The sequence below is a fragment of the Rhamphochromis sp. 'chilingali' genome (genome assembly GCF_963969265.1).
Source record: "Rhamphochromis sp. 'chilingali' genome assembly, chromosome: 11".
Taxonomy (NCBI): Eukaryota; Metazoa; Chordata; class Actinopteri; order Cichliformes; family Cichlidae; genus Rhamphochromis; species Rhamphochromis sp. 'chilingali'.
In genome coordinates, this window is record NC_137938.1 from 6,145,862 (window position 1) to 6,217,950 (window position 72,089).

The window sequence follows — 72,089 nt, forward strand, 5'->3', positions numbered from 1 at the left end:
TCCTGTCTGACTTCCAGATGGCATTTGTTCTGAAAAAGTGATGTATCACCAAGCCACTGCTAAAGCCCAACAAATGGGGTGTTACAGGAACATTTCTCCTTAAAAAAAGAAAAAAAATGCATCAGTGCAATTATTGTGTGTCTAAAACCATTTACAAAGTACCTGCAGTGGTTTGATTTGAAATGAGTTGTTTAACAGCTACTAGAGAAGCAGATCAAGCATTTTACTGGAGCCGTGTTAATGGACCAAAAAGCTGCCTGAGTATAAAGTGCTAAAACAATATGTACCTCTACATTATAAGCACCAAAGAGGTCTTCATCCCAAACGCTGAGGCTGATGTTGCACTCTGCTATAAAATATATCACAGCCTTAATGTGCCCACATCTGCAGTATGCTAGCGCCATAAAAGAGTTCCCTCTCAGCCTGTAGCAGTGTCTCCTCTTCTGCTGAAATATTAACAGGATATGGATGTGGAGAAAGTTCAGCTTGGTCTAACCTTGGTCGTAGAAGCTCACGTTTCGATGTACCAATTAGATCTCAACGTGCTGGCACACACACAGGATCAGAGGGATCCTTTATATGTTTTCCGTGTCAGTCCCTAAAAACCCCCCACAAAGATGACAGAAAATTCTCAGATTGCATTTCTTGAGGCCTAGTTCGTTTCCTTTGTTCACGATACCCATTTGGATTTTACATGGCAAGGATTATTAAAAAATGTTTTCACAATGAGTTTCCAATAGAGTATTTTATTTACTCTATCATTAATGACTAATGTGTTGGCTTCCTTGACTGACACGCTTGATCTACAGAAAAGCTACACCCCACTGCCATGAACCCCCACAAACACACACATACACACCTACTCGTAAGCCTTACACATGTGATATTTAATTCCCTCCATGTATGACATTACAGTGATGACAGTATACATTATTTTTGTCTTTCCCAAACCATGTGCCAATGTGTTTCAAGACTGATTAAATAAACAGGTTGGCGTGCTTAGAAATACACTTCAGGTTTATTCAGGTGCTTGATCAGAGTATGTGGATTTGTCTTGTCAAAGTCAAAGCATGTCTAAACACCCAAAATTTGCTTCAGGAACTTGTTTAATTAGGCCCACTCTCTGAAAGATGTGAACTTTGTGAAATGTCAGCTGCTGCTGCTAGGCTGCAAAGCATACATATATTTTTTTCCTACCTATGAATGCTTCTCAAACTTAAGCTTGGATATTTCAGTAAGCATGAAAAGAGATTTCATTAGCCTTAAAATGAAGTTCTTACAAAGTAGTATTTTGTTCCTTCTCTCTCAGGAGTGCAGCATCTTTCTTGTAGTTACAGAGCATGAGAAGCCTTTAACACTGGTCACAATGAGCTTCAATAAATACTGAAAAACTACCTGAGTCAGAGCAATTTAGTATGCTCCTATTATGCTTTATTACTACCTTATTACAGTCTGACTCTCCAGGTGGTTTCTGTCTCCTGACAGAGGAGAGTTGATCTGTTCAAACAACTGAACCTTGAAATGACAGCTAAATTATACTGAAGAGAGTCACTTTTAGGGCTGCCACGATTTGTCAACTAGTCACGATTACGTCGACTATCAAAATCGTCGACGACTGATTTAATAGTCGACGTGTCGTTTGAAGCTTTGTAAGATCGCAAAAGACGCAGGAATAATAGCAGGATTTAAGAGTGTAATAACGGACTGAAACAGAAGATGGCAGCACAGCATGTACAAGGATGCCAGCTGCCGTTAAACCCCGAAGAAGAAGAAGCAGCTGTGTCCCAGAATTCATAGCGCGGCCCAGCTTAGTTTCCAACAATGGCGGTAGCTAGTTAGTTTTAATATTACTCTTATTATTCTTTCTGGGTCACAAAATAAACGTTTAACATATTTTCAGGCGAGAATGTAGCTGTGTAAACCTCAAATATCTGCTCAGTTTATCAGGACACCACATATTTTCAAAAGCGCTCCGACGTTTTCGGAGACGTCTGTTACCCACTAGCTCGATAGCTAGCCGGGGGTTAGGTCACTAGCGCCGTGAGAACACCGGACTCCCGGCAAATTGTTTTCAAACCCACCGCCGTCTTTCGCGACTCAGGTTAAATATATATGAGTCACTTAGATAAATTAAAAATGTTATTGTTTGGCTTTTTTTTAGTATTTTATTTGTTCCTGAGTAAATCGGTTTGGCTGAGATTAAAGTTATAGTTTTTACACAGCTGAATAAACGTCAAGCAGACAGCTGATTATCAGAAGTGTGAGATGCTGGAGAATATACTCCGGTGTCCTGTTATATTTTAGATAGCAAGGAGTTTATTAAACTTTACCGAAACAATCTGCAAATTTCATTAAAATTGAATAAACTATCATCTTGTCTTTATTTTTAGTTAGCACCTTAAAAGCTTAAAGCTGTAAGCTAATGATAGTTATATAAGAGCAGATGCTGCTGGTGCAATAAGCTGTAGTTTTACGTCCAGTGGATGATGATCTGATTAGTCGACTAATCGCATAAATAATCGGTGACTAGTCGACTATCAAAATAATCGTTTGTGGCAGCCCTAGTCACTTTGTTGATTTACTGTCAACCAGTGGTAAACAATTCTTTTTCCAGTGACCCACCATAGAAGGACAATTAAATATGTAACCAAGGTTACCATGCTACACAAAATGATGACATCTTTGGCCTCCAAATAGTTAGAAGACAAAAAGGTGACCCAATTAGACCAAAGCCAACTACACTCTTCACACACCACATATTTTACAGTTTAGTTTTAAGAAAACATAGAACATCACAAAAACTCTGCGATCACCTTCACAGACAGGCGGTTTCCAACATGTATAGAGCTGTCAACCTGAAGAGCACACACACCCACTCATCAATCCTTCAGATTCATACACGTGTGCGCTCATCACATCAACATAAATGCTCCTGTCACTTACAGGCAGAGAGAGTAGAAAGAGCACTCCAGATGACTAGAGATCTCATTCTGTCACATACAGACATGCTGCAGCTCCACACTGTAGACCGGTGCATCACCTAAATATGTGGTCTGTATCCTTTTCTTGCTTTTTCCCCCCTCAGTTCAAGTTCAGTGCTTCCTACATACAGGCCAGCCAAGTAAGTGTGAAGACACATTTTAGAATTTTTATTTAAATAATTTAATGCCTTTTATAAAAAAATATATATAAAAAAAAACATAGCAACATAGCAAGAGAAAGAGTAGTGCATTTTGAAGGAATGCTGCAATTTCTGGGTCAGTGTGCAAGTCCCCCTCCAAATCCCGACTACCACCATGTTAAAAAGAAGGAATTCACTGACCAATTCAGCAACACCAAAAAACCTGATAAACCACAGAATCCAAACATATGAGAAACACTCAAGTCACTTTTTGCCATTCACCCGACTTCAAACAGGGTCATTATTTCTAGAAAAACGTTACTTTAAATCACTCCTGTAAGTGAACTTACTTGGAGAATGACAATTGTCTTTAATGTTATTTATGTTTTAACAATATTTACGTGACCTAGTGGCCCACAACTCAAAAAACAAAGAACTTCCCACCAATTGAGCATTGCGTGGCACAGCTTCTGTCTTGCTAGCTTGCGCTGTGCTCAGTGGATCTGCACTCAACAGTGCAGCCTAGGCAGAGTAGTCGAATGCAGATCCACTGAGCGCTCAACACAGACAGCATCGTCAGAAGAAAAGTTGAGAAAATAAATAAAAATTTATATTGTTCGATATATATGCGTACCAAACCGAAAGCACTGTATCGAACGGTTCAATATCGATACATGTATTGTTGCACCCCTAACAAATAAATTTTATTTATTTTTATTTCTATATATTATATATATATATATATATATATATATATATATATATATATATACACATATACACACACACACGCCTTTGGAACAGAGGATCGCAAGTTCGATTCCTGCCTGGGGCGTCTGTATCCAGTAAGGGTCCTAAGGCTAGACCCCCTATGCTAAGCAAGCCTACCGCAGACATGGGCGAGACAGATAAACATGAAGGCATGCCGGCTCGGACGTCGCCCGGATCAACAAGGTCCGCGTCAGGTGTTGAGGAACCAGGGCACCCTGACGAAAAGTGGGCTACTGGAACAAGAAGGCATCGGTGGGCAAGAGACGAAAACAGGGCGTTGTTGGAATGCTACTACGCAAGTAACCCCGGCGGAAGGGGCTACATGAATAGGATGAGGGACCTATGGATTCTTCGATACCCAACATCCACAATGACGGCGAAACAACTAGTAGCTCAGTGTTCCAACATTCGAAAGAAGGGACTGCTCTCACAGCTAGAGATTGACGAGGTATACCAAGGGCTCAGAGAAGAGCTCGAGAGGATGTGGAGGTTGAAGGTAACGGTGGTCCCCGTGGTAATCGGAGCACTAGGTGCGGTGACTCCCAAGCTAGGCGAGTGGCTCCAGCAGGTCCCGGGAACAACATCGGAGATCTCTGTCCAGAAGAGCGCAGTCCTAGGAACAGCTAAGATACTGCGCAGGACCCTAAAGCTCCCAGGCCTCTGGTAGAGGACCCGAGCTTGAAGGATAAACCGCCCGCAGGGGCGTGCTGGGTGTTTTTTATATATAATTTTTTTTCATTATTAGGGGATCCGGGCTATCAACACCTACGCCCTGCCCGTGATCAGGTACCCAGCTGGTATAATAAGTTGGCCAAAGGAGGAGATAGAAGCCACTGACATAAAGACAAGAAAGCTCCTTACCATGCATGGAGGGTTTCACCCCAAGTCCAGCATCCTGAGGCTGTACGCTAAGCGGAAGGAAGGGGGCCGGGGACTGGTGAGTGTCAGCACCACAGTCCAGGATGAGACAACAAACATCCAAGAATACATTGGGAAGATGGCCCCAACTGACCGAGTGCTCAGTGAATACCTCAGGCAGCAGAAACCCAAGAAAGGGGAGGGAGACGAGGAACCATCATGGAAGGACAGGGCCCTGCACGGTATGTACCACCGGCAGATAGAGGAGGTGGCTGATATCCAGAAATCCTACCAGTGGCTGGACAAAGCTGGACTGAAAGAGGCACTAATCATGGCAGCACAAGAACAAGCTCTGAGTACAAGATCCATAGAGGCTGGGGTCTATCACACCAGGAAAGACCCCAGATGCCCCTGAGACAATCCAGCACATAACAGCAGGGTGCAAGATGCTAGCAAGCAGGGCATACATGGAATGCCATAACCAAGTGGCCGGCATAGTATACAGAAACATCTGTGCTGAATATGGCCTGGAAGTTCCGAGGTCAAAATGGGAGATGCCCCAAGGGTGGTGGAGAATGACCGAGCTAAGATCCTGTGGGACTTCCAGATACAGACGGACAAAATGGTGGTGGCTAACCAACCGGACATAGTGGTGGTAGACAAACAGAAGAAGACGGCCGTAGTGATCGATGTAGCGGTTCCGAATGACAGCAATATCAGGAAGAAGGAACACGAGAAGCTGGAGAAATACCAAGGGCTCAGAGAAGAGCTCGAGAGGATGTGGAGGGTGAAGGTAACGGTGGTTCCCGTGGTAATCGGAGCACTAGGTGCGGTGACTCCCAAGCTAGGCGAGTGGCTCCAGCAGATCCCGGGAACAACATCAGAGAGGCTCTGTCCAGAAGAGCGCAGTCCTGGGAACAGCTAAGATACTGCGCAGGACCCTCAAGCTCCCAGGCCTCTGGTAGAGGACCCGAGCTTGAAGGATAAACCGCCCACAGGTTTTTTTTGTTTTTTTTTCTTTTAATACACACACACACACACACACACACACACACACACACACACACACACACACACACACACACACACACACACACAGATGTTTTTTTTTTTCCTTTTGCACTAATAAAGTTGTGGAGTCGCAAAGTATTTTGTCTAGTCTCAATTATATTGTCAGTTATATTGTTATCGCAAATTTTTAAATGTATATCGTGATAAATATTTTTGGTCATATCGCCCTGCTCTAGTCTCTACGCAAATGTTACTCTGCCTCCCAACTCCCCCTCCCCCATCGCTTCACCTGCAGGCAACGACAAGATGGACACGGCCACATGTTTATGTGCAAGTGAATAAAGGCCATTTTCCATCACTCCTTTCCAATAAGCTACTGTCATTGATGACAAACTTCCTAATTTGAAGTGTAAATCTATTGAAACAAGCTGCCAGCTAGTGCTGGGTGATATGATGAAATATATATCGTGTGAATGATAGAAAAATGTGCCATTTGTCTTCTATTGTTTCTAACATAATTTTATAAATTATTACATAAAATATATCATTAACCCTTTAAAACACTCTGTTTTGCCTAACTATTTTTAAATCCCTGTACAACTGGAACCATGTAAGCTAGCGCAATAATTTTCTTTTGCATATGAAACCGGTGGAGGTGTACTTACATCTTATGCCATCAGCTTGTCCTAGGTCACGGTTTCCTTCCACACATAGCTTTGCAAAAATTGCATAAAAAGCACTTGCAACAACAATGCATGCATTCGCTTCTGCTTATCCTTTTCAGGGTCGCGTAGGGCGCTGGAGCCTATCCCAGCTGTCATAGGGCGAGAGGCAGGGTACAGAAACATGCTTTGCCGATCCGATCAGCTGTTCATAACACTTCCTACATTGGAATATAGGTCAGCGCGAACTATCGCATGTCCGCCATTACCTGCCCAAAACTGGATGTGACGTCATTTTCAAGGAAAATGTAATTTTTTACCTTCAGGGCCTTATAAGCCTATGCTGGTGTTTTTAAAACTTATGTTTGACTTTATGCTTTTCTGTACCGTTTCTGGGATGCTTAGAACTCAAATTACACTGTTGGAAATAGTTTATTTTGATGCACATGCTGTTTCTTTGCAGCAAGTTGGGAAAAGAAAAACTATAGCCAGCCAAAGATACACCAGTCTTTCACACAAGGCCCTTAAGAGAAAACGTCCCAGCGCCATAAACAAACCACAGGAGCCATCTCGCGTTACATTTGTAAAGTTGAGAAGGACAGCTTTCATTACCTCGTCAAAGTCCTTGATCCGAGGTACAGAAGCACTTCAGTAAAGTCAAGTTGCCTCGTTTATATGACGCATGCCAGGCCAAAGTATTGAAGGATGTTTGCAGTGTCGTGCATTATGCCTTGACGACTGACCTATGGACGAGCAGAGATACGCACCCCTACATGAGCGTAACCATCCATTTCATTAACAAAGATTGCACCCTCTGCGCTTGCTGTTTACAGACTGTGTACTTTCCAGATGACCACAGGTCAGGTGGTATATCGTTTTTTTTTTTGTTTTTTTTTTTAATGTGTGTGTGTGTGTGTGTGTGTGTGTGTGTGTGTGTGTGTGTGTGTATATATATATATATATCGCTACCGTGATATAAAATAATTCATATCGTGATAAATATTTTTTCCATATCGCCCAGCACTACTGCCAGCAGCAGCATTATAGTGCAATAACCAAATGTAAGCACAAAACTAGCCCAGATAGTTTTCCCTCTAAATCTTAAGTGAAAGTATAATATAACTGCTTAACATTTTAGTTTAACAATAATTAAAGTAAGAAACCTATAGCTCTTTAGGAGCTGCACAACACTGTTACATAATAAAAATAACAAATGTTTTCTACCTAGGATGGTGTATCTTGGGTGCAAGGTTTTTAAACCAGCTTCTCAACCACCATGTAAATGCATCAATAATTTCCATTAGAGTGCACTGCGCAAGTGCTCCAGCAACACTTGGTGGAGTAATTTGTTTTTTTTCTTGGGTCAAACATCATCAGCTAGTAGCATCTCTTCCTTTGTAGCCGGGGCAGTATGTTTTTACCTCCAGTGGAAAAGCAAATGTGTTGTTTCCTGCTTCACCGGGAACTGGTTCCTTGAATCTTTTCCTAAGTACTTTGTTACTGGTTGTTAAAGTAACTCGCTTTCTAGGCAGTAAATTGTCAAGCTGGGACAGAGCTCTTGCCACTGTCTTAGACATGCCTTGACAGGGCTTGTCTCAATATTGCACACTAGGGAATGTAAACACATACCAGTGCTACAGCAAGGATATAGGAACATGCTTATATATCCCGAAAAAAACCTTACACATACATCCCTAATTGCAGCATCTTCCTTGCCTTTACAACATGTCTTCCATTCCAATCTTCAGCCACTTTAAATCCTTCTAACACATTGACAGTGCCTCTACAGGTACTTAACCTTTAGCAAGAACTTCCAGCTACAACCAGTTTGGTTGTGGAATCCATCACAATCCACTACTCTGTTGGTTACTGGAGAAAGAAGAAAAAAGTCATAGTGCAATCTCCTCCTTCTCTCTGTATTACAGTCATGATGCTTTAATTAATGGTTGTGAGATTGTGTCTCTTGGCATCTCTTCCTCTCATTCAGCCGTTTTACTCTGATGAACCACCAAGCAGCTTGAAATGACAGCAGCCAGAGAACTAGTAGGAGGAACTGAACCACATCAAGGCTGAGATATACTGTAATAACTGGTTTAATAATAATAATAATAATAATAATAATAATAATAATAATAATGGATACTTTATTGATCCCCATGGGGAAATTACTTGTTTTTTCTCTGCATTTGACCCATTCACTCAGTGAAGCAGTGGGCAGCCCACTAAGCAGGCGCCCGGGGAGCAGTGTGTAGGGACGGTACCTTGCTCAGGGGTACCTCAGGGTAGCCGTTAAGTGGATTCGAACTGCCGACCTTCCGATCATGGGGCGACCACTTTACCTACTGAGCTATCCCTGCCCCTGTTTAAAGGTTTTCTTAATAATAACAGTCAAATGATTAAGTCCTTGACTTCACAATAATGACAATGTTGACAAAACTGTCAAGAACAATAAGCTAAATTACTATGCAGACTTATGCATCATGTGCATATTTTCGGGCTGAAAGTGCAAAGCAGCATCTCAGTGTTACAAGGGTTAAATGTGACTGCGCTGGAAGAGGAAAACAAATAAGTCTTAACTCATGTCCTTGATTCTAGCTAAGTTAAATACAGTGATGTGTCAATTAGTTGCTTTTTTATGCCTTTTGTGATTTTCTCTTAATTTCAGAAATCTGTGGTGTACAAGGTCAAAAGCACTAAACCTGTATGTAAAACCTTCCTTATAACTCACAGCTGGCCCATTACGTTAATTTTAAGCTGACATATTTTTATTCTACCTATTAAGAGTAGTTGGCTTGATTCTGAACCATGATCTGAATTATCATTACATATCATTTATTTAATCTTGGTGTCTTTTATTTATTTAATCTTCATTCTGGCTTCAGCCATTTCAGCCCCTCTCCTCTTAAGGTAACATTTCTCTGATTGGCTGCTCCTTATAAACACAGAGTGTAAAGAGCAGATGGTTACGGCTGCACACAGTGAGGTGTGTGCTTGAGATGGCCATACTTTGGATATCATATAGATCCAAGAGGAGAAAAAAAATGTTTCAAATTGAACCTTTAAGTTGATATCAGATTATCTTTACAGAGTCCACAATGTTACTGAGGTTGTTAAGTGGCTTGGTGCCATTGTACTCTTAGTTAAAAACATGAAAAGGATAAACAACTGAGACTCTGACAACCTGAAACAGCTTAATGCTTTACCAAGTAGTCACACATGTGCGACTAGTAGAGCAGGGCGATATGACCAAAAATATTTATCATGATATACATTTTAAAATTTGCGATAACGATATATCTGACAATATAATTGACACTAGACAAAATACTTTACAACTCCACAACTTTGTTAGTGCAAAAAAAAAAAAAAAAATCAATGTATTTTCACTTAAACAAGCAGCTGTTTTTTTTTTTATGTGCATTAAAGTTATATACAAATTTAATAATGCAAATGCAAATTCCTTGCTGACAGTTTAACCAAAAGGCATTTCCAGTGGAAATTGGCCGATATATCCTCAGTAGAGCAGGGCGATATGGCCAAAAATATTTATCACGATATATATTTGAAAATTTGCGATAACGATATAACCGACGATATAATTGATGCGAGACAAAATACAACTCCACAACATTACTAGCGCAAAAAGACAACCTTCCATTTATTTTCACTAAAACAAGAAGCTGGTTTTTATGTACATTAAAGCTTTATAAAAATGTAACAGTGCAAATGCAAATTCCTTGCTGAAAGTTTAACCAAAAGGCATTTCCAGTAGAAATGGGCTGACATATCCTGAGCATAACCATGTATAATATCCACTGAAGTTAAAAAGAGGTGCTTTGCAACATTAAACTGCAGTGTGCAGTACGCATTTTTCGGACCATAAGGTGCACGGGATTATAAGGCACATTAAGCGAAACAAAGCAGTCAGATAAATCAAACTTTATTAAACTCATTCTTCTTGCTTCCTCCACTTCTGTACCATTGATTCATTAATGTTGAATTCTCTGGCAGCTGCTCTATTCCCATGTTGTTGCAGTATATTAATGACTAACCTGGTATTGTGGATGGATTATCTCAGTTGTTCTCCTGACTGAAGTTTGGTCCGTTTACAGCATCCTGCCATGCGATTGCATTTGTCTCTAACCATGAAGAACCTTCACGTTAACTTTTATAAGTGGAAAAGTGTTAGTGTTCGTCCTCCAGCTTCACTGTTTATGTTATGCTAACATAGCTGTGTCGCTAGCGATCACGTAGCACATCATTATATACCAGCTAGCCCAACTTCAGTAACCCTACAAACGTCACTGCTGTTTAGTTTCCTGTCTTCATTTATGTTGGAAGTGATAGCAGAGCTGTACGTTTGATTTTTTTCAGAAATCTCTCAGTCAGAACATGCAATATCATGCTTAGGTAACTAGCGAAACTAGCGAGCTAACTTCCGCTAGCTTCCTGCTAACTTCTAACTCCGTTAAATGTAATAACTTTTGTTTTCATGGATGCCTGGAAGTTAAACTTTATAGTTACACCTGGTAAAGCAGCAATGCTGATCGTTTTATTAAAGATGAAAGAATTTAGACAGTTTTTAACTCTAAGTGATGCTGCAGTGTTGTTTGACCTGAAGCATACGGAGTTTAGGACCCAGATTACTCCCAGATTTAAGAGCATCTTAGTCCGACAAATACGACAATAACGACGGCCGCTTGCATGTTCTGCAAAAAAATGTGCTTTGTCGTGTATCTGACAGACAAACACCAAACCAGTTCCACATCACTGAAGTTGCACCATTTTTACAAACCAATTCTGGTTCATCTGTTTCACTCAACAATCGGCCATGTGCGTATGAAAACAAAGGCACTGCGCATGCGCGTTTTACTCCCATTCTATCGCGATATTTCATTTTCCTATCGTTGCCTAACATTATACCGGTATTACCGTGAACGGTATAATATGGCCCAGCCCTAATCCTCAGCATAACCATGTATAATATTCACAAAACTTAAAGAGAGGTTATACACACACAATACCGTAATATTATGTTGAAGCACAGTACGCATCACTCCGCGAGGCTCCTGCCTACGATAGCCGCAATGCTCCGACAATCCATCAGGCGGTGCAGTTTGTAGCTTAGCAAAGTCGTACTAAAACATTTGACAGATTTTCGAGCGCCATGTACCACATAAAATCGTTTCAAGGTCAGTAAACGCAACCAGAATTCATACATAAGGCACACGGAATTATAAGGGGCACTGTCGATTTTCAGATTTTAAGTGTGCCGTATTTTTCAAAAACCACGGTAATAACAACGAAAGCTAAACCAGTTCCACAGCAATGAAGTTGCAACATTTTTACAAACCAATTCTGGTTCATTCGTTTCATTCAACGATCCACTTTCGCCCTTCTCATCCTCTGTCGCCGCCATGCATTTGCCGCCATGTGCGTATGAAAACAAAGGCACTGTGCATGCGCGTTTTACCCATATTCTATCGCGATATTTCATTTTCTTATCGTTGCCCAACATTATACCGGTATTACTGTGAACGGTATGATATGGCCCAGCCCTAGCAACCAGTTGTCTAGACTAGGGCTGCCACGATTAGTCGACTAGTCACGATTACATCGACTATCAAAACCGTCGATGACTAATTTAATAGTCGACGCATCGTTTGAAGCTTTGTAAGATCCCAAAAGACGCAGGAATAAGTACTAGGATTTAAGAGTGTAATAACGGACTGAAACAGAAGATGGCAGCACTGCATGTACAAGGATGCCAAACCCCGAAGAAGAAGACTGTGTCCCAGAATTCATAGCGCAGCCCTGCTCAGTTTCCAGCAATGGCAGCAGCTAGTTAGTTTTAATGTTACTCTTATTATTCTTTCTGGGTCACAAAATAAACGTCTAACATATTTTCAGGCAGGAATGTAGCTGTGTAAACTTCAAATATCTGCTCAGTTTATCAAGACACCACATATTTTCAAAAGCGCTCGGACGTTGTCGGAGACGTCTGTTACCCACTAGCTCGATAGCTAGCCGAGGTTCAAGGCTCACTAGACCCGGTGAGAACACCGGACTCCTGGCAAATCGTTTTCAAACCCACCGCCGTCTTTCGCTACTCAGGTTAAACATGATATATAAGTCACTTAGATAACTTAAAAATGTTATTGTTTGGCTTTTTTTCAGTATTTTATTTGTTTCTGAGTAAATCGGTTTGGCTGAGATTAAAGTTATAGTTTTTACACAGCTGAATAAATGTCAAGCAGACAACTGATTACCAGAAGTGTGAGATGCTCGAGAATATACTCCGGTGTCCCGTTATATTTTAGATAGAAAGGTTTTTATTAAACTTCACCGAAACAATCTAAACTATCATTTTGTCTTTATTTTTACTTAGCACATACCTTAAACACTTAAAGCTGTAAGCTAATGATAGTTATATAAGACCAGATGCATGCTGGTGCAATAAGCTGTACGTTTTACGTTCATGATCTGATTAGTCGACTAATCGCAAAAATAATCAGTGACTAGTCGACTATCAAAATAATCGTTTGTGGCAGCCCTAGTCTAGACATCTAATGCAAAAAAATTTCTAGATGAAAAAGTGTAACAATTCATTAATATATTCAGAACTGCAGAAACCATTCCAGTAATTCTGCATAGGAGAAAATACTTTTGGTCCCCTTTATATAATTCCAGAAATGTACAGCCTTGAAGCAAAACCAAAATTCAAGCTAACTAGCTTGCATGAAAGTTAACCCACAAACGTGTTAGTCTACATATCAGCTAGTCAATTAGCATGCCAAGCAGCCAGTAGGCTACACAGTGGACTGCAATGATTTGGAATGATAGGCCTCATTGCACACAACAGCACCCACCTCCATTTTGTCATGGATGACTGAAAGGCATAATTACACTTAATCACCCCTTTCGATGCCTGCTCTCTGCTCTTTTTAGAATAGAATAGAATTCAACTTTATTGTCATTGCACATGTCACAAGTACAAGGCAACGAAATGCAGTTTGCATCCATCCAGAAGTGCTTTAGCCATGATATAGATATATTACAAAATATATATAAGCAATAATAAAGGCAGGAGGGTGAAGAGTCCATTTTAAAGTGGAATCCTGCAGTGATAATGGTTAATCTAAGAGGTATATCTATGGTTAGATCTAAGGCTAACATAATTTCCTTTCTTTATCTCCTCCGATCCATCTTCTTAAAAAAAATAGCCACATCTAACTCCTTATTTAGTTTGTTCTTAAGAACAACTAAGAACAACAGTAGATTGGGTGTCAGCTGGCAGTGGAAAGATATACTGACAACAAATGTGAACACAGCTGACTGTTTCACTAGCTCACCAAGTGCTGGCCAGATGCAATACACTCTTGCCGCTCTATCTAGGATGTGAACTTTTGGATAAGTCAGCCAAACAGTCACTGTCCCTCTCAGTGTGTGTATTAATAGCAGACCTGTTGAATCGAAAGCAGAGCAGACATCTGCCAGCTCTGCCTGCTGCAGGACTCCCACCCACCTCCTGTTCTCCAGGAGGTGGGTGGGAGAGGAGGAGCTAACAGAGGTACAGAGGATGGCCCAAGTAAGAAGAAAATGGCAACATCTCAAAGCGAAGCAGAAAACAGAGCCTGGTCTGGTTTGTGGTGCTCATCTCTGCCTCTGGCTGATAAATCACTGACTATGCTGTAAAGTAGAGCAGGGCGATATGGCCAAAAGTATTTATCACGATATAATTTGAAAATTTGTGATAACGATATAACTGATGATATAATTGACACGACACAAAATACAACTCGACAACTTTACTAGAGCAAAAAAAAAAACATTCATGTATTTTCACTTAAACAAGCAGCTGTTTTTATGTGCATTAAAGCTATATAAAAATTTAACAGTGGAAATGGAAATTCCTTGCTAAAAGTTTAACAAAAGGCATTTCCAGCAGAAATGGGCTGACATATCCTGAGCATAACCATGTATAATATCCACTGAAGTTAAAAAAAAAAAGGGGCTTTGCAACATGAAACCACAGTGTGACAAATAGAAAAGTCAAATATTTATTTTTTAAACCATAAGGTGCACGGGATTATAAGACACATTAAGCGAAACAAAGCAGTCAGATAAATAAAACTTTATTCAACTCATATTTCTTGCTTCTTCCACTTCTGTACCATTGATTCATTAATGCTGTATTCTATCACAGCTGCTCTATTCCCATGTTGTTGCAGTATATTAATGACTAACCTGGTATTGTGGATGGATTGTCTCAGTTGTTCTCCTGACTGAAGTTTGGTCCGTTTACAGCATCCTGCCATGCGATTGCATTTGTCTCTAACTATCAGGAACCCTCACGCTAACTTTTAATGAGTGGCAAAGTGTTAGCGTTGATTCCTCCAGATTCACTGTTTATGTTATAGCTGTGTCGCTAGCGATCACGTAGCACATCATTATAAACCAGCTAGCCCAACTTCAGTAACCTTACAAACGTCAGTGCTGTTTAGTTTCCTGTCTTCATTTATGTTGGAAGTGATAGCAGAGCTGTACGTTTGAATTTTTCCAGAAATTTCAGAACATGCTATATAATGCTCAGGAAACTAGCGAGCTAACTTCCGCCATCTTCCTGCTAGCTTCTAACTCCGTTAAGTGTAATAAATTCTGTTTTCATGGATGCCTGGATGTTAAACTTCATAGTTACACCTGGTAAAGCAGCAATGCTGATCGTTTTATTAAAGATGAAAGAATTTAGACAGTTTCTTTTAACTCTCAGTTATGCTGCAGTGTTTGTTTGACTTTGGGACCTGAAGCATACGGAGTTTAGGACCCAGATTACTCCCAGATTTACAAGCGCCTTAGTCCCACAAATACGGCAATAACGACGGCCCGCTTGCATGTTCTACAAAAAACTGTGCTGTGTATCTGACGGACAAACACCAAACCAGTTCCATATCACTGAAGTGGCACCATTTTCACAAACTAATTCTGGTTCATCCGCTTCACTCAACGAAACGCTTTCTCCCTTCTCATTCTCCATTGCCGCCATGCTTTTTTGGCCATGTGCGTATGAAAACAAAGGCACTGCGCATGCGCGTTTTACCCATCTTCTATCGCGATATTTCATTTTCTTATCGTTGCCTAACGTTGTACCGGTATTACCGTGAACGGTATAATATGGCCCAGCCCTACTGTAAAGCAGAGATTTCAAACACAGAACCCCTGAGCCAGAAAAGGCCTGCCAAAGGATCCAACCTACTGGGGGAGGGGGTATATTTTCTTGAGTTTTCACTTCTGTCATTACTTTTATTTGAGCCTGAGGTCTAAACTATAGCCTTCATACAAACAAAGACATTGCCTGCTCCACTATATCAAAGTAAGCAACACATAAGGCAAACAGAAAATGAGTTTTTTTTCCCTGTTAGTACATCCAGTGAAAAACATAAAGGGTACTGTTTTTTTTCACTATAGAGCAACTATTAAATTCTCTCAAAAAGGCTATAGCCTTTTTTTTTTTAAACACAAGCAGCTATCCATCCATCTGGCTTTGTGTGTACAATTCATTATTTCACTTATACAAAGTAGTGGCAGCTGCACAGGTCTCACTGCAAGAGACAAGTTAACCTCTCATACACTGCTCAGTGCTTTTGAACATGTCATTCTGCAGCCTCTACAATAAAAAGGCCGAAACAAAAGAAAGCGCAGAGTAGTTAGGGCCCTGTCAGGCAGAAATAAAGTGTCAATCCCACCCTCTCAGGCATATCGCAATTTTCAACTCAAGTCCTAAAAACTAATGGCACTTAGAGTGACAAGTCCCTACTTTGCATTCAGCGCCTAAAAAGCACACAGGCCTTGAAGAAAGTAAGCCAATGACTTGTTGCAATTCTATAACTTTCAACTTAGCTTTAGCAAAAATATGCAGTGGAACCTTTGACTCAGAGTGTCCTCGTGTCTTGAGACTTTATGCAATGCACAGCCTCTGCCACCTGTCACCCCATCCATTTACATGAGTCTCTCTTGGAAGCCTAGATAGCTTTGACTAATCCCCACCATAACTGACTGACAGCTGACCATTTGCTCACACAGACACTATTGCTAAGTAGGCCTGCATCCCCCTTGGATTTATAAATCACTCTTTTACACACACTTACAGAATGTGTGTGTGAATGGGTGGATGACTGGATATGTAAAGCGCTTTGGGGTCCTTAGGGACTAGTAAAGCGCTATATAAATACAGGCCATTTACCATTTACACTTACAGGTCAGGTTTCCCTGACTTCTACTGCAATAGCATGCTTTTGAGGGTGCAAGAGGCTAAAGAAAGCAGGACTAAAGAGACACCTTAAAATGCACAAGTTCTCATACAACCAAAAAATCCAATGATACTGTCAATATCACGTTGCGGTGGCTACGAAGTACTACCAACTTCCACATATCACAAACTGGCATTTTAGTTGGCATTTCAATGGGGCAGATGATACATTTCTGTCTTAATCTTATTTTTGTAATAAGGAGGACAGCCTTGGATTAAGAGACTAGATATCACATGTAAAGATATTGCATATCAACGGACAAAGTACAAATGTAATGGTGTTGTTAAACCAAATGCAATAAAGTCTTCAGACAGTGTGATTACATTCAAGGAAGAGACCATAACTGATGCAAGTTCAAGTTCAAAACCCTACAAACTGACAGCAGAAAATGAGCATTTTGCTGTGTGTGCCAGAGTCGCTTTATACAACTTTACTTCTACACACTACAGAAAAATTAGCAGCTCTGCAGACAGTGAGTGAAATCAGTCACAATATGACTTTGTGGTAAGTGCTACGTAATCCGTCATGGATACAACTGATTGGTGAAATTGAGTAATTATAATTACAAGTTGTAATTCTTTTGTGTTTTATCTAAAAATACCACCCCGGCCTTCTACAGACAATTATGTCATTAAAACCTTCTGAAAAAAGGAATATGTCAATAACAGCCCAACCCAACCCGCTGTATCTACAGCGACCATCACAAATGTTGTTTTCTTCCAAAATTCATGACAAATGGATACAAATTTCATAGCATCTTTGGAAACATTCTTAAGATGGCTACATGCTGTGCCATTTTAGCAATCTCATAAATTTGCTGCATGCTACACTGTTTACTGCCCCAAAATAAACAATGCAGACCTTCACATTTGAAGCATGTATGCATGAGTAGGACATCTGCATACAATTACAGAAGATGCATTTGACCTTGACCTTCACTGTTAGGGTCCACGGTCAAAATTGACCTTGAAAAAACATTTAAAGAAACCATATCGAGTAATTTATGGAAAGGGCATGGAGACAGCTGTACAATACACTTTTTATGTTTTTAGTACGACGCATTGCGACGTGACAATGATGTCACAACAGGCTGAGGCCACCACATTGTAATAAACGCAGGCTGACATCTACATGTTGTAATGAAAACAAATCATCAGTTTTGGTATTGGTACTACTTTGGTGCCTAACTTGACCTCTGGGGGTCGTTGGGCACTCTTGGCATCAGCTATCAGATTTTTTTTTTTTTTTTTTTTTTTTTAAATAAACACTAAAAGTGCATCGCTATTAAAAAACAAACAAACAAACAAACAAAAAAAAACAATACTGTGTGTTGGTACTTATACAAACATAAAGCATCACTATGACATATCTTTTACTAATACAGTGATTCTGCCCAGCTGTGCACCTCTGAGGAGCCTGTTTGGCCACACAAAATTCCCACAAACCTTCCTTCAGTCAGGCTGATACACTAATGCCTCTTTTCCACTAGTACCTACTCAGTTTAGCTCAACTTTTAAGGTTTTCTATTAGGTGGCAGTACCTGGTACCAGGTACTTTTTCAGTACCTGCTTGGCTAGTGTTCCAAGCAAGCTGCATCAATACGAATATGTGACATCAACAGACTGCATGCCACCAATTGCCCAGTCAGTGGCATCACTCGATAGTCATCGAGAGCAACATCTTCACAATAATCAAAACTGCCATTTTTAAAACCGGGCAACAAGGGAAATGGCTGCACACAAACCAACACCGTGGTCCCTGAGCCGGACAAAAAGCAGTTGACTGAGCAGCAGTCTATGGCCATTGTTGTGTGGTGTTTGCATTGCAAACAAATGACGTCCCAGATGTTCAGACACGTTGCTATAACAGCCCCATGCACATTGAGGTGGTACTCAATAATGGGAATGGAAAACAACGGAAACCGAGTAGAGTCAAGTGGAGTCGAGTAGGTACTAGAGCAAAAGAGGAATAAGTTGTGAAACACTGACAAGTCCAAGGGACTGTGAAACTATTGTACTACTTTGTGTGTTTTATGTGTGGAATTGGGAAGCATGCTTGTATCCAGCTGGTTACCAAATGATGCAGGCACAGAGTAAATAAACTGCAAAGACAAAATGGAAAGTGAAGAAATGAACAATGTAGATTTTTTTTTTTTTTTTAAATCCAAATCCAGCGACAAGGAAAATCTTCTGTCTGATTTGCAAAATCATCTGCAAATCAGGAGGGGTACACAGCTCCTTCAGTCTCCTATTTAGTGGTTACGTTAAAGAAAAGCATGCTCTGTGCTACAGCAATAAACCAGGCTTTAGTTTCAATAAAGGGGGTTCAAAGACATGAAACAAGCCCAGAGTGGAGATATGACAAATTGACTGAGACTCAAACCAGCACAGAGCAAAAACACAATCATTAATAAAAACCAGAAAACATTTGCTGTATATGATGCCTTTTTCTTCCACTGGCTCAACAATGATGCTAATAAAACAAAAGGAAGGAGGCAGCCAAAGAAGGTTCTGTGTAACCAAGCTCTTTCACACATCTTTAACGATGAGTTAAAAGGACTAGCTTTATAAGGGGGAGTGTGCTTTCACACATTAAGAAAATAACAGTTCTGTCCAGAGGAATTGCAGGAAAGACATTCGTTGTTTGTTTTTTTTCCCCATTTAGTCATTTCCATTTATGATATCTTATATTGATCCTGAGAAAAAAGATGTGAAGATCCTTTTTCTCAGTGGAAAATGGTGAACATAATGAGAAAACATGGTCCTGGGCCCAGTGGTGGGAACAAGCTGAATGAGTTCTAGTCAAAGCCAGTCAGTCTGTGTCAACACAGGACTGCATAAATAGCTGCATCCTGCTTCTTTCTCATCCTCTCCTGGCCCAGTCCAAACAATAGCATGGATTAACTGTCCTTCCCATCTACTGGCAGTGGGCAACAGTAACCAGGACTGCAATTAAGAGCCCCTCTGGCTGCTCTCTGTAGACACAGTCCTGAAGCTTTAGCGATGGAACCAAATCCAGCAAAACAGCTCTACTGTGCACACGTGCACACACAGTAGCCAGTAAATATGTTGATAAGGTTCATTAATGGCTGCTTGTAGCCAGGAAGGCTTTCATAGGTTAAGGGCTTTTCATCAGCTAAAGAGTGCCAAGAGCACAAAATGCTGAACCCTCTTAGTACAAAGTTTAACCCCGCCATCAGTTGGACCATAACAGTAAGAAACAATACTCTGTAATGAAACAACCAAGTGGTAGTGACTGAAATACACTGCCTGGACTGAGACTATATACAGACCATCATTTTTAATCTGTGGAATTATACATAACAAACACAATCTAATATGATTTTGGTTCTGTGCAAGGAGATGAGCAGGACTCTGCTCTCTTAGGGACACCCACTAGAATACTAAGTAAACCTTTCAGAAGCCTTGCCTGCACATGTGCAAATAATAAGCACTTTCTCCTCATTCCACTATTTTAGAGTGCAACAATCCATGTGGCTAATGGCTCTGACCACAGGATCCAAAGGCCACACTAAAAAAACAAAACAAACACAAACAAAAAAAAGCGACAAAAAAACAACAACAACAAACCACCACAGAATAACCATCAACCCAACAACTGGAGAGAGCTGCTGCTAGAAAACACAGGAACAAGTAGTACCTATGCAATTACTATGTGTGCCAATAAGTATATCTCACACAGCAACCAGCTGGAAGAAAGCACAGACTGGCCCACCATCTAGCTCAACAGTAAGGTGAGCGGCATTGTGGACTAATCTGAATACTACAATTGTAGGGATGCTACTGAAGACTCCATGAAACTGATAAACATTCCAGACTGGTTACTATTGGGGTTGTAACAATTTCTCCCAAACAATGGTTTTGGTTCATACCACAATTTTGGGGGCCCACATTGTTAGTTTATACCTTAATTCATTCTTTAGATGAAGTGCATAACAAGAAAAAAGTAAATTGTCTTCTCTTTACTTTAATGGATAATGCATGTTGGTTGCTTGCCACCAACAGCAGCAAGCGATAACATGAAGCCTGCCATTTAATCAGATATCCCCTGCAGTCATGCAGTCAAACTGTTCACAGAGCAGAGGGTACAACGCTGTCCAGTCATGCGTACAATATCAAAGTCTTAGGATAAATGAGCATGTGTGTGGTTTGTGATTGCATGGGTGTGTACGGCTCAATGAGAAAGTAACCACAGCTTCCTCATTGCCTCAACTGCACCTCTCAAGTTTGTGAGAACTCCATTTGAAAAAGAAAAAGCAAATTAACATCTAGCTGACTGCCCTTGAAGGAACACCTTTGAGAGCCCTTTCTACATGCATAAATAATCATGAGACCGATTTCAGACTCCTTTAGGATTAAGACTGCATGCACACCCACACCGTCTGAAAAACAAGCTTAACAGAGTACATCTCATTATCCAATTCAGGAGATGGACTTAGTCCCATGGTTTTAGTCTCAGCAAAGCCACCTGATATGACAAATATCATAATTATGTCATGGAAGGACACGCAATGTGTCTGTCTGCACTGTCAGTCCTCACAGGAAAATCAATGAGACCGTTAATTCAGTGCAATGGGACACTCACAGACATCAGCTGTAGTTGGGCTGACCTTGTAGCCTACGGCAGCTCTCAAAATGATCCATGCCCAGCAGCACAATGCTGGAACACACACCTTGGTATTTAAAACAAGTTCTGTTACACAGTCCCAGGGCTCATAACTGTTGAGTTAAAGTTATCTTACAACAACAGCGAACACATGCTCAGGCTCCGTATAAAGACTAAGTGCCGATGTGTCACAGCAGGGTGAGACAAAACTGTGTGAAACAGGTGCTAGCCACATTCCCACCCATCACACTGCTGTGTGCTAAAACTGGCTATTAACGTGACTTTGAAAAGACGTTCTGTGCAGTTTGATTCCAAAAGCCTGTTTTCTGACAATGTTTTTAGTTTTGTCTTTTTTTCCCTTTCCTTTTTTGAAAGAGCTAGGGGAGTTAATAAAGTGGACAAGATAGTGAACTAGTGCTCAAGGCAACAGGCCCGGTGCTCTTCAGTGGAAGATAAAATGACTGCTGAAACTTAATGAGTGCATTACACTTTTAAAAATGCGCTGCATCAACATTCACATCCTGTCTAGTACACACCTCTGCAACTCACCAATACAATGTTCTAATTAGCTGTGTGACTCATTTCATTTCTTTACCATCATTCATCAGCCAAACATCTTTTGCATACCTACAGCCGGAGCATCATACTCATCACCCAGTAGTATTTCAGGAGCTGAGTATGCCAAAGATCCACAGCTGGTGGTCAGCTTTTTTCCTGGCTGAAACTTGTTACTGAATCCAAAGTCAGTGAGCTTGACCAGCCCTTGTTTTTCAAAGAACACCACGTTCTCGGGTTTCAAGTCCCTGTGCACCACGTGCAGCCGATGACAGTAGGAGATAGCGTGGACAATTTGGGCAAAATATTTCTTAGCCAACTCTTCGTTCAAGCCCTCCTCATGCTTCATAATGTAGTCAAACATATCTCCTCCATCTCCAAGCTCCAGGATGAGATAAAGCTTCGTCTGCGTATCTATCACTTCATACAGGCGCACAATGTTGGGGTGCTGCACCAGCTTCATGCAGCGGACCTCCTGGAAAAGATGGCCCGTCGCCACTGTGTCTAGCTTAGTCTTGTCAATCACCTTCACCGCCACTTTCTCCCCAGTGAAGACATGGCGTGCCAGCTTGACTACAGCGAAGTGGCCACGGCCCAGGGTCTTGTCCAGGTCGTACAGGCCGGCGATCTTGCCATCGTAGCCACGCTTAAAGCCTGCCATAACTCTGGAAGGTGAGGGGGAAAGGGGAGCCCCCGCTATGGGCAGGAGCGGGTTGGATGAGTCAAGAGGGTCCAGCTTATTTCAGTTCATCAAAGGCTTAATGTTAAACCCATGGTTCCAGCTTCCTAATGCGCAGAAGACACAAACAAGCAAAATGCATTAATTGCCTGTCATGAGAAAAGCTGATGTTAAAAAAAAACAGAGAGAAGCACCTTTTTCCATTGTGGTGACATGTCAGTCTAGCCTAAATGCATCTGCCTGTCTCTTTATACAGCGTTATACAGAATAGGCTTGGCTACATGACAGAATTAATTGAGTTCAGCTAAGCGTACTGAACATATATATGTTAGCACAAAACCCGGTGTGTTTAACCACTCAGCTTTCTGAATGCAGTGAGCTTGGGCTTGTTTTGACAGGGTGGTTGCTAACTGCTGCACCAGCTAATGCATCCCAACTCGTTGCCTCGTACTGATAAAAATTGAACTTTCCTAATATGTATACATACATTAAATGTTTAAAAATACTTGTTACAACAACGGCAGAGTTTAAGCTCGTAACTCAGCTGTGTAACGGGCCCGGAGGTAGCACAACCAACTAACGTTAGCTCCCACCCGGGGGACGAGGGTAGCTCGTTGTTCATTGATTGATCCTATGTTAGCTTACCGGATGACTCACGTTAATCACTTTGAAACAACGGAACGTCACCAGCCCACCCTACAGAATTTTCAACACAAACTCATTTTTCGTTTTGGTCACTCGGGGGAACAGGTGTTTCTTTCAATACCACCCAGCTAGCCTTAGTTAGCATGTAGCATATAGCAAGCTAAAGTTACTACGGTTCACTCAGCTCACCGCTCCAGCTTCTCTCCGCTAACCATAAACCCGCGTGTCCAAGTCTTCACCGGGTACCTTATGCGCTCCGGGGCTGTTTGTTTGTGGCGAATAATCACAAAAGACCAGGACGGTGCAGCCTCTTCAAGAAGACCACGGCACTACACGGTGCCTATGCCCAGCGTTCATTCCATGAAGGAGGCATTGCATCGTTGGCAACAGCTGCCCTAATCGGAATGGTAGTATCCTCCCAGCCGAAGCGGCGGGGCTGTGGCGCTGCCTTCGGGTGCTGAAAGTGTCAAAAATGTCACACCGTCACACTTATCATAGAATTGCTTTAAACATTATACACAAGGTATAAAACGTATTTCCTTTCTTGAATAGATATGGATCACGATTAACTACAAAACCATTAAATTTTTTTTAAATGCAATAACAAGGTAGCATTTTTTTCATGGAACCTACAGTATAGACACTAATTGTTTTTGATCGCTTTTGTTATTATTGCTAATTGACACTAATAAGGTTGTAGTCATTTGGACAGGCATCAGCAAATTGTATATATTCACAATCTAGCAGACTGAATACAGGTTCTTTCGAGGAGTACTTGAAGGTAGCATATCAGCATCATCAACCGCATTCAACTCTGACGTCAAACAGTCTTGATTGGAAAAGGTTGCTGAACAACACAAATATTGTAGACAGATACTGCAGCAACAACAAAAATAACGATAATGTTACAATAATAATAATAATAATAATGACACATTTCCCTGAAAGTTCAAAAACCGTATACTATGAGATAGCAGGAAGTACTTTACTTCTTCCGTGATTTTTAAAAAAGATAAATGTCAAAAGTGATAATCAACCTGAAATAATTGGGTTCCATACTTCAAGACTTTAACACAAACCTCATTTTCGGACATATTCCCTGTCTCTGTTGTTTGGTCTTTGCAGTAAAAGGTGTGCACTGACACCTAGTGTCAGACAATCAGATCTATGTTTAGGCCTTTACTCCGCATCCTTTCTCTTCTCTTATTCAGTATTACTCTTAGTTGAAAATTGTGATCTTTAAACCTTTTCTCTCTATTTTTGCTCTATCACACAGTGTACCTATACCTGATCTGCCAGTAAGGCATGTTATCTGGCTCAATGATTCACTGAACATCCAGCTTTCCCTCACAGGTGCTTAGTGACTTTCATTATTCAGTTGCAGCTTTTATTTTTTGCTCGCTCAGTCGGAAGTATTCCACACAGAGAAGGTGCATTTTCCATGTTGAAATGTGTGCAGTGAAAAATAACAAAATCAAAAGACATACATATAAATACATAACAAATGTAAGACATTCAGAGTTTATGTGCAACAAGATAAAGTTGAGTAATTCATATCCCATTGTGTTGTGCTCTACGGTAGCTACATAAATGCTGAGCAAATACAGCAGAGCTAAATTTAACATATAAATTATTCAGTTTTGCTCCTCCAGCTCATAGGCCTATTTCCTCTTTGTCATACCCGAATTCTTGCACAAACTCACAAAGCAGACTCAAAAATAGTTGGAAAGTTCAAAGTGTTTATTTACACTTAAGTAAAGAGCTCTGCAACAGGAGCAGTGGCTACCAGATTTATCCTTTGAATCCATAAAATGCCAGTTTGTGTGACAGGCAGCAGCTTTTGACAGTTTAGCATACATACATATAGTTAGTATTTGGATCTGGGAATACCAGGTGCTGTAAGCTTTTCCTGTTTTTCACTGCTCCTGATGTCTAGAAAAAGAGCACTGAAAATTAAGGCAGTGACCCATTAAATTGTACACATTTAATGCATCCATTTTGTATAACCTGTTAGTAATGTCCAAAAGCCATTTATGTCTAGTTGGGACAGTTTAGTGTCTGTTTTGATATTAGTTTTTTGATCAGACAAGAGAAACATCCGAGCAATCAGGTTAGGGCCAGTGATTGGGTTACCTCAGTGATTAGGTATACAGCCAGGGTTGGGGTTAAGGTTAGGGTTTTAGAAGGTTGGAGTTCTGAGAGACAGAGACAGCACAGCTAGGTTAACCCTTCAAATCCATAAATTCCCAGTTTGTGAGCCCAAAGAATATATATTTTTAATATTAGTTTTTTGGTAAAACAAAGCAATACCTCTAACCAATAGGATTAGGGCCAGGGGTTGGGTTACTCCAATGGTTAGGGTTACAGCCAAGGATGGGGTTAAGGCTTTAGAATATTGGGTAGGGTTGGGGTTTGAGTGAGAGAACATACCCCCAAGTTCACCCTTTGAATCCATAAATTTCCAGTTTTTGCTCCAAGTGGCAGCTTGCGAGCTCACCACCCCGAGCATGCCCTATCTCATGTGATCTCCGAAGCTAAGCAGAGTGGGGCCTTGTTAGTACTTGGACCGCCTGGGAATACCAGGTTCTATAGGCTTTTCTTGTTTTTCAGAAAGGTACTGCTCCTGATGTGGAGAGAAAGAGCATTGAAAAATAAGGCAGAGGCCCATGAAAGAATACACATGTACCATGTTAGTGTTAGGGTTTTAGAAAATTAGGGTTTCAGAATATTGGAAAGGTTGTAGTTCCGAGAGACAGAGACAGTACAGCTAGGTTCACTCTTCGAATCCATAAATTCCCAGTTTGTGCTACAAAGATCAGCTTACAGCTATATCAACCTGAGCTTGCTTGATCTTGTCTCATCTCAGAAGCTAAGCGGGATTGGGCCTGGTTAGTACTTGAATAGAAGACCACTTGGGAATACCAGGGGCTTAAAGTTTATCTTGTTTTTTCAGAATGGGAATGTTCCTGATGTGTAGAGAAAGATCATGGAAAAATACGGAAATGGGCAGAGAGTATACATTTTTAATGTTAGTTTTTTGGTAAAACAAGCAATAACTCTAACCAATAGGATTAGGGCCAGGGGTTGGGTTACTCCAATGGTTACGGTTACAGCCAAGGATGGGGTTAGGGCTTTAGAATATTGGGTAGGGTTGGGGTTTGAGTGAGAGTTCATACGCCCAGGTTCACCCTTTGAATCCATAAATTCTTACTTTGTGATCAAAGCAACAACGTACTGCCATAACACACTGAGCATGTGCCAATTTAACCCTTGTGTGGTGTTCGTATTTTTGTTACTCAGCCAGTGTTCATGGGTCTGGTGGACCCGCTAGAGTTTTGGCTTTCCAAATTAACACTATCAAACAATTTTATGTTAAATTACTCAACAGATGTTTACTTCATCCCAATTACAAGACATATGAACAGCAAACATGGTTAATTTTTTCCCTTTACCTTTGTTAGATCACATTTATGAATTAATGTGCTTCTCGTTTTTCTTTTATATAAAATGTTATAAATAAATCAGTTATAATCAAGTGGAGTGAGTGGAAAGACACAACACATTTACACGTGAAAAAATCATTAATTGTTTAATTTTTCTTTTGAAAAAAACTGAACACGGGTCTCACAGACCCGAACACCATACAAGGGTTAATCTCATTCTGGAAGCTAAGCAGGTACAAGACCAAATATCTCTTGTTGGAGCAGTTTGTTGTTGTGTTTAGGGCTAAGTTTTGGCCAGAGAAGAGAAAGTGCCAATTGATGGCGACAGGGCCAAGGTCAGGGTTGATGGAAATTACCAAACTACAGAGGAATTTAGGAGACGTCCCAAAAATAAAAGTTGAAACAATCTGCTTGACTGACATGCATGACTGACAATGTTGTGGCATACTCTGAATGAGACGACAGATGGTTTACTGTGGGATTTCCTCATTGACCTGTCTCCCCAATGTGATATTTGTGTAGGGTATGTTTGGTCAGAGGGTTCCTTTGTTTGTGCGCATGCGCTATCCAGCATGCTGCCTGCTGTAACCCATAATTTCCTTCAGGATTAATAAAGTATTCTGATTCTGATCTGTTCCAGGGCATGACTGAGCATCTGGACAGCCTGAGGGGCAACCTGGCAGTGTCCTATGGACCAAAACATAAAGTCCCAGAGGTGTTCTATTGGATTACATCAGGTGAGCATGGAGGGCAGTCAATGGTATAAAATCGTTCATCCTCTAGGAACTGCATCACATGAGGCCAGGCTTTTATGTGCACGGTCTGTGCATCCCATATGCCTCCCTCAACCATCACAGACCCAACAAGGCAGCTTAAAGTTCTAATGACTTGTCTTCCTTTCACATCTGTCACATGAAGAAGGATTTCATGTTAGTATGTGTGAGTATGTGTGAAAATACACAGCACCAGTGGGCAATCTGACAATTCTGGTATTTTATGAAAATGCCAACTGGGCTCTACAGTGCTGAGCAGTGAGCACAGGGCCCACTAAGAAAGGTCATTTTATAGGGCAGTTTTCATCCTGAAACAAATTTCAGTGGGTTCCATCCGTACAACCATTACTGTTTTAGTGGTTATCTCAGTGTTGCAATTGTTGTTAACATCATTAATACCAAAGAGGCTGAAACTGATTAACAACCCTGTCTGCTACTTAACCGAGCAGATTAATACCCCAGTTTAACTGACCTGATAATATACTGTGATGAATAAGCGTTCCTTTATTATGTTTATTTATTCATGTATTTATTTATTTAGTTAATAAGTTAGCCAGTTAGTTGAGCAGTGTCTATAACAAGGAGCACTAAAGTAATTCTGGAAGCTATTTGTCATCCTTTAATTTGTCATAACCTGTTGGTTTTCAGGATTATCAGTCACTTTCATGTTCCCTTATGCTTTGGTTATGACAGAGCTGCGTTTGTATTTATAAAGAGATTATGAATAGATGGAGTAACAACAGAAACAATCCTCTTGCTTGCTTTTCTTTTTTCAAACTCAAGATGGGAGTGTTGCTTTATGTTTGTCTTCCCATCACACACCAGTGCACTTCCCACTAGCGATGATCCAAATAATGCAAGGTACCTACAATAGATTAATAATAACAGATTAAATATTAGGCAAAATTGTCAGTACATACCTTGTCATCTGCCAAATGACCCGTTCTGGGATTGGGACCCAGTTGCATTTACCATTTCAATTGTCTTGTACCATATGTAACATTTAATTTCACATGTTTGTTTTCTGTATCAGTTCAAATCTTGTCCAACAAAGCAGAGCTGCAACTATTCATAAAATGAATGCTGGATTATTTATTTATTTTTTTTACTGCATCAGTTTCATCACGCGAACTGAAGAGGAGGAGAAGGACAGGTGCTGCTAGGGTGAGACAGGCGTCTCTCGCGGAGTCCTTTAGTGCTGCAGGCAGGCAACATACTCAAATAGCGCACAACCTCAGGTTTTTTATTTCTATATGATTATTCTGCATCATTAAGCAATTATTATATTATTATTACAATTACATAACGCAATTCTATATTGTATTATGAAATACAATTAAACATTAAGTTTTTGTACAGAGAATCGGTATCGGATCAGCATCATCGATGCCACCCTGAATTTTACTTGGTATCGGATCGGAAAGGAAATCAGTGGTATCGCACATCACTACTAGGTAGTCACACACAGGAGCGTTTGTGAGAGAGCTCGTGTCATCGCGAGATCTGAGCGCGGGATTCCCCTCGGCGGTAGGTGGAGACTGGACACAGCAGAGTGGAGTCGGTATTCAGGCAGATGATCTCTCTGGTTCTGCTTTTGTGAGCGCTAGGCTAGCTTGTAAACAAGAGCAAAACCCCCCGGCCGAGTCTCGGAGAAATTTCATGACTGAACACGCGGGTGTTTTTTTGGTTACTCACAGCTGCCGTGTACGCCGGTATGCTTTTCTTTCCGTTTCCACTACACGTCTTTGCTTTCGACTCTGCAACATACTGAGACGCTGATGCTGCCCAAATGAGCTAACCTCTCAACTGTCTTGAAAGACAAAATCAACATTTTCACTTAGACCTAAGGTAAGAGTTGCAGTTCAGGTAAAGCTTTTTGCTTTGCTGGGACACAGTTCTGTTCTTGTGAAATTCCTTCAGCTTCACTGTCACCGGGCTTTGCCTTTGCAGGTGTTGGTAAATATCACAGGGGGAAACGTGTCCAGCGGCTACCAGCTCACGCATAGATGTGTTTGACGTGTTTGTATAAAGTAGTACTTAACCTAACCTGAAAAATACATTCATGCATGTAGCTACGATTATTATTAAGATTTTTTTTTAGCGGTTATTTATTATATTTAATGATAAATTTGATAAATGTAAAATGTATGTTTTAAAATAAGAGATCTATTTCCAAGAACCATATAGCAAATTTAGACACATAGCCAAATCATATAGCACCACAATATATCTGAAGATAAATAAATATTACATGTTAAAAGGTAACAGAATGTAGATTCATAGTTTTGTACATCTAAGAGGTGCTGTGTACAGTGTTTAAATTCAGTCTAAGAACAAAGGTAAGCAGGCACTATTTGCAATCGAGCCTTGGTACAGTGCTGCTCTCTTCGATTTGCGAGGTAGGATCACCCCACTTTTTCATATAAGGTGCAATGGTGAGTAAGACAGTAATCACCTGTGATAGATAAACTGTAATGCACTGTGATCCACAGAATCAAGAGGATTCAAGGTGGACCTAGAAGGTTAATCAAGCAAAAATTGTGGATTGCACAATATTCTAGTGTGCAATTCTAGTGCATGAGCCTGCAACTTGTTGATTTAAATCAAGATTTGTTTCTACATACATAACCAGCCAACCAACCTTTGTCATCAATAAATTTTGTCAGTTAAATCACGTTACTACAGGGCCCCTCAACGGTATGTTCCATCGTTATGCCAGTTTATGTTTATGTAAATTACATGCAGCTGCAGGATAGGAATGCGAAAATGTTAAAATATGCTGACGACATAGCTGTTGTGGATCTCTTTTGTAGCAACTCTAACTGTTTTGCTCAGGAATGTAGGTTGGAATAATGGCATAACTCTCATTGGTTGTTGATTAATTTTGCCAATGTGAAAGAGCTTGTCTTGAATTACACAGGCTCCATAAAAGGTCTTTCACTCTCTGGTCAGTCTGTGGAAGTCTGGGAACATATATTAATGTAAAGATAAACTTTTATAGTTAATGCTAATTCCATTTACAAGACTGCTAATAAGAATTTTTTTCTTATCAGGATATTGGGAGGCTCTGCAGTTAGCCACAACTGTGGAAAGAGTTGATGTCAGCTTGATTGAAAGCATGCTTCAGTTCAGTATCTTAGTCTGGTATGGTACCTCGATTGTTGAAAATAGGAAGAACTGAACAGGATTGTCAGAACTGATTGGTCGACACCAAACTTCATTGGATAAGCTTTGTCATCAGGCTGTCTTAAGTAAAGCCCGGCCTATTGTTGCAGAATGTGAACACCTTTATTTTGAATTTGAAATAATGACCTCTGAACGATTTTATAGGATGCATCTAGCTAGTAAAAAGGTGTATACAGGATCATTTGTGCCAAAAGCAATCAGCGTACTAATTAATAAGATGCTGTGATTTATTTCTATAGTTGTCTTGAATTTTTATATGCATATGTATGTATGTTGGCTGATAGCCACCAGAATTTTTATTCTGACAATTTTCCATTAATTTGGACAATAAAGTCATTCTATTCTAATTTTCTTGGTAAACGTTCCACATGGTTCTTAAAAGTCCTGTAGTCTAACCTCCAGGCAGAGTCCTTTAATGCAATTAACAGTTTCAATTTTTCAATTTTGTGACCATGAAGGGTTTGAATATAGATTTTTGGGTGATGTTGTAAATAACACGCACTTAGTTTAAACAGAGTAATGGGAGTCTATGTACACACTGAAAGTTTTCCTGTCATGTCAGTTGGAGCATTGAATTCACCCCTTGGGGTGCAATTTTGTGCATCCTGAACCAGTCGGCATGGATTACCTGCCTTGTTTAAGAATTTGATTCATTCATGTCATTCACACATCGTCACACCACAGCCACTCTTGTTTTGAAGAAGAAGAACAGATGCTCATTAGCTAGCTTTTGACCAAGAATGGTGACTTCAAGTGCTGCTGAAACAGGGTTAAAATCAGTTGTTTGTTTACAGCAACACTCTGTTTTTAAGGCAGTTGGTCGAAGAAAAGAATCAAAGGGCTTGAACTCGACGATCCGGAATTAGACAGCAGCAGTCCACGGACCGTGGGAGAGCATATACACAAACCTTCCCCTGCAGGCTATATGATAAAGCACTTAACAGAAAAGTGCAAAAGACATGAGAGCAGCTGTAGCCACTTGTACAATAGCATGAAGCTTCACCTTTTTTCAGGCTTAGTATAGTAGAACAGCTGGGTTATTTGTGTTTGTGTTTTTTTTCATGACATTCATTGTTTGATCTGTCAGACCCAATTGCACCCACCCAAAATTTATTTTTTTTCTTTTAACCACCAACCGCCACTGTTTGTGTGATAAGAAAGTTATGATATATTTCAAAAGCAAACTGTAGATTAAACCACAGAATACAAGCAAGGTATCTTTGAACTGTAATTATAAGAGTCAGCAGCACTTGACTCAAGTCAGTGATTATCTAAGGCAAACATCATTCATATGCATCCATAGCTGTGTTTTCCTTTGACAAAGGGAGGATTAATCCCACACATCCCCTTTTGTCATATTCATTTATCAGCTGATTGATAATAATAAGTACTGTCAAAAATAAGAATAACTATCAGTCTGATCATGGTCCTTTGGTGTGCAGCTTTGTAACCTAGCACTCTGAGCAAATGGAAACCGGCTTGCTGTTGCCTCTATATTGGTTCACAAGAGGTGTTCACAGTAATGACACTGGAGCTGTGAAAATAAAAATACCACAGTGAAGCTTTTGTGGTATTCATGGTCGATAAACTCACAGACAAGATGTTATTTCATATTTCTGGAGTTTCCAATATTCTTTTTGCATGTTTTCTGAATCAGACATTAATCCAAACAGACTGAAATCCTAGTGAGAATTCATGTTTGTTTTAACACCAGAACCACAAAGGTAGTCATTTTCAAAATGCTGCACATCTGCAAACCTTCGTTCCTTCAATTTATCCATCTGTCTTCTTTTGAAAAGCAATATTCCATAAGCAAGATAGAGGGTAAGTGGGAAGCTACTCACATTAAAAGCAGTGCAAAAAGCATAAAAAATGTTTGGACCAATCTCTAAAATATCAAAATGTAGCCTTTCTAAATTACGAAAATGATGAATGAATTTTCACATTATTTTCCAAACAGCTTTTTAATCCAGGTATGAGTTTGTGCCTTTATGTCGCCAACTTTCTCAATAATTCACTGTAATATGTTGTATTAAGTTTCTGTAGATCAGTATTGTGGCATTTCTTCAACATCACCATTAATACATAAGTAGTACTTCCATTTTCCCTAAAACCATACTTGTGTTCCTTCAATAATTTATATTTACCAATAAAGTGATCCAGTGGTTATAATGTCACATCTTGATTACATCACCATAAGCGATTTGACTTGACGTGTCACCTGGCTTTGTTTCTTTGCCCTGTCCCTTTTATACTTCCAATATGATCTGCATTTCTGCTCTTGTCTTTGGAATAATTCAAAGCCATTCTCTGCAACCTTTCACTATAGCTCTGGCTTATTTAGCAGATTTTGAGTCCCCTCTGTGAAGACCCCTACATTTTTAACAGTGGAAATAAGTGATATTTATGCATTTCCATATCCCCTAAGTGCTGAGCAAAATTGACTCTCATTACTTTTTACAGCAACTCTGGTGCACACAGTATGGGTTCAGTTCAGTTTGTTGGAAAGCAGATTATACATTAGGCTAAGTCAGAAAACATACCACTGCAAAGGCAGACAAACGCCTCTGGAGAGAGATTTATACCATAAGAGGCCTCTTCAGGTGATCATAGCTTAAGAGGCTGGTGGTGGAGCTGATGTACATGTGCCTCAAATCATCAGTCCCATGAGTCAGATAAATGGAAGGCACCATTTTTGGCACAGTGACCCACAGTGTCAGTGAATATGGCACCAGAAGAGGCACATCCAGGCTTTTGTCATTTAGGCATGGTTTTTTTTTTTTCATCCTTCATAAAAATCGTTTGTTTCATTTTTGTTCTTTTTTTCTGCATGCTTTGGAGGGTGTAGCACTCTGCAGCCTTTGTTAGAAATTCATTATACATGTAACGAAAAATGCAATTAGAGAACACTTTAGGTATTACATGAAGGTCATCTTCCTAAAGCTTATTGAACTTTGGGTTTTAAGTGGGCTCAATGTTTTATTGTTTTAGTTTTTATTTGGATGAGCCACACATATATATTAATGGGTGGCCAAGTATATGTGCCAATTTATTGCTGAACTGCTGAACTTACTGAGCAAAATCTGATTGTTTTAAAGTTCAGTCACTGCTAACCAGCTAGTTGTGGCTCTTCTACACACATAAGTTTCCTGCCTGCTGGCCCAGTGGCCAGTTCACCATTATTGCAGTCCTTGATATTATTCAGCTGCTTCCCCAGAGAGCATGCTCCACTGACATACTCCAATCCCTCTGTCTTGGACTGAAGCTGGTACCTTCTGCTGTGAGCTAGAGTCCTGCACTAACCAGGACTTGCAGCTCATGAAGAAATGGTTCATCCGCTGCTACAGTGATGGAGTTGTAGTTAGACTCAGGAGAAGGTAGCTCTGCTGAGACTTACTTGGTTATTTAAATTTATAGGTTATTTATAGAAATTGATGGACTCTGATCACTCCATCACCCCAGATAGAGGTCTATAACTCTCTGGTAAACACTAGGGCTACACTTGAAATCAACGTTGTGTCAAAGAAGGTCAAGAACTCAGTTAGTTTGGTCCCATGTCAGCAAAGTAGAACAGTGAGCCAGCAGAAGCTGTATTTTATAATGCTCTGATTATGTTAGCGTAGGAGGTACAATTCCTGTACTGTCTCCTAACCAGCTCATATTCAGAGCAGTTGACCCATATAATGGTGTGTTGATTATAAGCTCAAGAATACCCACTACAGCTGGGAAGTACCTGTGGGTGGTTTTGGCCTTTTGGCTTCAGAAGACTGTAACAAGCCATTTGTGGCAATTATACTGGGGCTGAAGCCAATGTGGGAGTACCTTATGATTCCTATTCAAAAATCATCTTTTTCTTGTCTTTCATTGAATAATTATGCTCCCATTCACTAAGTTCAGGCTCTCTAATTTGGGTGCTGTTGAGACAGTTTATAGAAGACTTTAATGTCTGACACTTGAATGAGTGACAGCTGGCTCATGTTTCTCTTACCAGCTCCTAAACCCATGACATTGGACGTTTGTTGCTGTGTTCATGGTAAAAGCGTGACACCCCAGAAACCTTCATATAGTATTTTGTTACGTTTGGCTTGGTTCATAGTGCTTTCAGAGTGTGTAGGACAACACAAACATATGTTACTTGGAAGGCTTTGGCTCCAAATGGAAGAAACTCTGAGTCTGATCTTCTAACAGGCTCCAATGCAAAGCCTGTTGCTAGTATAGGTATGACCAACCGGTGCTTTATCAGAAGTGTCTCCTAAAATTATTTCTCTGTTTTACACCAGAAGTTATGTATAGTGTAAAGACTAGGTTGGTTGGTCTGAAGCTTGTTTCTGGGAATCATCCAGGACTGTCTTCCATTTAGTTCCTCACTAGGCTCTATCGCATATGACCACTGCAGGCTGCCAGGTTTTCAAACACTCATTGCATTTTTAAATGCAGTTTAGGCTGTAGTTTAAAGAAATCCTTCTTTGTTTGTGTTTCAGAGCAAAACAGAAGTTAGTGAAACCTCTGATTGTCTCAGAGTGGCTATGAATTATGCATGGAGATCCTGTGAAAAAGCTTTTAAGTTCCTAAGATTTGGGTTTCTAATTGACCTGATATTTGTTTTGCCCTACCTAAAGTGTCAGGGACAAGAAGTACACATTTGCCAGAGCCTTCATTAAGAACAGAAGGAAAATATCTATTTAGAATTAAGTGTAAAGGTGGTACTAAATTGTGGTTATCTATTATTTATTTTATTTTTGCCTCTGAAACCACCGACATCCCTTTGTGCTTGGAATGCTGCCCATGTGACCCTGTTAAGTGACTGTAAGTACGTATATGAATGGATGGATTATATTGTTTGGAGGACTAGTGAGTCTTTTCATGTATGTTTATTTCTTTCAGGATTAATTGACTGTAAAGGGATTTTAAAGCTCAGTTCTAGCACTAGTTTCTAAAGGTATTTTTAGTATGCTTAGCTACAGCAGAGAATATAAATTCTTGACTAGTTAATGGCATCTCCTGCCATTTTTTTCCAGAAATGAAACTGTGAGGAAATCTCTCAAAATGCTAAGACTTATTGCTGTTACAGAGAAGTGAAAAAAAAAATAGACTTCAGATTAAGATCAATGACTCAGACAAAGGAAAATTTTAATGGTAGATGACAAACAAAGCACCAATTTAGAAGTAGATAAATGATGTTGGAGTAGTTTGTAGTCAGATTTTCTTGTGGGAACTTTAACTTCAGTTGTGCAGAACTGGCAGCAGATGTCTTCAGACTGAAATCATACCTTTACTCTTTCATCCTGACACAGATTTTGTTATTGTCTGCATCATCCTTGCTGCACACAGGCGTGATAATGTTAATCCTAACAACTAAGGACTAATATGTCACTATTTGCAGACAATTCTAATTCAAGTGAAAATGGACATACCCTTTAACAGTAGTTTAACACCAAAGGATGCTCAAGATTTTCTTCCCCTGCCACCATGCCCTCCACAAATTTGTATGGAAGAAAATCCTTCTAAATTTACAGGACTCCCAAGTCTCCAAAACGGATAGGATCAGCAACTTGAGATCTTGTTCACTGGCAGATATCCTTAAGTGTTCATCCAGCTTTTTTTTTTTCCTGTTCTATTTCGGTCCCTTCTCTGGAATATTGCCTGTTGTCCTGAGGCAGCGCTGAAGTGCTGTGCTGCAGTGTTTTCAGAGGTTGTCCTTCTCACTTTGTTCCTTTTTTGTCTGTCTGTCACTTACTCACACACATTCTGCAGATTGTCTACGCCAGCCTCTGCATCGCCTGTATCCCTGGGGGAGAAGAGACAACACAAAAGCCTTGATGTTATATCTGCTATATTGCAGAAGGCACAGTGGGTCACTGTTAGCAAATGATATAGGGAAGCAAGAAAATGTTGTTAAAGAGCTGGCTATCAAACAGTCAAGTAATCTGTCTCAGTTTGATCTAGGCAAGTGGGTAGACATGAGATGTGTCAAACACAGACCTGGAAGATTTTCTGACAGACTATGTGACTTGTCTTTGTACAGCCAGATAACGACTACTGGGCCGTTAATTCTCTTTGGTGCCACACTGAGCTCCAGGCAGCTTGATCCAATCTGACAGGCCACATTTAGTTCAGGAATAAAGATGACAACACATAAGGACACATCATCACAGCCAGAAGAGCTCAGCAATCAAGTGGCCGAAGGGAACTAAAAACAGGTACAGGGGAGAAAAGAAAGGACTCTAGTGATACAGTGTCTGTTTTTCTTTTTTTCAATCTGTTTTTGAAAGAGGCAGGGGTAGGCCCTCTGAGGTGATTTTCAAAGTAGATAAAGATATGGAAAAAGAGAGATGGTTATCTCTAAAAGGGAAGGGATGGTGAGCTATGAGGAATGATAAACAGCTGGGACCAGCTGAACAGCTACAGTGCACAGGATACTTCTGCCACTCCTCCCTGAGACTTCACGGCTTTCCGGGATCCCCATTAAAACGCTAAATACTGCCCCGTGTTACCTTCCACATCATCAGGGTGCTTACCATCTCCAGAGTAACCCAGTAACGCTGGTGTTAGCATGGAGAGAGCAGTGATTGATAGTTCAAAGAAAGAGGTGAATTGACCTGTAACAAGAAGAACGAAATGTTCAAGGATCATTCTATGTGCTCCTGAGTCCATAGGAAGACTACACTTGAGAAAGCTGGTATATAGTTATTTACAAAAGCTCATCACATTGTCCACCAAAGCTTCTATTATACTTTATTACTACTTTGTTATTATACTTTGATTGGCCTTCAGCTTCCAATGGCAATCCCTGTTCACCTCTGCATCCTCAGTCAAGTGACCGTACACTTTCTGGCTGTAGAACCTGCAGTACTCTGCTTTGAGGCAGATCTTGAGATTAGATTTCTATTGCCAGCAAAAATGTAAAACACCAGAGATGGAGTCTGGAAGACTGCCACAACAGAAACTTGACCAGGCTTCCCCACCAGGGAAGTACTAGATAGTAGCCTGATGATGTGGTTCTGTTGGCTTCATCGGATGATGTCCTCCAGCTCGCACTGGAACAGGACCCAGGAGAGGTTATATCTCTCGGCTGGCCTGGGAATGCCTTGGTGTTCCCCCGGACAAGCTAGATGAGGTGGCTGGGGAGAGGGAGGTCTGGGTTCCTCTGCTTAGGCTGCTTCCCCCACAACCCAACCCCGGATAAGCGGAGGAAGATGGATGGATGGTATTGTCTAGTAGTTAATGAGACTGTCATTGTCTTGAATGGAAGTATAATAAAGTATTTCAGCATTAGTTAGCCATTAAATAGTTCCCTTCCAAATTTATCAACATTTGATGATGCTGACCGTGTTTTGCTTTATCAACATTAGTACATACAAAGCTTACAGACAGATTTTCCCTCTTTTTTTGTATCACTGATCAATTCCCAGTCCAAGCTGGTCTAAAGAAGTGCTTATGTCACAACTTCTAGAAAATCACAGGGAATTATGATTTAATGAATGAAAACTGAATGAAAACTGCTCACCTGATGTGTGACACAAAAATCCTTTCCTGCTTTCACCTTTTCATAGTGGCTGGGTCACGTGTTTTGTTTTTTCCATGTAATGTATAGTGTGGTACAACATATAAAGAACCAGACATCAGTGGTTTCTACACTCATGTGGATGCAGCACAGACTAAGCTGTAGATGTCTTATGAAAGCAGTACGGTTAAGTATTACTAATGATGCAATTATGTGGTGTCAGCCTGTAATGCTGCATCAAGCCAATAACAGGAAGGTTTTTTTTTAATGCAAAGGAAAAGGTTATTGGCCTCACTGGTAGATTGGGTTGAATAATTTTCTTGTATCCATGTTTAATTTATCCATAATTTATATTTCAAGCCTAAAATAAGCTGTTTAAACATTGTTTTGCAATTTAGACCAAAAATAGCTGTATTGTCCTTCGTTTTACTTGAAAACTAAGGCTATAAAACAAGCTGAAGCTATTTTCATGCATAGACCACTTTTGCTCCCAAATCATGTCTTCTTTGAAAAAGCTATTTTCCACATTGCTTCATATACTGTATATATGCCATTTCATGCATACTTTAGGCAGCTTGATGAAAATTATTATACATGTAGGCACATTACCGCACGGTTTATTGGGCAGAGAAGTGCTGATGTACAAAAGGATTTTCTTACTAGTCTGGTAGCCTGTGCTGTGGTTCTTAGCTCAGCAATGTATGAGTGAGCCGCATTACTGTGCAGTGAAGTGTGCTCAGCCCTGCTTTTGAAATTTTATTTGGATATTAGGAAAATAAGCGTCAAAACTAATGCAGAATTTCATCATAGTGAAATCAGCCTTTGACTACCCCAATCCTTGCATTTATTAAATCTGTTGTAAGTATTTGGCTGCTAGAAAATGACAGTGTAAAGTCACATGCTGATGGAACTAGGCTAACAGGGGGCTCTGTTGTTACAGGCTCACACAGCTGCTGTGTTTTTAAAAAGTAGCAGCTGCGTGCTCATTATTCAACTAGTTTTTAGTGCTTTTGTCATGTATGTCTTGACTAAGTTCTATTAGTCAATATTTTCACATTAATAATAAATCAAACGACTACAAGTAATGGTTGCTCATAGTGATGAACTCGCTAATTGTGTTTCTTCTCAGAGCTTTGTAGCCTGATTGGTTATGGTTTAAAAAATGTCTGATATTTTTAATTACCTTACATCTATTTTTTTCTTTAAAAAGAACAGAGTCCTTGATGCATAGACAGAAAAGTCTTTCATATTGTGACTTTTCTTTGGGAGCCTTGTCTTGCACGGGCTTACAGCTAGAGCCATGTTGTCTGTCCATTAGTCCTACACCTAGACTAGATAGGTTAAATGCATAGAATTTATTTAGGATTGAGGACCACCTGAAGGGCCCTGGTGTTGGTGTAGATGGTTGATAATAATTATGTGCCTATTTTTACTGTCATGTGTTGCTGAGGAAACGCATGACAGTAAAAAAAAAAAAAAAAAAGTAGATGTGAAGTGTTGGAGCGCTGAAGGGATGCAAAGATGCCTGATGATTCTACATCCTGTATGCAAAACTGATGCAGGCAAGGTTTTGTATACACCCATGACAGTGGATGTTAATGCAATTGGTGAGAAGTAATGGGGGGTTCTGAGGAGCAGGGGTCCTTTGATACTGTTGTATACAGTGATTGTAATTGAGAAGATAGAATAAATGAGTAAAGAATAAAGTTTAACATTTGGCAAATTAAAAAAAAAACCTTGTTCTTGACCTGTGTAGTATTTTAACACTATTGGAAGTAAAAATAACTTGAACTCCAATTTTGAAAACACAACTTTCTTTTTTTTTTTTTCTTTAAAAAAAAAAAAAAAAAAAGCTCTGACTTGTATTATGAGTCTGAGTCTGTGGTCTGGAAGAGAGTCCTGTAACTCCCTGTCTGTAAAATACAGTAAATAATGACCAATGTTGGGCAATTAATTATATAGTTACTTCTTCAAAAAAAGTTACTGAGTTATGCAAACAACAAAGTATTTTGCAGCTTGTTTACCTAAAAATGCAGCCAAGGCATTTTTTAAAATAAACATTTCAAACTATTTACAGAACAATCAGCTGTTCTGCATCAAATTTGATGCCACAAAAATTATTTGTGCCACTCCAAAAAATAATTTCTGTCCACTTTGAGATAAAGGAGAACAACAGCCTGATACCTGCAGGCCTGACAGCAGGAGAGGTATCACTCCTGTAACACCTGTAACATTCAGCAGTCGCCTCATTGTTCTGACACACACAACAAAACTATTGACTACACTACACACTAACGACACAAGATTTGCGCTAAACGTCGCAAATCTCTCACATCTCAAAACCGCTGTCACTCCTAAAACTTCCTCCCGTTTCTTAACAACTAAATGCCATGTTTTGATTGGTCGACATGGTACATTTTTCGACCAATGGGAAAGGGTGGGGGGGTTTTGGTTTCATCTTTGCTCACAGGCTTTCGAGCGTTTTCCTTATAAAATGCAGTTTTTACCATTTCTTCCCGCAGTAAATATAAACAACGGTAGTATTCGGGAAGAAAACCAAACATTGCAGATATTTTTATCACAACTCTGGTTTTACGTGGCCTATCAACACAATTTAAAAACTGGTATAAAGTCCGCACTTTTTCCGTCTATTGTTCTGTCCGTCCTGCTCACATCTCCAATGGTTGCACACGTTGTCATTAACGTGGCTTCACTCCACATCAGCCACGCTGCTTTGCTAGCTAAAACACCTGTGTCGGCACATAAGGACGCTGTCATAGCCTGTCAACGACGATGATTAACTGCGTATATACGTGAATGTGAATCACGTGATTGGCTGGACTATGGGATAAGGTGGCATCGTTCTAATCCCATACTGGAGCAGCCAGTCACTTACTGACTAACACTGCAAAACAGAATTGTTGATGTATTTACTTTAATTCCAATCCACGTTAGAATTTTTTTTTGTGCGCAACGCAGATTTTTTCTGCGCAGAGACCGTGCCATCAGTGCGCAATTGCGCACGCGCGGAGCTTAGAGGGAACATTGGTTAGGGACATATTAAAAACTGCTCACATACTATTTAACCATGCTAAATATTATGCTAGTATGGAAGTTCAGACACATTGAGGGTGTTGGGTGTCTTAAAAGATAGTTATTGTTGACCATAATATCTTATTAGAGCGATTAGAACATGCTGTAGGTATTACAGGTACTGTGCTGCAGTGGTTTGTGTCATATCTATCTAATAGACTCCAATTTGTACATGTAAATGGAGAGTCCTCTTCACACACTAAGGTCAGTTATGGTGTTCCACAGGGTTCAGTGCTAGGACCAATAATGTTTACACTATACATGCTTCCCTTTGGCAGTATCATTAGAAGACATAGCATACATTTTCACTGCTATGCAGATGACACCCAGCTCTATCTGTCCATGAAGCCAGATAACACACACCAATTAGTTAAACTGCAGGAATGTCTTAAAGACATAAAGACCTGGATGGCCGCTAACTTTCTGTTTCTTAATTCAGATAAAACTGAGGTTATTGTACTCGGCCCTGAAAATCTTAGAAATATGGTATCTAACCAGATTCTTACCCTGGATGGCATTACCTTGGCCTCCAGTAATACTGTGAGGAACCTTGGAGTCATTTTTGACCAGGACATGTCCTTCAATGCACATATTAAACAAATATGTAAGACTGCTTTCTTCCATTTGCGCAACATCTCTAAAATTAGAAATATCCTGTTAAAAGGGAGTTTTTCCTTCCCACTGTCGCCAAAGTGCTTGCTCATAGGGGGTCATATGATTGTTGGGTTTTTCTCTGTATCTACTGTACAATATAAAGCACCTTGAGGCGACTTTTGTTGTGATTTGGCGCTATATAAATAAAATTGAATTGAATTATGGTTGCTTGATGAGCACAATTAGCAAAATTAACCAGTTTACAAATTCATTCATAATTGTGGAAACAAAACATTAGTGTTTCAAAATAATAATACTGGCTCCGTTTCAGCACAGCTGGATGCAAAGAGCAAATTTCCATAGCAAACATTTGTTGGCAGTAGAGAAAAGTCAGCCTCATCACTTGTGTCACTTAGAAGGTACCTTCTTACAGTAATTGGGAGTAATGGCTGGGAAGAGCAGGAGGGGGATATGATCTACTACTGCATCTTAACAATAGTATTACAGTAACCAGGTAAACATGTTCTCTCATGTCCTGCCTTAATCACATTTCTCCAAATATCCGGATTCCTTTTGAGTATATTAACGTAATATGAGAACAGGCTCAATTGAGGAAAGTGACCAAGGCTGAACCTGCAAGAGATAAACATCAGTTACTTAATTTCAGTAGATTCTAAATACTATGTTGTGATTATATTGCATTATTGTTTTACACAATTTTATGGCATAAAGAAATGAACATTTTATATTGTAATCAACCTTACAGTCATGGCTTATTCATACTGGTCAATGTGCAGTAGAAGGTATCATCAGAAAATGTCAAATATTCTTCACTTTTTGTAGATATTTTGTTTTCACATTTTGTTTTGATTCTCATTTTAAATAGCTTAAAGTCATAACGACAGAAGGGTTTTAGAAGTGTTTCACGTTCTTAATTCAGTACTTTGGCTGTAATTACAGTTGTGATATCTGAAGGGATTATTTTGTGTGGAATCGTGACAGAAAATGTAATTTATTTTAAATAAATTCTACAAGACATTAAACTGCAAAAAGTAAAGGGACCTTTTAAGAGACAAAATACACAGACTTCGTGTAATGCTAAACTGTATTTGCACATCAAGTGACATGAAGTCATTTGACTGAGGCCAGGTAAGCCTTTCATAGCTATTGCATTCGCTCTTGCTCAGTTCACAATTCCTCCATCCCTACAGCTCATCGCTAGGAAGATATTCACTGAATATTTCATATGCGGCTTTCAATTTTAGATAGAAAACATGGTAGGAAAGGATCTCTGAATGAGCAGGGGAAATGTTTAAAACAAGCAAAGTTTCAGTGTCTGTATGATTTGATCCATATTGAGGAACAACTCTTTATTTTGTTTATACCGTAATAAAGGATATATTGTTAAATATTTTTAATTAAACTGCCCTATACACTGTCCACATAAAGTGGATTGGTTTGATATGAATTCTTTTGTAGCTGACTGGTTGTCATAGATGCTTAAGTCACTTTAGAAAAGTATAACTTGGGATCTCTAGCATCTTGGATTTTGTTGAGATTCTGCGGTCTCTTGTCACCAGTGCTGTTAAGCCCCTTTTCCATTAGTACCTACTTGGATCGACTCGCCGTGACTCGACCCGTATCGACTGGTTTTCTATTACAATCCGATACTACTTAACGTGCTTGGTTGTCGTCATAGCAATGTGTCCGGGTGTCCCGCAACGTAATTAATATGTGACACATGCTGCCTCCTGGCTGCATGCCAAATATCCTTGGGCAAGATACTAACCCCATGTTTGCCTACCGGTGGTGGTCAGATGGCCCGGTGGCGCCAGTGTCCGGCAGCCTCCCCTCTGTCAGTGCGCCCCAGGGCAGCTGTGGCTACAATGTAGCTTGCTTGAAATGCTCTCAGGACTCATGGAGGGACACTACTCATCCGCTAATCGGTGACATGCAGTCTGACATTTTAGTACCTGCTCAAATTGCTTGGAACCCCGGGGGAGCAGGTACTAAAATAGTGCCTGGTACTAGAGCAGGGCGATGTGACCAAAAACATTTATCACAATATACATTTGAAAATTTGCGATAACGATATAACTGACGATATAATTGACACTAGACAAAATACTTTACAACTCCACAACTTTATTAGAGCTGACGGACTAAAGCTAAACCAGTTCCACACCACTGAAGTTGCAGCATTTTTACAAACCAATTCTGGTTCATCCGTTTCATTCAACGATCTGCTTTCGCCCTTCTCATTCTCCGTCGCCGCCATGCTTTTTCAGCCATGTGCGTATGAAAACAAAGGCTCCACGCATGCGCGTTTTACCCATATTCTATCACGATATTTCATTTTCTTATTGTTGCCGGTATTACCGTGAACGGTATGATATGGCGCATCCCTACCTGGTACCACGTACTATGACCTTATGGAAAACTCTGTAAACCGATCGATCCAAGTAGGTACTAATGGAAATGGGGCTTTTGTCTCTTCTTGTCAGAACACACCTTTTAAAAGCCTGAACCCATGTCTATAAGAAGGGGTCCTGCTGGGTCTGTTAAACTGTGAGTGTCATTTTGCAGGGACAAATTGGGTCCACCTATGTCCTGGGGGGAAATGGTCACAGCAAATCAATGCACTGTGTTTCTGAGTTATCATCCTTATCCTACGATCCATTTCTATTGTGAAGGGAGAGGTGTCTTTCGAGATAACTATGTGCCATCATGCACAGGGCATGAGAAGTCACTTAATAGTTTCAAAAGGACGGATCAATGAAATGCCATATGCTAAGGCTTATAGAGTCACCAGATCTTAATCACTTTAACCACATATGGAAATTTTAGACCAATATTTTGGATAGTACTGTCCTTCGTCATCATCATCATCACACCAACTCTGACTCCTGGATTGAGAGTAGAAAAGTCAGTATGTACAGTCGTAGCCAAAAGTTTTGAGAATGACACAAATGCTGGTTTTCACAAAGTTTGCTGCTTCAGTTTTTATGATAGCAATTTCCATATACTCTAGAATGTTATGGAGAGTGATCAGATGAATTGCAAAATCCTTCTTTGCCATGAAAATGAACTTAATCTCAAAAATTCAATTTCCACTGCATTTCATCATACAGCATTTCATGCCATAAAAGGACCTGCTGAGATCATTTCAATAATGTTCTCATCAACTCAGGTGAGAATGTTGACGAGCACAAGGCTGGAGATTATTATGTTATGCTGACTGAGTTAGAATAGCAAACTGGATGCATTAAAAGGAGGGTGATGCTTGAAATCGTTGTTCTTCCTATTAAACATGGTTACCTGCAAGGAAACACACGTAGCCATCATTGCGTTGCAAAAAAAGGGCTTCACAGGCAAGGATGTTGTTGCAACTAAGACTGCACCTAAATCAACCATTTATCAGATCATCAAGAACTTCAAGGAAAGAGGTTTAATTATTGTGAAGACAGCTTCAGGGCACTCAAGAAAGTCCAGCAAACTTCTTCCAACCATCCAAAAACAGTTTGATGAAGAACAATGCCTTTTCCAGCATGATGGATCACCATGCCATAAGGCCAAAGTGATACCTAAGTAGCTCAGGGAACAAATAATCTTGGGTCCATGTCCAGTGAATTCCCCAGACCTCAGTCCAATTGAGAACTTGTGGTCAATCCTCAAGAGGCAGGTGGACAAACAAAAACCCACTAATTCTGACAAACTCCAAGCATTGATTATGAAAGAATGGGTTGCCATCAGTTAGGATTTGGCCCAGAAGTTGATTGACAACATGCCAAGGCCAACTGCAGAGGTCTTGAAAAAGAAGGGCCAACACTGCAAATATTGACTTTTTGCATAAACGTGATGTAATTCTCAATAAAAGCATTTGAAACTTATGAAGTGCTTGTAATTATACTTCAATACATCACAGAAACAACTGACACAAAGATCTAAAAACACTGAAGCAGCAAACTTTGTGAAAACTAATATTTGTGTCATTCTCAAAACCTTTGGCCACAACTGTATATGAAAAAGAATATGACTCTGTATTATAACCATTACTGAGGAGCCAGACCTTTACTCAAATTTGATTATATTTGGTGACTGCTGTGACCTTTTCCTTATTTGAACATTGTTATTCTTGGGCAGTATATTGGCTCTCTCCATCACACTGCCAAAGAGTCAGTTTAAATGACTCCAAATACATGTAGGTATACACAGAGACATCAGACTTTGGAAAGCACTTCCATGTTTTGGATTTACTTTAGCTCTGTGATGTGACCAGATCCAGGAAGCAGCTTACAGTTGTTCAGGTCTCTGTTTGCAGCCTGTAATACATAGCGATGCAAATGAGAGTGTTTTGTGCATGCTGTGGTGTCTTGCAGTGGCTTTGACATTTTGAAGCCTTTGGTTTCTTGGCTCAGTCAAATTGCAGGGGGCATTCACATGCATCCCTGTGGGAGCCAGTGTGCAGTCAGGGAGATTAAACAGGACTGCTGGCACTGCAAGCCTTGTCTTGCGCACCCATGTCGTTGTGGAGCAAACAGCGCATGCAGGCTGCCAGCCTAATGTTAGCCTCACTAGCAGCCTCCTCTTCACACTTCGTTTGACTTTATTTTTACTGCTGCATCAGCATCAATGTGATGCTTCTGTATATGGTGCTTTGACTCCCATTCATTGTGCTTCTTCTGTGACATTTTGTCATGGGAAATGGCATTAAGCATTCTTTATCGGCTGAGCCGGAATGTTTTTTTTTTTTTTGAGGGGAATAAAGACAAATCCTTTTCCTCTGTAGTCTTCATGACCTGCATGTTTCCTCTTTTGAGTTCAGTGTATATATTTGCATATAAAGCAACTGTTTGCAGATGCTGCTTATAAAAACTAACTTTGTTTCCGCCACACATTTATTTATTATATATATATATATATATATATATATATATATATATATATATATATATATATATATATATATATATATATATATATATATATATATATCAGAATCGGAATACTTTATTAATCCCGAAGGAAATTAGGGTTACAGCAGGCAGCACGCTAATGGCGCATGCGCACTTACAAAGGAACCTTCTGACCAACTTTACACAAACATCACATTGGGGAGACGTGTCAGAAAGGTAGGCTGATAGGAAAAAAACAACGAAAATACATAACATGAGGTAAGAGGAGGAGAAAAAAAACTCCACTCAGACTGAGCTCCTAGTGGGAGAACAGTTTGATAACAGAAAAAACACCTCAGCACAAAAAGCACATGACTATCAATACACCATAGAAACACAAGACAAGCAACAGGGGCGGGTAAAGGGTAAGAGAGAGCCGGTGTAGACAGCGCATCCGGTCCTGCAGCATGTCTGCGCTGGTCCAGTTGACTGCCATCTTCCCCGGTAGGGCACAAGCATCGAAGGCGTTTGGAAAGGGAGGGGGGATCAGTGTTCGGCTCCAGCCTTGGGCCGCAGCTGGCGCCGTGATGGGAGTCCGCAATTTTGATATTGATTTTGTAAATTTCCATGCGAGCAGCCCAGGAGAATTTTCAGGCTGCTCTTTAACACTCTGATGCTGGTCTCTCAATCTCCCGTTGGAGAGCCGCGAGCCTCCCCATGATGGTATCAAACTTTCTGTTCCATGGTGTTGTCATTCTTTTGATTCTGAGACCTCACAACTGCAGTGATCCGTTCCGCGATGTGTTCCAACTGTCGCTCAAGGGTCTCATTCTGAGACATATATATATATATATATATATATATATATATATATATATATATATATATATATATATATATATATATATATATACATACACATACATACATACATACATACATACATACATACATACATACACACAGTATATTACATGTCACACTACTGGTCCAAGGTTTTAGAACATCCCAATTTTTCCAGTTTTTTATATAATAAAGAGTGCAATGAGACATTAAACAATTTAATGTCTCATTGCACTCTGAAATGAAAGCATAGTACAAATAAGCAGTTGGAGTTAAAAAAAAAAAAAAAAAAAAAAGGAATTAATTTATCGGCCAAAATGTATTTTAAACTTTTGACTCATCAAAGTAGCCACCTTTGGCAGCTATAACAGCTGAACTCACCTGTGGCATGCTTTCTGCAATTGAAATCAAATATTCTTCACAAAGTTCTTCCCTTATCAGCAGAGCTTCCCATAAATGTGTGGCACCTGTAGGTTGCTTTGCTTTCACTCTTCTGTCCATTTAATCCCAAACCAGTATGATGAAGTCTGGAGACTGTGCTGGTCACTCAATGTTTTCAAGCTTAGAAGTTTCTTTTTCTCCAGAGGTAGTTCTGGCAAAGCTTGGACTTATGTTTTAGGTCATTATCTTGCTGTAGGATAAACCCCTGACCAACTAGGTGTATGCCAGAGGGTACTGCATGGTGCTGCAGAGTGCTGTGATAGCCGTTTTTGTTCAGGGTGCCTCTTACTCTGCACAAGTCACCGACCCTGGATCCAGCAAAACAGCCCCAGACCATCACACTTCCTCCTTTATGTTTGACAGTGGAACTATCCTTTCGCCTACTTAAAGGCATACAAAGATCCTGTGTGATGAACCAAAGATTTCAAATTTTGATTAAACAGGTGAGGCTTACTTATTACGACCATTATTAAGCTGTGCTTGAAGCTGTTGCCTGTGAGCCACCTACCACGCAAGCTGTTAGCTCTCAGAAACTTGTCCTCTGATTCAGTTGTGGCTTTGGGTCTGGCAGACACCTTTCTGTCAGAGATTGCCCCAGTGTCTGAGTGTTTCTTGATGATAAAGAAAACTGTACTCACTGACACCTTGTCTTTCTTTGCAATTTCTCTGTAGGAAAGACTTGCATTTTTAAGTGTTATGATGGTCTGTCTAGGGCTGCTCAATTAATCGAATTTTAATCACGATTACGATCTGGGCTTTCAACGATCATTAAAAATGACTGAGCCGATTATTAGCCCCTCCCTCATTTATCCGCGACACCTTAAAGGCCGGTCCGTGAAAATATTGTCGGGCATAAACCAGTCCGTGGCGCAAAAAAGGTTGGAGACCGCTGATTAAGAGGACCCGAGGGAAGCTCGGAAAGCTAAGCAAAAGTTATTTGGAGAGTGACTGCCGTTGGTTGAAAAGAGAGTTTAAAAAAAAAAAAACTTCAGTGGTGTTGCACACTATTTTATATTATTTTTTTAAAGTCATTGTTAACCCTTTAAAGCCGGTCAGAGCAGTAAGCTCCGTTTTGCGTAACTATTGTTAAATCCCTGTAGAACCTGAACCGTGTAAGCTAGCGCAATAATTTGTTTTGCATATGAAACCGGAGGAGTTGTACTTACATCTTATGCCATCAGCTTGTCCTTGGTCACGGTTTCGTTCCACATATACCTTGCAAAAATTGCAAATTGCAGGAACAAAAACATAATATTCCAGAAACACGCTTTGCCGTTCCTATCAGCTGTTCGTAACACTTCCCACAGTGAAATGATGCACATGCTGTTTTCTTTGCAAATTTGCATCATAGGATTGTTTTTTGTTTTTCCTGCAGTATATAAAAATTGCTGTATCTCCAAAATAAAACTATGAAGACACTCAAAATAAATTTCCTGTGGTGGGAAACTATTTTTTGCAACTTTATTGTATTTAAAGTTTTGAGGGATAAACCTCTTAAATTTCTCCAAGTAGAAATATATGTAAACAAAACAAAAGCGATTTTCAATTTTTTTTGTAGTTTATTGCACTTTTTTGCAATTTATGTAATTACTATGGACTTAATGCATACATATTATTAAAATATGGGCTATAACAGTTGTATTGATGTATAGCAACTTGAAATGCTCCCACAAATGGCACTACAGCATATAAAAAATATATATATATATATATAAGCTCTGGTGGACTTGGTTCTATAGTAGGTCTTAAAGGGTTAAATAAATATCGTCAAATAATCGTGATCTCAATTTCAGTGAAAATAATCGTGATTATCATTTTTGCCATAATCGAGCAGCCCTAGGTCTGTCTCTTTTCCGTTGTTAATTGCCTTTTTCTCGCCATTTTTGTAATAACACACTACTTTCTGCAGTACAATACTGTTCAATTGATGCTCACGAGGGTACGGTATCACAGTGTGTTCCAACACTGCTTTTATGCAGACAGAGGGGGTTGTAAGTAATCCAGAAAAGTTAGAACAGCTGTAGGAATTAGTAGCACCAGCTTTAAGGCTTGGTCAACCTCCATTGCTGCAGCTTTAAATTGTTAACGCATTTTGTGTTCCCTGAAAAAGGTGTTTTTGTATAACTCTGAAGTGTACATTATTTTTCAGTTTTGGTAACCTTACCCCTTTTTTTTTAACCTCTGGGTGTTCACCACTTACCTTTGTACCATTTCAAGCTATTCATTGGACTTGAACGACTTGAATTGGAATGAATAACTGGAAAAATTGGGGTGTTCTAAGACTTATGACCGTTAGTGTATATTGCAGAGTAACATTTTGGGCTTTAAAGACAGCAGCTTGGAAAATAAAGATGAGCTAGTGACATTTATAAAACCAGAATTGTTGTATGAGAATTATGAAGCTAGCTGAAGAGATAAATGCTATGATCATCAGATTGGTCAAGATACATCCCAGCTAGCGACATACTGTCCTGGTCATCATCCGGAGAACAAAATAATAAAACGAGATGCTTCAACTTTTAAAACCTTGGACATAGAGTGCCATATTGTGGCAGACTTTGCCTAAGACCTAGAGTAGGTCGAGACGGTGCAACCCTTCTTTATTCTCTGCAGCAGCTGTTCATTGCTGCGTTTTGAACTGCTTATATTTGTCTGCAAAGGTTCTCAGTCATCCAGGTCATCATAGTCTAAGGAGCTTTGAAAGAAAAGTGTTCTTTAAATTTCATCTCTTCAAGCTTCACGGATGAGAGGTGAAACATCTTCAGGGAAACTTAAAGAACCACCAATTGCTCTTAGGACCATGTTTTGGAGGAAGGAAGGTTCAGGGTTTCAGTAGTCATCATCATGGGCTCATCGGATTAGAATGAAAATAAGCAGTCATCAATCATGTGCAGGTTAAATCTGTTTTCCTGTTTTCTTTCAGCTGTGGCAGTCCATGTGTGTCTTTGTTTCCTTCCTTCTTTGCCTTATTTATTTGAAATGGTCCCAGATTTTAAGCCCTATGGGAGTGTCCACAAGAGGGTCATGGACCCCCTATTGATCCTCTACCTAATCACACGAGCCAAGGTATGAAAACGGGTGTGGGTTACAATCAGCCAAGGTTTCGGGTGAACCCATTGTGAAGCCTAGCCCAACCCCATCATGATTGGGCGGTTATCAATGGCAGACAGTTGGTGTCGTAAACCATCGCCTCTGTTCAAAGATGGTCGCTCACAGTGGACATAGATGGCTTCTTTCACTCCTCTTTCAAACCATCTGTCTTCTCTGTCCAAAATGTGAACATTGGCATCCTTGAAAGAGTGACCTTTGTCCTTTAGATGCAGATAGACAGCCGAGTCTTGTCCCGTTAAGGTGGCTCTTCTGTGTTGTGCATTATGAAGTGGCTGTTTGGTCTCTTCAGTCTGGAGGTCTGAGCATTCCTCGCTACACTGTACAGCATGCACTACATTGTTAATTTTGTGTTTGGGAGTTTTGCCTATATTGTGCCCGTGTGTATTCAGGTTGATCACAAAAAATGACCCTATTGACAATAACATATTGTACTTGCATTGATGTCAAAAATAGCCCAGGGAGTCAGGTCGACTCCTGCTGAAGAGAGACAGCATGCAAGAAACTCGGGGAGTCCAGGAGGGCAACAACAAGGGAGCAAAAAACAAAAGTGCAAATTTTATATGACATAACAGGAACGAAATGATGCAGTGAACAAGATAAAATAAAGTACTGGAAAAGTGTTAGAGCAGTACATACATTGCAAGTTATAAATGGGTCCTGACCTTGGAAAGAAGATCACCATCTTCTTTCCAAGGTCAGGACCCATTTATATCTAAAAAAACAAACATTTCCCCAGGCTAGGTTCATGTCGATGTGTTGTTCTTGACAATTTGCTTAATTTGCGTGTGTGCATTCTTAGTTTAGTCTGACCTGATTTAGTTTGCTTTGCGTCACAAGACCTGTTGTAGAGAGGGGACGATTCACTCTCTAAATGCCTTTTATAAAATTATTACTTATTGCATGGCATACCAAAGTATACATTTAAATTTAACCTCCTCCTCTGGGTACATATATCATTCAAAATTAGGAATAGCATGTTAAGTAATTGATTATTGTAGTAACTGTTGTTTTAACCAAGCTGGCCCTGAAGTAGGTATTTAGCATGCTAGCTGCCGTGTGTCTGCTGGCAGCTGCTTGCTATTAGCCGCTGGTTTGATTTTGAGTCTCTCAATGACTCACTTGTTCTCTCAGTATGCAGATGAGTAGAGTTGAAAGCAATAGTGTTGTTCCTTTCTCTCTGCCTCCTCGCACTGTAATTTGTCTTGACATATTCAGGGAGGGTGACAGAGGATGTAAGGTTAGGAAAATGTCTCATTTGTTCGCTTAGGTAAACAGCTGCTATTCCCAAAGGTGAGAGCTGAGATCCGTTCAGATGAATCACCAGATATTGTGTTGCTTACATGAAAAGCACTGCAACCTTATAGGTCTGACTATTAATTTGGTTATTATATCATAGCTGTCCTCTGTGTGCTATATTGTTAATTAGATAATTGCTTGTAGCAACAATGCCTTTTTTTAAATTTTATTTTATTTTTAAATAGATTTTTTAATGTCTATATTTTAACTTGTGCTCATCTCTTCTTCCCCTTCTTTAAGTCTGCTCCTGGCAGCGGATGTCTCGTCGCCTCCGTCTGAGGTTGGAGGCCAGTTGGCGTCAGGAGGTGGGTCCTAAGCAGCAGCAGTGATGCGGGCTTCAGTGGCAGGTTGCAGGATGAGTGTGGGTGCACTTGTTAATGGTCTGCTGGTCTCTGTGGTCGCAGCTCTGCTTTGGAAATATTCCAAGCTGAGTGAGCATGCTGCTCTGTTGGAGGAAGAGCTGCATATGACACAGCAGTCCCAGGAGGTCTCACAGGCCCGTATCGACTACCATGTTGCTCTGCAGGCGCTTCAGGAACACGGCACCCGCATGGTCTGCACTGGGAAGATGCACACTGACCGCATCTGCCGCTTTGACTACCTCTGTTACAGCTCTGAGGCAGAGGAGTTTGTGTTCTTCCATTCCAATTCCTCTGTCATGCTGCCTAACCTGGGGTCCAGACGTTTCCAACCTGCCCTGCTGGACTTGTCTTCAGTAGAAGATCACAATACCCAATATTTCAACTTTCTAGAGCTCCCAGCTGCTGCTTTAAAGTTTATGCCCAAGCCTGTGTTTGTACCAGATATAACACTGATCCTGAATCGGTTTAATCCTGATAACCTCATGCATGTATTCCACGACGACCTCCTCCCAGCCTACTATACCATGAACCAGTATTCAGATTTGGATGACGAGGCTCGTCTTGTGTTCATGGAGGGCTGGAGCGAAGGCCCACACTTTGACCTTTACCGTCTTCTCAGTAGTAAGCAACCGCTTCTCAAAGAACAGCTTAAGAACTTTGGAAAGCTCATGTGCTTTACTAAATCTTATGTTGGCTTGTCCAAAATGACTACCTGGTACCAATATGGCTTTGTCCAGCCACAGGGGCCCAAAGCTAACATCTTGGTCTCAGGCAATGAGATCAGGCAGTTTGCCAGAGCTCTGATGGACAAAATGAACATTACAAGGGTAGAGGAGATGGAGAAGGAGGGAGGAAGCGGTGAGGATGAGAAGGAGAAAGAGAAGAAGGATGACTACATTGTCGTTTTCAGTCGGTCAACAACAAGACTTATACTGAATGAAGCAGAGGTAATCATGGCGCTGGCCCAAGAGTTTCAGATGAGAGTGGTCACAGTGTCCTTGGAAGAGCAGTCTTTTCCCAGTATTGTACAGGTCATCAGTGGCGCTTCCATGTTGGTCAGCATGCATGGAGCTCAGCTTATCACCTCACTCTTCCTCCCTAGAGGTGCTGCTGTGGTGGAGCTGTTCCCTTTTGCTGTGAACCCTGAGCAGTATACACCATATAAAACTCTTGCCTCCCTTCCAGGCATGGACATTCACTACATCTCCTGGAGGAACACTAAGGAGGAGAATACTGTCACCCACCCAGACAGACCCTGGGAACAAGGAGGCATTGCTCACTTGGACAAAGAGGAGCAGGATCGGATCCAGGCAAGCAAGGAAGTCCCCAGGCACCTTTGCTGCCGCAACCCAGAGTGGCTCTTCCGGATCTATCAGGACACTTTAGTGGACATCCCATCCTTTCTGGAAGTCCTCAAAGAAGGCATGAAGACCAAGCCCAGCTTAAAAAAGGCCAAGGTGGCCAGCACGGTCCATCCGGGCCGGGTCAGAGAACCTAAATGTCAAACTTCAGTACAAACCACTAATGAGGCTAAACTCACAGTCTCTTGGCAGATCCCATGGAATTTGAAATTCTTAAAAGTGAGAGAGGTGAAGTACGAGGTGTGGATCCAGGAGCAGGGAGAGAACACCTACATGCCTTATATCCTTCCCCAGCAGAACTACACGTTTTCAGAAAACATTAAGCCCTTCACCACTTACCTGGTGTGGGTTAGGTGCATCTTCAACAAGAATCTATTAGGCCCCTTTGCTGATGTTCTTACATGCAGGACCTAGTGTGAGCACAAGGCCTGCTTGTTTGTTTGTGCAGTTTCATATAATGGTGAAGTCACTGTTTCAGTCAATCACTTTGGAAAAGGGGGACTCTGTTGGATTATGGTCTGTAAAATGGCTGTTGCATGGTGCTGTTTCCATGCTCAGCCCGGGATGAACTGCAGAAGAACCATGGTCAGAAACGGCCAGAAACGAATGAAAAGTTCATCGCTTATATTTAGAAAGAAAGTGCAAAAAACGTTGTCTCTTCTAATAAAACTAGAATTCAGATCAGCAGATTTATTTGTGAAAAATAATATATAAAATGTTTTATGTGTTAGTCAAAACACTGGTTCTTTACCTTTTACAGTATGCAATGTAGTTTCTCTGTAAGGAACAAAAGACATTTTAGAATACGATTTTTAAAAAAATGGTTTTTGACTATTGGTGCGTGTGTGTGTGTTTTCATGGTGTCCGTTTGGGGAAAAAAATATTCAGGCCTGATATTTAAGATTATATAATTTAATTGCACAAAAATTTTGATTCTACTCGTTTTTTACATAGTTTAAATGTAAAGTAATAAAAATAATGTAATGCATATTTGTCAGTAAGATGTAGTCTTACTGACAAATAAATACTGTTTGACACATTTTTTACAATTACATTTATTGCTTTATGTTAAGACTATGCAATCTAAATGGAATTAAAATTGATATGCAATTAAAATACATATTACTTCTAGTACCAGGCCTAACTTTTTGTGTGGCGTCTTTTGCCTCACAATTGTTAAATTCCATACACAGTCATTTACAGGATCTAGTCAAAACCAAAGCAACCTTTTTCACATGGTTTCAGCTACTCATCGTTCATGTCAGCCACCTCAGATCATAGAGCTCTTTTCTAATATTTGCTAAGTTTAACACTGCTTCCAAAAATGTCACGAAGGACTCACAGATAATGCAACAGTTTCACAATACAGCAGTAATCAGTGTCTTGGAAATTCACAGTCAAGTCATTTCAGAACATATCGTAGAGTTTAATATCTTTAGATTAGTTCCTCTTATGTAATATTTATAGCTCCACACTGCCCGGTAACAAATCACTTCTCTCTGTTTTCCTGCTTAAATAAATTCCTTCATAAATAATTAATTTTTCTCTAATTGGCAGTAATTACAACTGTAATATTATCATTTTCTCGAGTGTATATCTGTTACGCCAGGCTGTAATTAGCGTTAAGCATTTTCCCTGCTGTATCCAGCAGTTTGCTGCTGGACAGTTGGATTTCACTGCCTTGTGTAAAAAGCATTTTCCTTAATCTAACAAGGTATTTTTGCAGCTTAGTGTTTCACAGCCTTGTGTGAACCTCTGTTAATTAGGATAAAATTCCCAGTTATGTGTCTTTTAACTTACATTCCTCTAAGGTTTTCTGGCTGGTATAAGGAAGTCTAATATTGAATTTTAGCTGGAAACAGCTGCCTGTTAAACATGTTTTAGTGTAGTCTGCAAATTAAATACTGCATGTGGGTAGCTCCAGTGCACAAATGTACTGATAAATCTTTAAATGGAGGTGAAACTATGTCATAGTAGGAATGTAGCAAGAGATGTTTTATGGAATGGCAAAACACTGCCATCAGAATAATGACTTATATTGTTGAGATTGCGCCATTTTCCTTACTGTACACTTTATGATGTCCCCCCTGCAATGTTGCGGCTGCTGCTCCTTTTTGCTTTTATTTTCATGCCTTTTCTGTTTTCCTCCACTTTTCATATGCAGTTGTTTATCACTGCATGTTCAAGAGATTATTTTAAGCAACTGCTGTGTGTTCAGGATGTGATTGATTAGATATGTATGTGTTAGTGTTGTTGATTAGATTTCTGTGTATCTCTGTATGTGCCGAGTAAAACACGAGTCTCTGTTTTCTGTTAGCAAATAGTTTTTTTTTTTTCAGTGAGTGTGATTGAATAAAGAAGCTTATTTCTTAGCTTTCTTGTCTGTGATATCTGTTATAGCTCCATGATTTATCAGTCAGGTAATATTATAAGCTGACACAGAACTAGATGTGCTGGTGTATTTTTTCGATAATGAACATGTATATTTATTTTTACAGGACATACTGAGTTCATACCTAGTGTCATCATAGTGTTTGCCAATCAGAGATGCTCGTTCCCCTTTGTGTTTTAAAGCTGCATTCACACTGGAGGTGTCTGTCCCACTGACTTTGTGCTGGGAGCAGTTATTTTGTCCATAAGTCACTGAATGTCATTCATTTTCTATGGTCCCTGGTTACCATGTCACTGCAAACTGCTTCCATTGTGGACACAACTTTACTCTTAATGTCCTCTGCCTCACACGTATTAGAGCAGCATCACAGATGAACACAGCTGATGACAGTGAGTCGAGTGGTGTCTTCATGTTAAGGTTCTTCTTTTTTGTTTTGTTTAGTAACTAAAAATAGATTGTTGGTTTAGTTTACTTGAAAAAGTATCTCTTCTTCAAGTGCTCAAACATCTCAAAGCCCATAAAGTTGCTAGCCAGTAGCTGATGTTTTCCACTTCAGAGGTGTTACTTGCTAATTTACTGACTAATCTTTAAATAATGTAGTATCAGTATCATTGCTGAGATGCAACTCTCAAGTAAAAATCAGCGAATAAAATTCATCCAAATCAAAGCTGCTGTGGTGGAGCCACCCAAATATTCACTCAGTTAAGAGCAACTCCACTGGTGGACAGGAAGCTTCACTTTATTGTTTGTTGGGGGGTTTTTAACAGTCAAATATGGATCCAGGCAGTGTAGGAACACAGTGGGCCCTTCTTCCCTTTTCCCTTATTGATACCTTCCAGCAGGGTATGATCAATAATGGATAATAATCAAGAATAATTTATGGAGATTGATCTTTTTCTTCCTCCCCACACAGGTCAGGAGTCACAGTCAGCTGTCAGTGATTCAGTGTGTTGCTCAAGGACACTTGAGCGATGCAGATGCTTGCTCAAGTGGGATTTTAGCTTTAGCCCATTAGAGGGAAGCAAATGAACTGGCCCCAGGTTCATAAGATAAGAGTACAGGGGAGAATCAGGCACCTACAGTGCGAGTTAAACCTTTTCAATTACCACCATCATTTAATAATTAATTTCGCTGAACCACTTATTCTTGTCAGGGTTACTGTGGCCTGGAGCCAGTCACAGCATGCTCTTGGAAGAAAGAAGGAAGAGTTCAGCACTGCTTGCAAGTACTTTTTATGAATCGAGCCACAGTCTAACTTATTTATTTTATCTGAACGGACAGTGGGTAAAAACAAAAGCTATCAAACATAGTTTGATTGCACTTAAGCCTTGGTCCTAATGCTGCTAAGTCACTTTTTTTTCACGCTGCTGGACTTGCAGCTACTAGAACAAAGATTTCAAAGATGGACAAAGTGATGTTTTTGCTGTCACGTTAAAGACAGAGCACAGAACAGCAAAACACATATACTAACTCAAGTTATATTTATTTTTCAGGTTAACGTGCTTGTGATGATCATGATTCACACACATATACACACAATTTAAGCTTTGGCATCTTAACCAAGAACTAGCATTAGCCCACTTTGCATCGTGACCCATAACGGCAAGAAAACGTGTTTCCAAAAATATGCAAATTTGACAAACCTAAGGTGTGTGAAATACAACCATCTCTGAAATTTGGCACACTTTACTGTGCCTCAGGTTTGGCTCTGTTAGACCTTCTAGTTACTGGCTGGCATGGTGCTGCAGTTTTTCAAATGGTAATGAAATGCTAATTGTCTTGGATAGTGGGAGGTTTAAGCTTTTCACAGTGTTATGGATACAGTAAAAGCTCACCCAATAATTTGCTTACCTTTTTGTTAGCAAAATGGTTATTTTTGTAAAACTGTGGACAAATGAGTATTAAAAGTCAAAAATTACCTACAATCTCTCTGAATATTAAGAAAGGCAGCTGCACAAAAATGAACTAAGAGGACAAGGTGTGCATAGTTAGAGAGCAGGTTTCAGTTTCCCTGCAGTCTGCTGCAATATTGTTACACAAAGGCCCTGACTACAGGTGCACAAAAAGCAGAAATTCTGATACCGAAATGGAGAAAATATCTTTTTTCTGACAACACAAGCCAATGACTGGTGTCTTAAATTACCGTATTTCTGATCCAGTAGCCAATAGACTAGAGGCAAGTTAGAAATTGTTAAAGTTGTATATACTGAGAGTACATCTCCTGCTCTGTACTCACTGATAATTTATGCATTAACTATCAAGCAGGGCTTCACAGGCTCTAATGTATGCGCAGCTCTGAGAAGCTGATGGCCAGTCTATTTTTGCATCATATACAACAAAGGCAATACCACTGTATGTTTTCCAGTGGACATAATGAAGTGTGGCCAGGGGCTCTGTAATGTGTTATGTAGTTTTTAAGTGGATTATCTAACGGACAAATCAATTATGATTTGTCCTCGACAGGCTAATTCATCTCTTTTTTGTAATAAAGGTTAATTAGACTGACTTCTTTTAGAAACAATTTCAGATTTTATTTTTCTCATGTGTTTGTTCCTAACTTAAATAATAGATGGCATATACCATGTTCCGGTCACCATATTGTCAGAAGGTATATTGCCCAGAAGACATGATTTTAGTTAAAAAAAAAAACACTGCAGTACAATGACCCATCACCTCTCCAGAACAACGGACCAGATTTCCTGGTCAGAGCTCAGATTCTGCCCAGCTCCTCTCTTCAGTTCCTGTAGTGCTTTGTGCTCCCAGGGCTATTTTCTGCTAGCTTAACCGCAGATACAAGATGGCACCTGACAGGTGCAGAGGGGCAAGTGGCCGGATTAAGTGACAGTGGCCCTCCCTGGAGTGGAAGAAGAGGGAGCCCACCACAGCAGGGAGAGATGGACTACATGTGTGTGATACAAAGCTTCACTGAGACTGAGCAAAATAATAATGCATGAATATTTTTATATATATTAAAAGAGAAAATCACTGAATTTGTACTTGTTACGCCTTTTCAGAGTATTTTATCTGAGAGTTGACTGCGTGAATGTAACTCCAAACAGGTTTCTAAGAGGGTCCGTTCCACTCTGTGAAGCCGTGTAATCCCTTTATTTCAGCAAAGTAACTGTATTCTGAATACCACCTTTTTAAACGGTAACTGTAACGGAAAACAGTTACTCATATTTTGTATTTTATATATGTAACGGTGGTACATGTATTCCGTTACTCCCCAACACTGTATATATGCATATGTATATATACAGCGTGCTCAGTGAATACCTCAGGCAGCAGAAACCCAAGAAAGTGGAGGAAGGCGAGGAACCATCATGGAAGGACAGGGCCCTGCACGGTATGTACCACCGGCAGATAGAGGAGGTGGCTGATATCCAGAAATCCTACCAGTGGCTGGACAAGGCTGGACTGAAAGAGGCACTATAATCATGGCAGCACAAGAACAATCTCTGAGTACAAGATCCATAGAGGCTGGGGTCTATTACACCAGGCAAGACCCCAGGTGCAGGCTGTGTAAAGATGCCCCAGAGACAATCCAGCACATAACAGCAGGGTGCAAGATGCTAGCAGGCAGGGCATACATGGAACGCCATAACCAAGTGGCCGGCATAGTGTACAGCAGGGGTGTCGAACTCCAGGCCTCAAGGGCTGGTGTCCTGCTGGTTTTAGATCTCACCCTGGGTCAACACGCCTGAATCAAATGATTAGTTCATCATCAGGCCTCTGAAGAACTTCAAGACATGTTGAGGAGGTAATTTAGTCATTTAAATCAGCTGTGATGGATCAAGGACACATCTAAAACCTGCAGGACACCGGCCCTCGAGGCCTGGTGGAGAATGACCGAGCTAAGCTCCTGTGGGACTTCCAGATACAGACGGACGAAATGGTGGTGGCTAACCAACCGGACATAGTGGTGGTAGACAGAAGAAGACGGCTGTAGTGATCGATGTAGCGGTTCCGAATTACAGTAACATCAGGAAGAAGGAACACGAGAAGCTGGAGAAATACCAAGGGCTCAGAGAAGAGCTCGAGAGGATGTGGAGGGTGAAGGTAACGGTGGTCCCCGTGGTAATCGGAGCACTAGGTGCGGTGACTCCCAAACTAGGAGAGTGGCTCCAGCAGATCCCAGGAACAACATCGGAGATCTCTGTCCAGAAGAGCGCAGTCCTGGGAACAGCTAAGATACTGCGCAGGACCCTCAAGCTCCCAGGCCTCTGGTAGAGGACCCGAGCTTGAAGGATAGACTGCCCGCAGGGGCGAGTGGGGAATTTTTATATAGTGTACTGTCTGTACTTAGCTGATTTGAAGGCATATCTATAGATCTCTGATTAAGTCTGAAATGTGCTGAAATGTTACATTTGGTTTCTTTTCACATACTTTCAAATATTCAAATTAATGATATTGCTTAGTAAATTAATCTTTACATTTATTACATTCATTGCATTTAAATATTTGATTAATATTGTAATCGTAATTATTTGATTGGTTTTTACCCAAGTACCTCCTAGGTGAGGGGTTCTGGGTATGCTTCACCTGAAGGAGGTCTGGAGCAGACCCAGGACATGCAGGGTCTCTCAGCTGGCTTGGGAATGCCTTGGTGTTCCCCCATAAGAGTCGGAGGAGGTGGCTACGAAGAGGGAGGTCTGGGCATCTCTCCTGGACATGGATGAATGGATGGATGGGTTTTTAACCACTGCAAAACATGAAGTCCTCTCAGTCAAAGGTTGCAGCGACAGTTATTGCTACTACCTTTTGCAATAATGGACAACATTATCTGGTGTTAGTCAATTCACAATGATTTAAAATGTTGCTTTGGTCTCATTTATCTCACAAAAGACATCATTTCTTTGGGAAAGATTATGAAAAGTCATACAGTAACATTCCCCAACAGTATATAGCTGCTCTGCCTGACTATGCTAGGTGAAGCTGTTGGTGATTGTTGTTCAGACTTCAGCTGTATTTATATGCTAAATATCGTGTTGACAACATGCCCAGCTGTTTCAATAATATGCTTAGCAAGCTCAGCAATCACTGGACACAGTCAGTCACTACGGCACAGCGAACTGAAGCACAGACACAGCTATAGCCAGTGACAACCAATGACTGTACAGTCACTGGTGAAACTATGTCAAAGGCTGAGCAAAGTTTAAGCTACACTGTAATAAAATTTTATAAAACCACTCTCTGTGGCTCAGAAGGAAATTTGATTTCTAAAGCAAAGCAAGTTTAATTTAAAAGACAAAAATCAATTCTGAATTGTAGGATGATGGAAAATCAAGACAATGATATTTACGAGCGTTAATAATGGAGATACACTAAATTTTAAGAGCAAAAAGGAGGTGAAATTTAATGGTCTTGAGCAACCCCTGATTTGTTTTGCTTCCAAAGCAACAGACTTTGTTTAATTTTTAAAGTGCTCTTGAGCAATAGCTGTCCAGGCTTTCTGAAGCTCTTTAAAAGTTTTTCTTTGGACATTGACTGCTTCTTCACTCATTTTCAAACCAGCCCTTGTACCTGACCATTTTCAGAATAATGTCTTTTTTAAGCCACTTAACACTGACCTATGAATTCAAGCAATAACAGAACAACTAACTCAAGGGATGAACCAGTCCTGTGTGTACACATCACAGAAATCTTAGGAAAGAGCCAAATTTAAAATGATATCTTTAGGCACTTTGTTAAAGCGCCCTATCACAAAAAAAAAAAAAGTCATTTGTTCACATTTCTTTAGCTGAAACTGCAATAAATGCCAAAGACAGTTTGACAGGGGAAAAAAATATTATTTTTGTACGCAATTTCCAAAGATCTGTTGGTAAAATCCTGGCATATCTTAGTGTTGTGCGCTGTGTGTCCTTAAAATATCAGCAAACTGGAAAGTGGAGGACAAATGAAAGCCTATGAATGAAAGTATATTTTAAAGTCATGTCTTTAAGAAAAAGGATAAGTTCTAGCAAAGATTCTGACATAGTGCATGAGAGATACATCGGGCCCTTCCAATGATCCTGCTACTGTTCTCTGAAGCCTCATCAGAAACAGGGTGGCTGTCAGAAGCCATTCTTATGAAAGGAAACAAGGACAAAAGGCTGAGATATGCTGAATTACACAAAACTGGACTGAAGAAATGAGCAAGCAGTAGCAACAGGTTCAAATTTGACAACTTTTGGTTAAAACTATTGTCAATATGAGGAGCGAAGGTCAGGAGAGAGGTAGAACAGTACAGCAGTGAGTGTCTACAGCCTTCTGTAAAACACAGTGGAGGCTCTGTCATGATGTGGGCAGCATTTCAGCCAGTGGTGCTGCAGAGCTTTTCAAAATTGATGGAATTTGGAACGCACAAAAGGACTGTCAGATTAATCTAACTGTCAATTAATCTTGACATTCAGCATCTAATTAGTATGTTTTTACTTCTTTTTTTCTTCTGCTAAACCTTTTCCATTAGTTTTAGTTTCTGCTCATTAACTATACATGCTAATAGTAAATAGTACTATTAGGATATATCAACCTTCTGATTTTTCGCAACCTGTCAGTTAGAATATACATATCCATCCATTCGCTGCCACTTGTCCTTTTTTCATGGTCACCGGGGGGCAAGATGCAAAACGCATAGACACAGTGAACAATTCATACTCACATCTATGGAAAATTTAGAGTTCTCAATTAACCTATCCCCACTAACTGCATGTCTTTGGACTGTGAGAGGAAGTCGGAGTACCCAGAGAGAACCCAGGCAAACACGGGGAGAACATGCAAACTCCCTGGCCTGATGGTGGAACTGAATTCAGCACCTTCTTGCTGTGCTGTGAACAGTGCTAACCACCGTGCCGCCCATGTCCATCATATGTGTAATTTAAGCATGCATGTAAAACTGCATTAAAAATGTGAATGTTGTCTGTGTTTATATCAGGTTTGTTTTAGTGTTAGGTTATAGTCTGTCATGCCATATAACTGTACATTTATGATTCTTCAGTGTCACCATGCACTGGCAAAATCAACAGTACCAAAGAGTACTACTGTATTGAGTATATAAACACATTTTGTTGTAAATTTGGCTTCACTGTCTTACACATCAATTCACTTTCTTTTTACTGTGTTTGTTTTTTGCTTAATTTTTCAGTTTAGAGGAAAAGACACAATTAAAACAAGTAGCCAAGCTGAATTGTTGGATGTAGTCTGCTTTTGTGATTGGCTGTTGAAAACATTTTAATGCCCTTCTATGGTCACTAAGTTGCCTAGCACACCAAGCTTGACAAAGATGTTGCTTATGTGTAAACATAAGATTCCCACAAGTGAATAATCCCCATCCCCCACTGGTGTATGTAAGCGCAAGTTCCACTGAACACAGTGAAGGGTGTGAGTGTGATGTTGATGAGCATAATCTGGGCCTCTAACGAATTGTAAATCTCTTTTTACACTTGACAAGAATAATAGTGTGTCTTCGTGAGCTTCAGGAAGGGAAATGTTTCTCATTTCCTTCACATGCGTTGGATATTTGAATGACTCCCTAGAGTGGATTTGTCATCATTACGAATGGAATTACACAAACTCAACTACTGAATGTTGTTTCCCTCCTCCACCCCACCGTCAGAGCTCTATTAGCTCTGATGGCAATGCAGAGCAGAGAAAAAAGTACTTGTGTAATTTTTTGCTTTTTCTGATATCACAGAAAGAGACAATTAGAGATAAATGCACTGAATATTGACTCTCTACTCTCAGTGGAGGCAGTCATGTCACATTAAGGTATTGATATTTTCATCTGTCAACAGAATGCACATCATTTGGTGGAAGACTTTACCACAAAGCCACATTTAATAAGAATTTTTAGAGCTATCCCTTATTTTTCCACTCTTTGAATATATAGATATTTACTCAAAGGTGCTTGATGATTATCATTTAAGAAAGCATAGAAAAAACTGTCCTGCCCTATATACAAGTATAATGCTGTCTTGATTTTCAGCAGCCCCTCAAAACGAGCACTTTTATCTAGAATTTATGGAGCATGAGTGGATTCTAGACAGCTTTCCTTCCTAATTACATCATACACCTAACCCTGCAGGCTTCCTGCAAGATGCCAGCACATAAAGATGGAGTGAAAAGGGATCAAATGGAGAAAATCATTGTTTGGAATATGAAAGTGGTGAAACATCATAGAAAGAAGCACCACATGATCAGTTTTGATGGTTGGAAGACATTTAAATTGAAGTTGTTGCTTGTGGAAGAATGGCATGCCATATGCATACATCGTGCCAAAAAATACCCAACACAACTAATTCTAAATGTAATCGCTTCATCAGTGATATATAAAAAACAATATAATAATAATATAAACAGACAGCTTCCTAATTTGCCTGAGCACTCAAAGCGCTTTATACAACATGCCTCATTCTCCCATTCATGTTTCTCTCCTTTTTCCAGCTGAAATGCTTTCTATCTAACATTCACACTTCAATGCATGCATCGCATCTTGGGGTTAGCACGTTGCCCGAGGATATTTGGCATGCAGACTGGAGCAGGCAGGGATTGGACAACCAACCCTCCAATTAGTAGATACTCTACCTCGTGAGCTACATCCACACAAATACTTGCAGCAGGCTGTGAAACAAACCTCAGCTTTCTTTTCTAAACCAACGGTTTTTTCACAACTATTCTTTTCAGCTGTTTCACCAAGCTACAGTAAATTTACAGCTTCAACATTTAACAGTTTTTCTCACATTTTTGAATAAACTAAGTGACATACAGTATGTCTATTTGCTCTTTTCTTGATATTTTGCTGTCTAACTTGTTCAAGTTATTAAGCTACATTCAGAATTATCAATTTGTCCTTGCAAGGTGTGATTAAATAGTTCAGTGACAGGACATATCCATCCATCCATCCATCTTCTGGTGATCCAATTCTTGGTAGATATTTCACAGGTCAGTGAGTCATCAGTTAAGTGTATTTCATGCAAGAGAGCCAATGAACAGTCACAGCTTAGATATTGTTATTTAACCCTACACCAAGTGCATCATATGTATGAGTTTTTGAGAGTTCTACATCATCAGTGTAGTTTTTCCTGTCTTCAAAAACCGAACAATATGTTTTTAAGGAATAAATATAAATATGCCAGAGGTAAGAAATATGATATAAATTAAACTGATGTATCCAAACTGACATTTATTGTTTTTAATTCACCGGAAGGTTCAATAATGACTCCAGTTTCAAAAAATTTGAATCTTCTGGCATTTATTTAATTTTTTGGGTTTATAAGAGTGAAGTGTGTAGACTGATTTGTGAGGTACAAAATGCAAGAAAACTGTAAGCAAGGGGTTAATTATTAACCTCTTCTAGTAGTGAGCAGAGAATAAATAGGAAGACAACACATCCAGGTAGAGAACTGAAATGTGAGGAAGGCAGAAGTTGTTAAACATGGTCGGACAAACAAAGCTGGAGATAAAGCTGAAGAGACTGATGATTCATTCATGAAGCCAGTTTAGCATCTGATTGTGTACTGAGTAATAGTTCAATAATTCAAAATAATAATGTAAACTTACTGCGGTCCATTGTGGTTACATAGCCCTTGAATGTAATCAGTACTAAACACATAGTTCTTCGGGAGAACCGTTAGCAGTCACGTCCATGAAGCTGTCTATACCAAATGTTCTTGTTCAGGATGCTACTGTAGGACTTGGCACTGACAGTTTGAGTTTACGGCGTACTTTAAATGTCGAATGGTAACACTCTCACCTGACACAGTCTTAAAAACAGCATGCTCTTCCACTGGAGACTGCTGTTTGGTTTTTGTTTTGTAGATGTGGACCCAGCACAGCCTTCAGTTTCCAGGCCCCTCTTCTGTGGAACCAGCTTCCAGTTTGGATTCTGCTGGGGGATTCCCATGATGCACTGCTTCTTCAGTCACCTTTTCCACTCACCATGTCTTATACACCTCTCTGCATTTAGTTATTAGTTATTATTAATCTCTGACTCTCTTCCACAGCGTGTCTTTGCCCTGTCTCTGCTCATGGTAACGGCAGTGGCCGCCCTTTCCTGAGCCTGGTTCTGCCAGAAATTTCTTCCTGTTAAAAGGGAGTTTTTCCTTCTCACTGTCGCCAAAGCACTTGATTGTTGGGGTTTGCTGTGTATTCCTTGTATTATTGTTGGGTCTTCACCTTATAATATAAAGCTCCTTGAAGCAACTGTTGTTGTAATTTGGTGTTGCATAAATAGAATTGAATTGAATGGGACATTCTGGCTAAAGAATATGGCAAATAAAAAGCTCATGGGGAATTCAAATGAACACAGTTCATCCTGTGGGTAGAAGAGCGTGCTGATTAAATTTCAAGCAAATTTCTAAGATGCTCAAAATGATCTTATTTAACACATTAATATTAGTCTTTTCTCCTAAATCTGGTAAGCAAAGCAAACATATTTGCAAAAAATGTTTATATATTCCCTGAAAATTGCCTATACTCTGCTGCTATTGTTGGGTGTGTTGCCTTGAAGTGTGTTCTTGTCAAATCTCTTATCTGTACCCTTTTTTCTGAACCTACACTGACTTTCTGCCTTTTTTAGGTCATCACACATACAGACTCTCTCTCCCTGTGCAAACATTTTAGGCACAGATGAATCTGATGCAGCCAGAGGGGATATCTGTACCTTTCTCATCTCACTGAGCCATATTCTGCACAGATAACTGAACCTTCATACGACATGCTGGCTTTTCTTTAAAAGGTGACCTAACCTCACTTGGTCAGACCATAAAAACGCCTTCATGTTCATCAGCTATTTATAAGGTTTTCCATTAAAAAAGACTCTAAAATGATTTGCATGAAACTGTGCAGCTTTACCTTCTTTATTTTGTGGACATTAATGAATATTTAAATTAGTTCATTCATCTATCTATCTTTTACCCCTCCATTGCTGTCTTTGCAGTCTATTCTAGCCAAACACTGTGAAGCTACTCTGCACAGAGGCAAAATGTAAAACACAATGTTTCTGTGTTGTAGAACTTTAGAAACAGTAAATCATACTATAAGCCTGACAGACAGTGTTGAGTAGCATTATGTTTTTAAAGTAATTTGTTAGTCATTAAAAATCTATTGCTTACTGAGAAAAGTAGCAGGATTACTACTACTTTATGTTACCAAAGACCCTTTTGCATTGGCACTTCCACACTACAGCCGATTTAACTATGAGTATATGGACTTCACAACCTACTGCTATGAGTGAATTGATCCAAATATTGATAGTATCAATACCAGTTGATTGATACGTGTGAAGGGATCGATACCTTTGTTTGTTTCTCCCCTCTGTGTTCAGTACATTGCTCCTGTTCCATCAAAAAGTAGACAGGTTTGAACAAATGCTGCTTCTCTCACATCTTGCATGCACATGTTGCTTGTCACCTCCTCCCCTGCTCTGCCGTGTCTTGTTGCCATGCTGTCATGTGACTCTGGAGTGTGAGACAGCACGATAGCAGAAAAAAAGAGGAGATATTCTATGGCTGCAAATGAGAACAATGTAAACTGTAATCTGTATATATAAGATATTCACTCCTGTGTCAACACCACGAACTTAAACAAGCAGATGAAAAACCATAGAATAGAGAACTCCAAAAAAGAAAAAGAAGCAACGAGGAGGAGGAGGAGGAGGAAAATCCCCCAGACAGACCCTCAGAGTTTTCTGACAGAGTACTTTCAGAGAGGCAAAGAATATCCAAGTAGCTTATATAACAGTGAAAGTAACTTTTTTAGCCACGACTCTTGTTGATCTTCAGCATTATTTAATGTTAATTTTCAGCTACTGGTCATCACATTAGTTCCTTTAGCAGACTGATCACCTATAGGCTATATCCAAACACTGAAATAATATATTAATATTGAAGATCAAATATTGAGATCAAATTTTCGTGACTTTAAATGTTTATTTTGGATTCTGTTTTTATTCAGATTAGTAACCTTGGAATTGGCAGGATTATTTTATTTCTGAACTCAAGGTCCAGCTGTGTTTGATGACCTTTGAGCAGCTCTTTTATTAACCTCTCAATAAGACTTCTGATTATCCTTTTCCACAACTGTGGTTGGTTTCTTCACATCATTAGTAAAAATATACATATACATGAGTACAAACTGAACCAGATCCAATTAAATGGGAAGAAACAAGTGTTCAGGTGGATTTCTTTGTATTCAGACAGTGCCACTGCAGTGCCCCGCCTTCCCCATCACGATCTTTCTAAAGAGAGCTTGGACTCACTAATAGGTTTCTGGATCCTGGCAGAACCAACATGCCACTATGAGGAGGGGTGTAAGGTTAATCTGTATGTGTTTGAAGTCAGGTTGTGCCTCATTGACTCTCTCCCTCTCTTCTCTCATCACTTTCTCCATCATTTCTTTGCACACACACACACACACACACACACACACACACACACACACACACACACACACACACACACACACACACACACACACACACACACACACACACAGATATCGGTGCTTTGAACTGTGACTAAAGCTTTCTTGTGTCTCTGTATTTTTTTTTTTGACCCTCTTTGATCTATGTTAAAAGGTTAAGGTGACTTTGGGGGATTGTGCAGGGCAGGGAGTGTGTAAAGTTCATGCTAGAGAGTTTCTGTCAGTAGCAGTCACTGGATAATAAAACTTTTCACTTTAATAGCATTGAGCTTGCATTAGTGCATGACTACTTTAGAAAGTACCACACGCCTTTTAAGAAAACTGCTGCAACACTGACCGTATACCAGTGTTTCCTTCTATAGCGAAGATTGCAGAATGATAACAGAAATGATCACAGCAGCCTTTAAATTTGCCAACCTTATGAAGATCTCCCTTTGGAGCCTTTATTGGCTGGAAAAATAAGAGGGGCACTATAATTCGGCCTAACAAATTTGTTCCATAAGCTGCTCATGCCTAGCTCTGTGTTTTTCATGGTCTTCACAGTTCAAAATAACTATTATTTATATCATACCGGGGGTTTGTGCAGCTCATATGTCTGAAACTGCTTTAGCTGAAACCTAGCTGTTTTCTGATTGGCTAGATCGCATACACAAAAAAATTAAACTACTTGTCCAAACTAACTTGTTTGGACTTATATACTTCAAGCCATTGCTTTCTGCTTGGGATGTATAGAAAAAGTAATTTTTCAGAAGACGTGTAGATCTCTGGCAGTAGTTTTCACCAATGGAGGATCCTGAAAGGTGTTCCAGGTCATCCAAGAAGGGGAAGCAAATGAGGGAGGTGGGTCGTTAGGCAAGATCTTCATTTATAGTGTATCTCACAGTTATGCTTATGGTTTTGCGAATGCATTGACATTTCGGTTCCAAGAGGAGAATCTTCCTGCACATAATCAACCACATATTGCATGAGAGCAGCTTATTATAACCTATAATTACCTTTCAAAATTAAGTGACCTTTAGCAGCTACGGGAATACATTTATGTGTGCTGGCATTGCCGTCTTTGGATTGTGTATTACTGTTGACCCAGCTGACCTAGAAAATGGGCTTTTGTAACGTGTGGCACCGTTTTCATTCAGGAGCTTATCTCTGCAGTAGTAAATGGACTGTTATTCATACCGACACAGAATCAGATTGCTCAGGTTCTGACAGTGTTTGTTTGTTTTTACATTGTCTGTTAATTGTAGCTGTATTCATGGTGTGTTTTGGTTTCATGATTTATCTCCGTGTATTGTGAATGTAAGCCCAACAAGGGACACTGGTTGGAAATTAGCTATAAACTTATCTGCAGTACATCAGTTTCATGTTTTTACTTGGACTATGTTAAACTGAGCTGCAGACTGCAGTCGTAAAAACTTTTCCTTCAAAATCTGATTTTTACTTGCATTCTTCTTGTTGCCATTTAAACTTGAATACTTTTACTACAGCTGACATGGAAAAACTCAGCTCTGTTGATGCTCACAACAGATGTAATGCCTCAACTTCTTTCACTGTTCTTATTTTAACTATCCCTTTAACCTTTGTGAAAACATGCTAATTTATTCAGTGAGAGTATGTGAGAGGCAGCTGTGTAACTGAATCCCTCAGTTTTTCTTCATTTTCCCACCAATCATTTCCACATCAATTCTACTGCTCTACATGATAATTAAAGTTTAAGTTTGACTCCACTATATTTACTGGACAAATGACTGAAAAAGTAGTACCAATGTGAAAAGAAATTGCACAATTATTACATCATGAATGAACTGATTAAAACAACTTTTTTATGGAAAGTTCAGTTTCACGAGGCACATCCAGGCCTGTTGGATCAAGAAATCACTTAAAGAGAAAATGTCTAAAAAAGTGAAGTAGACTAAAAATGTAATACATCATGCCTCAGTCTAGAAAAACAGCTGTGAAACAAAGTCATTGTTATCCATCAGTCTAGAAAAGATTACAAAGTCATTTTTAAGGTTTATGGAATCCAGTAAATGGAAAGAATTTGGAACAGTGGTGCACATTCCCAGGACTGCCCATCCCTAAACTGATCATAGTTACTTTTAGCAGGTGACAGTGTCAAGCACAGTCAGCAATCTTGGTACATCCGTTGATTTAATGCTATTTTACATCAACTGTTCGCTCAGCTGATATTCTTTGGCACATTTTATTGCAAATTGTCCATTTGGTGTGCTATTTAAGTTTCAGCCCCATGTTGCTGCCTTTGCAAGCCATTTTGCAACCCACCTCCACCCAAACTCCTCCGGTTTGTGCTTTTCATGGCATTTACTTATGCCTGTTCTGTTGTGTCAGGGGGTTGCTGTTGTTGATATCCTTGCCTTTTGGCTTTCCACATGGAAATGCTCACAGAGTAAATAACTATGGATGGTATAATAGTCCCACTTTGATTAAAGAGATTTGGACAAAAAAAATCAGCTTTAGATTGTACAAACGACAGAATTATATCATGCATGAGACAGCGCGGCAGGTAAAACTCTGGAAAATTCATACTGAGTGGATGTCATGTGGCCTGCCCCTGCATGCTCTGTCCAGACAGCACTGTACCCAAATAAAACTCGGTATTTCCACAAGTGAGAACGTAGCTGAGGCTGAATCTGCTGTTTGTATTGAATGTAAAAAAATAAAATAAAATAAAAATTTGCAACTTTGACGAATCCCAGACTCCATTCTCCTAACTCCGGCTGAGATTCATGTGTAAAAATGAAGCTGTAAATCCCAGGACATGTGTAAAATCATTCTTGGAGCATAGTACATGTTCTGTTTAGTTTCCACCTTCATGACAGCTGTAAGGTGGGTGATTTAAAAAAAAAAAAATCCTACCCTCAAATACTGATAAGGCTTCAGTTTAGGCACATTGCTGCTGTGCCAACACATACTGTAGCTGATAGCTGTCCACCTCTGCTAATTCAAGTCACTGATCTGGTCAAATATTATAATCCACTGTGTCAGTTTCCTGAGTGAAATTCTAGTTTTTAATCCATCTGCGTAAATGTGTGTCTGTGCTTTGAACCCATACAATTTATAGATTCTGCTAACCGACTGGCCATTTTTAGCACTTAGCACCTCACCTTCATATCTAAATATGGTCACTTCTGGCTCCAGAGAAA

At 40.0% G+C, this 72,089-nt stretch overlaps 2 protein-coding genes across 3 annotated transcripts in view; one reads left to right on the forward strand and one right to left on the reverse strand.

Annotated features, from left to right (window-relative positions):
• The window catches only part of snrka (SNF related kinase a), a 56,082-nt gene extending 32,423 nt beyond the window's left edge, over positions 1 to 23,659 (reverse strand). The window contains exons 1-2 of one of the 2 annotated variants that reach the window (XM_080895935.1): positions 23,482 to 23,659; positions 21,984 to 22,697 (exon numbers count right to left, since the gene is read on the reverse strand). In XM_080895935.1, the coding sequence (XP_080752061.1) occupies positions 21,984 to 22,572 (589 nt within the window). In that variant the 5' untranslated portion in view covers positions 22,573 to 22,697; positions 23,482 to 23,659. Of the gene's footprint in view, positions 1 to 21,983; positions 22,698 to 23,424 lie in introns of both variants that reach the window. The other variant, XM_080895934.1, reaches the window with a different exon arrangement.
• A 5,325-nt stretch (positions 23,660 to 28,984) lies between these two features.
• On the forward strand, positions 28,985 to 56,494 carry pomgnt2 (protein O-linked mannose N-acetylglucosaminyltransferase 2 (beta 1,4-)). The gene is made up of 2 exons (XM_080896537.1): positions 28,985 to 29,299; positions 52,655 to 56,494. Exon 2 carries the CDS (start codon positions 52,743 to 52,745, stop codon positions 54,549 to 54,551), a length of 1,809 nt encoding a protein of 602 aa, XP_080752663.1. The 5' UTR covers positions 28,985 to 29,299; positions 52,655 to 52,742; the 3' UTR covers positions 54,552 to 56,494.
• The last annotated feature ends 15,595 nt before the right edge of the window (positions 56,495 to 72,089 follow it).

Excerpts from the sequence above, each read along its gene's own strand:
- pomgnt2 (XM_080896537.1), top strand. The coding sequence starts at position 52,743 with ATGCGGGCTTCAGTGGCAGGTTGCAGGATGAGTGTGGGTGCACTTGTT.